This window comes from Lampetra planeri, chromosome 4 (genome assembly GCF_965212315.1).
Source record: "Lampetra planeri chromosome 4, kcLamPlan1.2.h2, whole genome shotgun sequence".
In the NCBI taxonomy this organism is placed as follows: Eukaryota; Metazoa; Chordata; class Hyperoartia; order Petromyzontiformes; family Petromyzontidae; genus Lampetra; species Lampetra planeri.
The window spans coordinates 9,947,242-10,019,330 of record NC_136110.1 but is presented as its reverse complement, the minus strand read 5'-3'; the positions used below and the strand labels follow the sequence as shown (position 1 = coordinate 10,019,330).

Sequence of the window (72,089 nt, the reverse complement as noted above, 5' to 3'; positions counted from 1 at the left end):
CGGTGTCTGTCCAAATCACTGCTTCCATTCGTCACGTCTGTCATGCGGTACTTTGCCAAAACCTTGGGTCGAGGCCCTCAAGGGGAGATTTAATAATTACTAACGGATTGTAAATAAAACATAGGTCTCTGAGCATGCACCCTAACACTTGGCTCCACTGTGACAGGCTTATTTTCTGCATAACTTAATCAAATCTGCTTTTACATTCTCCTCCTCTCATTGTGTTGATTCGTGTTATTGCAGGATATCATTTTTCAATTATAGTATGAAATAATATGTAGGTCATGGAAATTTCGATTTAAAGCTTTCGTGACTGCAGGGATCCATCTTCTTGGCTCTTTCGGTAAAGTCACGTAGAAGGGAAATAATAATATAATAAAAATACAACATAATAAAATACAATTCTCACGACGTTTCGGCCACAACGCTCACGACGTTTCGGGCACAATGCAAGCAACCATCCTCAGATGAGTTGTGGCTGACACGTCGTGAGAATTGTATTTTATTATGGTCATGAAAATATTTGACCATACTTCAACCCTGCTGGTAAAACTGGTGTGTCTGCTTATTTTCTGTAGAGGAAGCTTTCAATATTATATTGAATAACCATCGCGTTTCATGCTATGTTACATTTTTCTTGAATGCCATATTAACATTACAAATGTATTCCTCATTTATTGTGAGCAACTTAAAACGTAATCAACTATTATAGAGATGTTAAATAATAACTGGCAGCCTTTATCCAGCAAGCAGGTATTTATAATCAGATTGACAAGGAGTTGTACATTATTATCATTATTTTAATTAAACAACACGTAAATATCACACATTTTGAATAGAAAAACAGGGTGTGTAAATTTGTTTTAATATGATAACCATTTTTTAAAATATATATACCTCTGAAAATGAATGCACAAAATGTTGCATGCAATAGATGATTATGATTCATAATTAGTTTATTTTGGGTTAGATTGTGTAAGTATGATGGAAATCTTATTGGTTTTTTCGGTAAAGTCACGTAGCAGGGAAGTAATAAAATAATACAAATAAAACATAACAAAATAATTCTCACGACGTTTCGGCCACAACGCAAGCAGCCATCTTCAGGTGGAGAACAGGTCTGTCGAGAAGGCTTGCGTTGTGGCCGAAACGTCGTGAGAATTATTTTGTTATGTTTTATTTTTATTATTTTATTACTTCCCTTCTACGTGACTTTACCGAAAGAACCAAGAAGATGAATCCCTGCAGTCACGAAAGCTTTAAATCTAAATATGATGGAAATGTTTACCTATAACCCTCCACTATCCAACCGAGCCAATCAAATCCCAGATGTCAAAATTGGGAAAACATGCCAATTGATTTGGTTTATCAGAAACATAGAAATGTTGAAAAGCAAGAGTTTTTTGGACAAAATTCTGCATGTAAGATGAATGTTTAATGTTTGAAACATATTTCACGAATACGTGCTTTTCTGTGAGGTGTACTGACGTTTTCTTGAAAAAAGTTTAGCTAAAACAGCCTCCTTGCTCAAACAAGCATTGGACAGTACACATATCAGCCGGGAAAACCCCACACTTTTATTGTATAGACCAGTAGTCTGCAGAGCACAAATCCTGAAGGCTTCCCAGAAAGTTGTGCATCTTATTATCTACCCTTGAGAAAAACAAGTTGCTAGAGGGGCATATTATTTAGGTTGTTAAAAGAAAACAAAATAATCGCTGTTAATACTGGACTTTGTTTATCCTGTTTGGCTGTCTCTTTATGGGTTGAACTGCGTTGTTGTTCAGCACAATGCCTGACATTCCACTTCACGTATTGGGAACTTCTTCAGGAACTGGAGCGAAACAAGGGACATTACGCCAAACAACACATGCAATTCACCCATATAACAAACATATCGGGGAGCTATACAAGACAACCCCTAAAACCTACACAGTAATATAACCCACCATATTGTGATATGCAGCTGAAAGTTTGCATTTACAATACCTCTCAGCCACGTAAAAAAAACGAGATATAATTAATACGTTTCCATTTTTGGTGGGTTCTTAAGAGTGTACCAATAAATGAGAAACTATTGAACAGAAAATTTAGATTTTTTTTATTAAAATCTATCAGGTAATACATTTTTTTTAATCTATAGGGCGCTGCAGTGGCGAGATGTTAACTACCTCGCCTGGTATACAGGAGATCGTGGTTTCAATCCTGACCTTGATGGCTGTATATTTGGAGTGTGCATGTTCTCCCCGTGGTTGAATGGATTTTTCTCTGGGTCCTCCGGTTTGTCCGTCCACATTTATAAAGATGTGTTTACAGTATTTGGCTGCCATACATTTCCACATAAGCCAGGTCGTTGAGCTATCATTTGTGGCGAGGTCACTTCTGAAAAAGAGCAATATAGCTCAGTGGACCTTACCTAGTAAAATGTAAAAAACTTGTTCATACATGTAGCTCTTGACTACGGCCAGCTTTAGAAAGTGCAGGAAATAGACATCTGGTAATGAATAAGATTATTATTTAAGTAACATCATGTTCCCAAACGGATATTCTCAAGAAGTCCAGATATGGGGGGCTCTAAAGACCCTCTCTAGAGAATATTGCTCTGCACTTCCACACTGTCCAGACATCTTACATAACAGTGACTTGTTTATTGAACTGCCATTTATTTATTTTTGCCTCATGGTCAACGGTGACTGTTGAGAACCTACAACTGAACACTTGAAAACAGGATTTAAAGCTGTGGTAGAGGCCTGGAATTTGAACACAAAATGTAAATTTTCCTGGCTCGGTGCTGTTATATAGGAATAGAATTAAGAAGCTAAGCTGTCGGGACACCGAGTTCATGGTCTGAACGCCCTGACCAAGGAGACAGGCTCCGTTATCTTATTTGTGCCTTAGCCTCAAGATCCACTTAATCAAAAGTTGTTGCCAGTTCACAGCTTATCCTTTTTTTATTCATTCCACCAAGTGCAACGTGGGAAGCAATGTCGTCGACAAAATTAACTTGCCATACAAAGCGCCTAGAATGCCAAGTGCAATCCACAGCCCATACAGAAAGAGGTAAATGATTTTTTCCACAGTTGAAGGGTATGAGGAATGCATTCTTTTTCAATATGGTCATTGCTGTTCAAGGCCAAGAGGTGACATTTTAGCAACTGCCTGGTTTGGAAACAAAATCAGTGCATCAAATAAGCATGTATGTACGTGCAACACTGACTTCAGGTTTTGGTATGCATGCTACGTTTGTACAACTTCCTACCATCACACAAGATCAGCTTTCAAACTCCTCTGAAAAAAAATTCACGCGGTATGTATATGATTAGAACTGCCATGTAATTACACCAAAAAGAAAAGAGCTGTGATGTTTGTTCAAGCATCATTACATTTCAGCCGTTATACTTCTTCAAGGACACCAACCTCTTCATTTTACATTTTAATAGTTATTTTACAAATGCAAGACGCATTACAATGTAGACTTATCAATTAATTTCAGAAAACGTGTATGTCATTTGGGTGAATTGAAAGGTGCAGTTTCACACGTTTGTGATCGTTACACTCATCATTGCTACTGGCAAAGTTTAAAACGTACTGCAGTCTTACTTGAAGTAAAACAATCAGAGCTTTTTGATAACTTAGTTGCTTAATTGTGGTACAATGAGTAACATGTGCACATTTAGAACGCTGTTAGGAAGAAAAAAAAGTTAATGAAAAGCCTGCCTACTTTATACAAACAGTAAAAAAATCAATGCAACCCACCAGGATTGCCTTTTCATTTACAAGCCTTCAGCATTTGGCAAACTGCATGTATATACATACATTTAAGAAGTAACGTGAGATTTATCACGTCTTATAACCTACCATTCATTAATTCCGTGCTGTGTACATTCGTGGATCTAGGATGTGTCTCTTCTAGATGAACTCTGTCTGAAATGCATTTATGTTCATCCCAACACGGTAAGGTGTGCGCCATGCTGGATTCAGTAAGTTTTGCTGGCTGGACGGATGGATGGACAGATGGTCACGTCCAAATGAGGCTACGAGTTATGTTGTAAAGAAAACAACTGTATTCAAATATATTTCACATTTTTGTATTTCGAATGGTGAAGAATTAGGCCAGAGTCAGTTCCAAATGCCACGCATTGAATGATTTCCATATGTAGATATGTTAATTATTTTCCTTGTACTGTTTTGTACCCTAAAGTATTTTATATTGTTGAAATAATGGTTCGCTAAACATAAGCTAAATAAAACTTAATAATTAACATGTTGTTCGTCTATGCAGTTTCTTTTAATTTTCTGTTATTAGTTTCGCCATAAGTCAGTTCTTTTAAATTGCCCGGTCGTCCATTTGAGCCCATCTGGCTACGGAAGGCTTAGCAGAGTGCCAACATCGTTCATGACCAATGTAATTAGAAAAGCACGTACACATAACTATTGATCGTTCAATTAAATATGATAGCCGCTCGCTGCACAATTAATGTCAGCAGAGTTCTAACCAATGTCAGCAGCACAAGGCACACCATTTTAAGTTATTGGTTCTTGGAAACAGATTTATGCCTATTAATGAAGAGATGCAGGACAGTGTATGTTGCACATGTAATAATTAATATCTAATGTGAATTGGAGTTGAGATTGGATTGCACTGAGGTCTAAACATGTTGAGGTATATATGATTAAATGGTTAAGTGGCAATGAATAAAAACAGGTATATGCACATCCATGTTATTAATTATACCATGCTGTTTTTTAAAACACATTTGCTGTATGATAACTACATACACTCATGTATTTTGTCTGTATGTATAATCACAACCCATAGTGACGACAGTGTTCGCATATTAATTAAAAATAAGTTTGCATTCGTAGATTAACTTGCAGGATTTCCATGCAGGTAAAAACCCCTCCTTTAACAATGGCAGTGTTGCACCACATGAGAATTGAACACTACCTCAGCAGGTTTGAAACTTAATTTCTCCGAAACCCACCATGGATTGCCTTTTTTAGGTTGGAGAGTGCATGCTATATATTTATGTAAAGTTCTGATTTCCCAAATCTAGTCATGGTCTCACGGAGTTTTTAATCTACACGCCTGAATGTACTTCAGAATTGCACACTACTCCCATGCACCGCGTGCATCTGTGGTATGCATCTGTCGGAAATATGCAGCTAATCATTGACATATATCCAAGCCAGCCATCTATTTCTCTCTCTCCAATGCACCGTGATTTTCAATGCACATATGCAAGAGTTCATATTGTCTCCCCATAGATGCAATAACATAGCAGTTGGTGGACACAGTTCAGGCTATTAAAATGTCAATTCCTGCGGCAGCTGGTCAAGTTTTGTTTCTAAATGCCGTTGCGACTAAATTCATTGAGCAGTTTGCACCTTACTCGGTCATTATAAAACACGCATTTTTTTTCTTGTTATTTTCATGATAAACCATCCTTACTGTTGTGTCTTAACCCTCCAGAGCAACCCCGGACTTACTCCTTAATCAGACCAGAGGCAGAGAAACTTCAACATGAATGAGTGCTTTACTGAACGACTCCCGGAAGTGGCCCCTGAACCCCAGGGACCGTGGTCCTTTATAGCTCCTAGCGAAGCTTGACATAATGTTCGGGACTGCAGACAATTACACTCAAATAACGAAACATAACATATCTTCCCCCTTAGATGGTAATGTCCACATTAACACAAACAATAACTTTCTCTAACTTGGAAGAGAAGGTAGACAGCCTCAACATTCCGCTAAACCCAAAGGGGATTATTCTGCCCCTAGCTTCCAGGGTCAGCACTAACGATACCATACTGGAAGTTTTCTTTCTCTGGGTGGATTGCGCCGTAACACCGGAACAGGCTCTGATGTAGATGTAGGCTCAGGCGTACTTGGAGGAGTGGTCTCCGTTGGCAGTGGTGTAGAAGAGGCTGGCATAGGTGCTGACATGTTCCAGTCGGGTGTCAGCTCACTTCTGAAGGTAAACGCTGGTGTATTATCTTCAGAGGTTGTAGCCACAGGTTCATGAGGAAGTAGCTGGTCGACATGTCTCCTCCAGGTCTGGTTGTCTTGGGTGCTGGCTCTGTATGAGACAGGTCCAGTCTTTTGAAGAACAGTTGCAGGAACCCACTTTTCCTTCGTGGTGTCGGTCCGTGCATAGACAGGATCTCCGACAGAGAACTGTCTGTACTTAGACTGCCTTGCTCGTACATTGACTTGATCTTGCTGCTTGTCTTGGACCAACATTTTGGTGGGTGTTGGTCTCAATAGATCAAGGCGAGTTCGGAGCTGTCTTTTGATGAGTAGGTAAGCCGGGTACATTCCAGTTATCGCATGCGGAGTGTTGCGATACTTGAGCAGGAAAGTGTCGAGTCGCTGCTTCAGTGGTGTATGATAAGGACTTGAGAGGATGTGTTTGATTCCATTGTTCTGAAGGAAATTCTGCATTTCTTTAGATGCAAAAGATGGCCCATTGTCCATGACTATCTGCTCAGGCAGTCCTAGACGTCCAAACATCTCCCTCAGAATCTCGATTGTCTTCTCCGATGTTATGGTGGACATGACTGAGATCTCTGGCCACGTTGAATTGGCGTCAACGGCAACCAGCAACATCCTTCTTTCCACTGGTCCTACGAAATATAGGTGAACACGCTACCATGGGCTCGCTGGCCAATCCCAAGGATGCAGCGGGGCCAAGCTTGGTGTGTTTCTGTTGATTTGACATGAAGTGCAAGATCTGACTGTGGCTTCAATATCCTGGTCTAGCCCCGGCCACTAGAAATAGCTACACTCTAATTATTTCATCTGGGCGATACCACAATGCCCAGAGTGCAGCTCAAACCTAGGACAGGTTTCCTCAGCCTTCGCGGTATGATGACACGCATACCCCACAGTAGGCATCCCGCAGTCACCGTCAATTCTTTCCCCCGAGAAAGGTAAGGTCGTAGATCAGGCGGCGTGTCAGAGACACATGGCAGGTCATTTCTCATCACTCGGTCGAACACTCTGGACAGTGTTGGATCTCCTTTTTGATTTGCTGAGCAGTCACAGGTGTGTTCTCTACCATATCGAAGTAGAAAACCTTCCGTTCACTACTTTTAGGGCAGTCAGGCAGAGGAAGTCGTGACAAGCCATCAGTATTGGTGTGTTCTTCAGACCTTCGAAACTTGATGTCATAGTTGTGAACACTCCTCCTGAGTGCCCAACGCTGAAGTCTGCTCGCTGCTAGAGTTGGTATTCCAGAGTACGGACCAAAGATGGAAGTCGGAGGATGATTGTCCATCAGCAAGGTGAATCTCCGAAGATAATTCCCAATGCTTCTTTTTCTATCTGCAGGTATTTCACCTCCGTTTTGCTCAGCGTCCTTGACGCGAACGCGATGGGCCTTTCTTTTCCAGCAGGTGTGATGTGCGACAAAACAGCCCCAACTCCATATGGAGAGGCATTGCACGCCAGTTGCATTGGCAAGGATGGGTCGAAGTGAGTTAACGTTTTCTCATCGATCAACGCTGCCTTTGCCTTCTTGAAAACAATATCACACTCCTTGGTTCATGACCATGGTTTGTCCTCTTTAAGTAGCCTATGCAAAGGCTTCAGCTGTGTCGCCAGCTGTGGAATACATTTGCCATAATAGTTCAGGAGACCCAGGAAAGACCGCAGCTGGCTGACATCCTGGGGAACAGGAGCCTCTGCAATGGCTGTCGCCTTCAATGGCGCTGTGTGGAGACCTTCCGCATCGATCACATGGCCTAAGCACTCCACAGCAGGCTTGAAAAAGTCACATTTTTCTTTGCGAATACGCAGACCGTACACTTCAAGTCTTTCTAGAGTATTTTGTAAGTTACGTAGATGTTCCTCATCATCTTTTCCTGTGACAAGGATGTCATCAAGGTAACACTGTACCCCAGGGAAACCACTCAAAGCCTGATCCATGGTCCTCTGGAACAGGGCGGGTGCCGAAGTAATACCAAAAGGCAAGCGGTGGTATCTGAAGAGTCCTCTGTGGGTAGTGATTGTGAGGTACTTCTGTGACTCCTCATCTACATTCATCTGCAGGTAGGCTTGGTTTAGGTCAATCTTGCTGAATTTCTTCCCACCAGCCAACCCAGCGAACAGTTCCTCGATGATGGGAAGTGGATATTGTTTTAACTTTAGTACCAGATTAACGGTTACCTTGAAATCTCCACACAGGCGAACGGAGCCATCACACTTTATCACTTGAACTATGGGTGTTGCCCACTCACTATGTGGAACCGGATCCAGGACTCCTATCTTGACCAGCCATTGTAAGTCGACATCCCATCTTCGTCGCCACTTTACTTGTTGTGTCTTGACTCTCTAGAGCAACCTCGGACTCACTCCTTAATCAGACCAATGCACACAGGTAGCCACGTAACATTTCTGAATTTCGCTATATTGAATATTGAATTTAGATTTAAAATTAATTTTAAAAAATGTATCGCTCTATTGCTCTGATATGTGTGTAATTGTGCTTATTTTTGCTATACCATGGTGCGAACCTGTATATTACTTATTTTCTGTAATTTACAATTGCTGTAATTTATTATGGTTATATATTCTTGGTTCTTTCGGTAAAGTCACGTAGAAGGGAAACATTTTCTTGCTGTGGTTTTCACACCTGATGATGATTGCTTGTGTTGCAGTCGAAACGTCGTTAGAATTTTATTGTTTCATACATTTTTTATTTTATTGTTTTCCTTCGACGTGACTTTACCAAAAGAACCAAGAATATGAATCCCTGCAGTCACGAAAGCTTTAAATCAAAATTTATTATGCTTATGTTTCTATTTTGTTGTTGTTCTCACCCCACACCTCGGATTGGCTACGTACAGTGCGAAAGACGTTCAACATACATACAATCACCATGCTGGTCAGTGCAGGTTGGTGAAAGAGGGGTGTCAAACTTGAAGTTGATATTAGCCATGGAGAAAAGTCAGACTCAGATAATTTGGTTCATAGTGCAGTGCTGTATCCACTGCACCACCACTCCACCCCCTTAAATGAACATATGCTAAGACTACATTTATAACACACTAATTATATATGGTACACATTTCTCATTGCTGCCCGAGACTTGGCAGTGGAGACCGAATAAATAATACTTCTGTTGAGATCTAACTGCAAGTAGGTTGCAAAACCAATGCAATCACTCCGTAAAACAGACAGATGGAGCACAGTGCATCAATAGCATAGTATTTCAGAAGCCATGTTATTAATATCTCCGTCTGTGTCACCATTAGTTTGAAACAGATTCCTTGCTCCAAAAGCCGAATATTCAAATTCCAGAATCACGTATAAATATGGTATGTCAAACATCTCAATCACCAGAGGTTATTCCATATGTTACATTAAATACAGCTCACATTGTGTATCAAATATCTAATGAAACCTAGCCTCGGGGAGTGGTATGTAGGTGCTCAACACTCACCTTGAGAAAATATCCGGGGGTGCCAATGTTTAGATGCCATTTAGTTGAGACGTAACATCATGCTATGTTGTTTTAAAGTATTAGCCATTGGCCTGTGATGTGGCACTAAAGATATAAGCCAGGCAGTGGTGGCTGTATGCACGTGGCCTGTAATCCAGGCTACGTGCATCGGCAGTTTCACAACATTTTGCTTCGTAACATTTGGTTGTGAAACTGCCTTCCAAATGTTCTGAAACTGCCTTCCCATGGGCGTTGAGGTGACATACTTTGGCTCGCCAGAAAGAAGGCAGTAAAACAAGTGGACTAATCACCATCTGTTTCCATCTGTATGGGGATTGGGTGTTGCCCTTTCACACGTGTGGTTTTTTTTCCAGGTGCTCCGGTTTTCTCCCACGTGTATAAAAACTAATTCATTAATTGTAAGATCTACCATTAAACCGCCAGACATCCTTCTGCTTTGCATTGCATATTTCTTCCGATATTAGGAAGCCACTGGAGCTATAAACTTTTAAATATAGATTGAAAACTAATTTCTTTAGAACTGTACTCTTTGGTTCTTTCGGTAAAGTCACGTAGGTATAAAATAAAATAAATCACGAGGTTTCGGGCGCAACACAAGCGTCCATCAGAAAAAGCCCCCACCTGATGATGGACGCTTGGGTTGCACCCGAAACGTCGTAATTCGTTTTATTTTATACCTACGTGACTTTACCGAAAGAACCAAAGAGTATGGATTCCTGCAGTCACGAAAACATAAAATCAAGATTATTTAGAACTGCTTTTTGTCTTTAGTTTGTTGTCCTTCCTCCGCACCATTGGCTATGTATGGTGCAAAAAAGGTTCAACACGTATATATGGACGTTATTTACTGCAATTTCTAGGGCAAAATGTTGTTAATTTGGAAAGGCAGCAATTTTTCGCGAATGTCCTGGGCAAGAGAAGCATTTTTGGTTTCCTCCGACGTAACGTTTCGAAAGCAAAGAGCGAGACGGACACTTGCGTATTAGATTTCACTATATATACACTATATATATCATACATTTCAGTTCATGGGTGAGTGAGATAGATTGTGGTAGCACGAGACAGAGGATGCCAGAGGTGTGACGTAGGTCTTTTCCTAGCAGTAGATAGATAATGGATAATGATGTGACTTGGGGATTCAAAAAAATATATTTTTCAGATATTGTACATTAATGATTAGAATCTTAAATGTAACCGTATTCAATGAAATAACAAACTATGCATGTGTTTTGATGGGATTGATGTGGGTTTAATAACGTGGCAGTCTGATTTAGATATATTGTGAATGAAAATGCACATGTTGCGTATATATGTAGGAAGGCAGGCTATTAAGAGGTATTATGTTCACTATTGAAGTGTTTTACAACTCAAAGCCACTATTGCACAAACATTTTGCATCGTTTTTCCAATTTTATCATCTCGGAACTTCATCAAACAAAACCTAAAATAAACTGGATTGAAACCAGCTAAAAAAAAAACACGAAACATTTTAACTACCAATTAAAACACATACTCAAATATAAGTCGAGTACAATTTTTTCCCCACACATTTGAAAGCACTTCTTTAAAATGTTTTCCATTCTAACACACACATATACAACAAAAACAAACCGGTAAGCTTATGTCTTCCTACAGACTGTGCAGGTGTAAGCTACGCTGATGGGCCGGTCAGTTTTGATATTCGAGGCTATATGCACGGTATGCCTATGACCAAATCACCCGGGATATGCTTGATTCTCATCAGATCTCTGAAGCTAAGCAGGAATTTAGCCCGGTGAGTTCTTGGATGGGTGACCACCATGCGCAACGGGAGTTTAGGCAAAACAGACTGCATGGCGTATAGGAAAGAAAAGATCAGCAAGCATCATTTGTTATACTATATGTCTATGCTCCCGCAGTGAAGTATACTGAAATAACCCCCGTGAGATGCACTGTGTGGAAAAGCCTCATCCAGCAGCAGATTGCTAAAGGGCTGTACAAGGAGATCTATATACTGTAAGTACATATATATCACTGTACATAAAAAATACCTTCAACCAATCTGGATTGACTATCGATTGATTTATTGCACCTGTACATTGGGCCACCTTGTCAACATACACATCGAGAACACGAGGAAAGCAATTAAAGTAATGAGTTATGGATTGAGTAACAGCAGGAGAGAAGCTAAGGAGTAGCGCATGAAAAAAAATCCGGATACAAGGGAGTTAGCCAAGCAAGAGGCTTAGCAGAAGCTTTCCTCATTTATTTACACTTGAATCTCAAAATGACAACAGTGAACACGAAACATCCACTGGCACGTTATTGTGAGAATAGCAGGCTCTTGAGGAAATGCAATTCTCACACAAACGCATCGATAATATTGTTTTCGGTTTAAATAGTTGTAATTTCTTCGGAGTTGTTTACCCATCCATGAGAAGTGTGCGAGCCACAACAGGGTTAATTATGTTTGGAGATGCGCATAGCAGTGCAATGTGTAAATATAATGATTAGCAATGACGGACAACTTGAGTTCGGGAGAACAGTTGGTAGCGGTGGGGTTAAAAGGCATGTTTTGATTATGGTGCTCAAGGAAATGAGAGCACTCATGGGTCATCTGTTAATAAAAATGAACCGGAATCCCAGCTGTGCTTGTCTGAAACTCTAGGACTTCAAAATTCCATTAACATCCTTCGAGTTTGCACAACGTAAAGTTAAACAACGCTGAATGAAATCAATTGCATCATAATCCTTAGCCAATTCACGGATTTTTAATTTGAAGTCGGGCCTTTTTTTCCTCTAATTGCCTTTCACTTTATTTTATTTTATTTAAAAGCATCATTCCTACACTTTGGACATTAGAAATACGTGGCTGTAACATTAATTGGTCACATACAAATATCCATAACCCAAGCGTCTGTTAAATACCGTGACTTAAAGGTACCAATAAATAAGCTCTTGATGTACACAGAGGTTGCAATGGCACTGGCACTCACTCTAAGCCATTAAGTGTAGGGTTACAGCAAGCGGGAATGGAACAACGTAATGGCTTCCTAAGTTTTGAATTGAAAGCAGATGGGGCAGCAGGGCATCAGCCAGGATGGACGCAGAATCTGCACATTTGCATGAAGACAAATGACAGGATCGAGACTTATTTTTACCCTTCATTAGGCACACTTTGTCCTAAAATGTCTTTGGGCCTGACTTCTTCAAAAGTCCCCGTTTAAACAGTTCAGTGCAGTTTTGTAGATGAGAACCTCATAAAACATTCTGCGTTATATGCAATAGGAGTTTGTAGTATTGCTTGCAGCAGAGAGGAATGTTCCTTGTTCTAAAAATGGGTCAGCAGTGGGCCATAGAAGCTTCGAAAATGATTGCCCGAATTTTCCTCTGTGGATAGGGTCAAGGGGCTTTCGGAGTTTATTGGGGACATTACTCAAGACATTTACTCTGCCTCGTAAAAAGAATGCTTAGTCAGAAATTAAATAAAAATGCTCAAATTGAATTTCATTGAATGTCTCTGGATAAAATATGGAGATATCGTCACCCAATAGTCTAGGGCAACTGATTCACCTTTACAATGTCTTCAACTTTATTCACATTTTCAAAGTTATAATTTTGGTAAATTGGAGCTGAATTGCCTTCATTATAAAACTAACAGTTTAAATAAAGTTATTGGTGTAGAATTACAGTTGATATAGACCTTCGTTTCTGGTTTCTTTACAATTTCTGAAAATGTTTTTTTGTAAAGATCCACACTGGCATTATTGATCAACATAGTGAACAACATTTAACGATATATATGCACACACACAATTTATCACCATTGAAAATATGTATTGATTCTGCATACAATTACATATACCTTTATATAACAAACATGAATTAGTTAAATCATGAACGTTCAAGGGCACAATTGACGTATAATTTGGTTTCAGGCTTTTGCGGAATTCTACTGATAAATAAAAATTCCACAAAAAGTAATTCCATTCAAATTAATGTGCAAATGAGAGGGTCGAGAGCTGCTCATACACAAAATTGCTCGATGCACAATTAAATAATGCAATGCGCATCATAACAGGAACACTAAATCTGACACCAATCCCCTGACTCCCTGTTCCCTGACGAACATTCTGCCACCAACAATCCGCAGAGACACGTAAACAGCAAAGGAATGCACAAGTGCTCTTGCAAACGACAACCACCTACCCATCAATCAGGACCTCGACAATGTACCCCAACTCAAGTCCCGATTCTGGGTTCGTGCTGTCACCATTCTAGAATCTCACCCAGACCTAGAAGAATGCCGGGGAAAGAGTGGAGCAATGCGGACGTCCAGATTAAACACCTCATTAATGACCCAAACAATGCACCTCCTGGCTTGGACATTCCTTGAAGACAATGGTGGAACCTTCAACAGGCCGATGTGTACATCTCATTCATGTACGGAAAATGCAAGATACAAGGCACAGTAGTGCGACTGTGGCCATGCAACCCAATCTGTAGAATAAATCACTGCAGTCTGCACTCCTTCAACGGATGAATGGCAAAACTACACGAGCTCTCTCCTGAAGCCCCCCATGTGGCTAGCACACCTCGATATTGGCATTTAGTTCCTGAACATGTTGCCATATGCAAGAATAAAATGTGCAAGTGTTTGGGCTTAATTTTGCTGGGTAGAGTGGGTGGCGCTCTGGATGAGTGCTAAGTGAAATGAGGGCTTTGTGTGCTGACAGCAGCACACTTACCCCGCAGGTGGACCACCCTGACCAATACGGCTAATTTAATCTCAGGCACACACACAAATATGTGCGTGTTGCTCCTTCCCATGCCAATGCATACAGTTGCATCTTTAAGTCATCTTTGGCTTTGGGCTAATTAAAAGCAATGACGATGGTAATGGTGATTTAGATGACGATGCTGATGATAGTAAGGATGATAATGAAAGCGTGGAAGTGATGACAGCGATGGTAAGGATAAATGGATGTAATTCCTGTAAAAAAAATAGTGGAAAAAGATGCAAATTCTGTATGGTATTTGAATTTTCCCCAATCTACAATATGGGAACCTCATTTGCCAGTAAAAATATGATAATTGGTTTTTTACCCTTCTATCTGGCAACAAAACTGACACCTTTTTACAAGGAGTCATGTTTGCATAGACCGCAATACCTGCAGTCATAATACAAACAAAAGACATAACTCTGATAATGTGCACTGTCCTTGAAGTTGATTGGTCCACACCCGAGACAGCTTTTCTTAGAGCCTAGTCTCACATGGGTTGGACCAGATGACGCCAAAAGGCGCACAACTCAAAGACAATACACCATCAGAGTATGAGAGCTCGGGGCAAGCATCTACAATATGGGAACCTCATTTGCCAGTAAAAATATGATAATTGGTTTTTTACCCTTCTATCTGGCAACAAAACTGACACCTTTTTACAAGGAGTCATGTTTGCATAGACCGCAATACCTGCAGTCATAATACAAACAAAAGACATAACTCTGATAATGTGCACTGTCCTTGAAGTTGATTGGTCCACACCCGAGACAGCTTTCCTTAGAGCCTAGTCTCACATGGGTTGGACCAGATGACGCCAAAAGGCACACAACTCAAAGACCATACACCATCAGAGTATGAGAGCTCGGGGCAAGCATCTACAATATGGGAACCTCATTTGCCAGTAAAAATATGATAATTGGTTTTTTACCCTTCTATCTGGCAACAAAACTGACACCTTTTTACAAGGAGTCATGTTTGCATAGACCGCAATACCTGCAGTCATAATACAAACAAAAGACATAACTCTGATAATGTGCACTGTCCTTGAAGTTGATTGGTCCACACCCGAGACAGCTTTCCTTAGAGCCTAGTCTCACATGGGTTGGACCAGATGACGCCAAAAGGCGCACAACTCAAAGACAATACACCATCAGAGTATGAGAGCTCGGGGCAAGCATCTACAATATGGGAACCTCATTTGCCAGTAAAAATATGATAATTGGTTTTTTACCCTTCTATCTGGCAACAAAACTGACACCTTTTTACAAGGAGTCATGTTTGCATAGACCGCAATACCTGCAGTCATAATACAAACAAAAAACATAACTCTGATAATGTGCACTGTCCTTGAAGTTGATTGGTCCACACCCGAGACAGCTTTCCTTAGAGCCTAGTCTCACATGGGTTGGACCAGATGACGCCAAAAGGCGCACAACTCAAAGACAATACACCATCAGAGTATGAGAGCTCGGGGCAAGCATCTACAATATGGGAACCTCATTTGCCAGTAAAAATATGATAATTGGTTTTTTACCCTTCTATCTGGCAACAAAACTGACACCTTTTTACAAGGAGTCATGTTTGCATAGACCGCAATACCTGCAGTCATAATACAAACAAAAGACATAACTCTGATAATGTGCACTGTCCTTGAAGTTGATTGGTCCACACCCGAGACAGCTTTCCTTAGAGCCTAGTCTCACATGGGTTGGACCAGATGACGCCAAAAGGCGCACAACTCAAAGACAATACACCATCAGAGTATGAGAGCTCGGGGCAAGCATCTACAATATGGGAACCTCATTTGCCAGTAAAAATATGATAATTGGTTTTTTACCCTTCTATCTGGCAACAAAACTGACACCTTTTTACAAGGAGTCATGTTTGCATAGACCGCAATACCTGCAGTCATAATACAAACAAAAGACATAACTCTGATAATGTGCACTGTCCTTGAAGTTGATTGGTCCACACCCGAGACAGCTTTCCTTAGAGCCTAGTCTCACATGGGTTGGACCAGATGACGCCAAAAGGCGCACAACTCGGGTGTGGACCAATCAACTTCAAGGACAGTGCACATTATCAGAGTTATGTCTTTTGTTTGTATTATGACTGCAGGTATTGCGGTCTATGCAAACATGACTCCTTGTAAAAAGGTGTCAGTTTTGTTGCCAAATAGAAGGGTAAAAAACCAATTATCATATTTTTACTGGCAAATGAGGTTCCCATATTGTAGATGCTTGCCCCGAGCTCTCATACTCTGATGGTGTATTGTCTTTGAGTTGTGCGCCTTTTGGCGTCATCTGGTCCAACCCATGTGAGACTAGGCTCTAAGGAAAGCTGTCTCGGGTGTGGACCAATCAACTTCAAGGACAGTGCACATTATCAGAGTTATGTCTTTTGTTTGTATTATGACTGCAGGTATTGCGGTCTATGCAAACATGACTCCTTGTAAAAAGGTGTCAGTTTTGTTGCCAGATAGAAGGGTAAAAAACCAATTATCATATTTCCCCAATCTGTCTCAGTGCCTAAAAGAACATGGATTAGTGTTCATAGGGATTGGAAGTCCTGATCCAGTGGTGGAAATTCGACATTCCCATAACATAAATCAGTGTCTATAACAACGTTTAATGACTGCTCATGTTGCAACATTTTCAATGTGATTGTTTTTTTTTTCCATTGGGATTCTGTTCTTGGTTTAATAATGTTAGAAAAGGGAAACTACTATGATCACATTGGACATGGTTTTCTTAAAACAATACATTATATCCCCAAAATAGCATTTTGTCCATTATTAAACGTTAGCTCATAAGCTTAAGTGTACTAAGAAAAAATATTAATATACAACATATACATGTTTAACCAATGCAAGTCAACGCATATATAATTTAACACTCCATGTGGTGCAATCACTGCTTATCAATTATACTGAACATTCATAGTCATCCCTGTGAATTACAATGCTGGGGACAAGCTCATTGGTCATGATAATGGTGGCAAGATATTTTCAACTCTGTTTCAATTAGACAAATCTTAAAGGTCGCATGTCCACGGTGCAGCAGCTGCAGATTCTGGGATGAGATAGAAAGCATTGACGAGCAGTGGTGACATCAACAGCTTTGGCCATGATGATACCTTGATCTTGAATTGGACGCTTTCTGGTTCTTATGCGATGGAATATTCTTATCGATTTGGGAATGTCAGAATTATGCATTTGTAAACTGCAACAGGAAGCTACTGTGTTATTTGAAAATATATTTCTTACGTGTAATGCAATGTTATGTTGGAGTCAAAACGTTTAAAAATGCATGTTTATATATAATGCACATTACCTTACATTAATTTAACTTAAAATATTTATTTTGAAGGAAGAGGCCAATTTTATTTAGGCCTCGGCTGTTGATTGTTGTGGTCATGTATTAACTTATGAATGTTGTTCATGATGAATGTATATTGAATATTATGACGTGAAAGTGTTAAAAAACACAATGAGAACTTTCATATAACCTACAAAATATTGCACATTAGAACAATGAATGCACAGTACTACTCGTACTATACATACTACTGTAAACATAACATTTACGGAAAATAACTACACATTTATTTACCCTCTGTCCACAGTTATTGAGCGTCCTGTAACCTTGAACTTTGAACTCTTGTCCAGAAAACCAATTTCATGTCAGATATTGTGGTGTTGGGCCATCTCTTAAAATTTCATCAAAATTGGTCAAATCGTTCAAAAGATATTGAAAGAAGAAATGGAAATAGCAAATGGTGAACGTTATTCTCCACTGCTGGGTCGTAACTATTTGAAGACCTTTTACATTGATAATCGATGCCCAAGTTAGTCAATTTTAATTGATATATGGATCTCGCTATAAAATATGCATGCATAATTTATGTTTACAACGCAGAATTAAATTGTGTTCCACTCTTAATTTGCATTTTCACAAATGCATCCAAATCAATATATGCCAAATGTGTGTGTGTGTCCGCGTGTACACAAATAGTTCCAAGACTAACAAAAAAAAACTGCTGGTTTTACTAAAGTGTCAGTGGCACCATTTAATGGGTCATAAAACATTACAGCAGTGGTTAACTACGGGATCCTGGAATGAACAGAAAGAAAGGCACAGCAAAGAATCACTCGTGGCACAAAATAAAACAAAGCATCAAGAAGGCATCCCCCGCTTGTTTCATGTCCAGAGAGTTGGCTGGCATTTCAATTGCACGTTTGCCACGGCCGAGAATAAAAGGCAGGCAAACGGGCATGTGCGTATGCTGTGAGTTCACATGTTGGAGAATGCTAATGTGCATGAAAACCAAAACACTTCAAGTCCAGCAGAACTTGACATTACACATACGGTATGTAAATAGTTTAACACGTTGGCTTTCGCGACGAATATCATCCATAAAATTGGTTTTTGGGTTAGATCGCATAAATATAGAAATGTGTCGCGCAGAATCGCGGTCACCACATCTACGTCTCTATATAAGGAACGAAACAGTAAGACTTCTCCACAAATATGGCTGTCGCCTGATGAAGCTAGTTGTAATTACTGGCGAAACGTCGTACTCAGATTGTAAATGTTGTGGCTTGGCTCTCCAACACACCGGTGTGCTGTACTAGTGACGAATTGGCCTGTTCTGTTTAAGAGACAACCCTTACAAGTTGGCTGTCTCGGGTGGTGGCGTGTTTTAACGACACATTTATATATTTACGCGATCTAACCCAAAGACCTCTATTATGGGTATGTAGATCATTAATATTTTTTAATTTTTGTCAATTAATCTAGAAATGTTTCTATCACAGCCTTACTCACCATCGCTGCATTTGAGCAAAATGATCCAAGGGGAAATATCCCACGCTCGTGCAACCCACACCTGTCTGTGTTTACACGTGCCCAAAATATGTCTGGCAGCGTTTGGTCCCGAGAAGATAGAGGCCACATCTCTCTGGTCAATGATTAATTGATGCTCTGCAGATAAAGGGCCACTGGAGGCCAGAGGAATGTGGCTGTTGATGACACGAAAGGCAATGCTGTTACTCCTTCCTGTAAAATGGTCGCGTGAACAAGACTATTGTCAACAAGACTACTCTCAAAGATGTGGCTTCACCAGAGCATTTCAATTTGACTTGGGAAGGTTCACCGTGTGGCGATTATTGAGGTTAAATATGCTATTCAGATAAAACTAAACGTGCACCTATAGGATAGTGAACAGCTGCCCCCATGGAACACGTTTGGGACTAACAGTGTGTTTTTCAACGGGACAGTAATTCCTTAGTTTGATAAGTATCGAGTAATGACATTAGATAGGCATTTCCTGCAAGATGCGCTGCTCCTACTGCATGGATTCAAACCTTACTCTTGAGATTTAGGCTTGCCAGCTTAAACATTAACGACTTCTTGAACTTATCGAGAATCAAACGGGACAATGTATTCCAAATCTTATTTGTGCGCTAACCCCCCCCTCCCCCATTCGTAATTTGACAGGCTAATGGAATAAGAGACACTTTGGCAGAGGAAATGTTACTTTCGCCACGTCAAAGTGGGTCCTGGGCTATGCAGGTCACATATTAATAGATAATGAGAGAGATTGTGTTTTGATTGTTTGAATTTGGTGCGATGAGATGCGTCGTTTTGCTTTTTGGGCTAGGGATAACTTGAGGATTTCATGTAGTTCACACATATATTGTTATTTTCGTTAAAACATTTCTAAATAAAACTGATATCTTGAGCAATATGCTGTTACTTAATAATAATTATCAACAGTTCTTTACTTTGTCAGTTAATCTATTGTGCTGGAAGAAGGCATCCCCATACCTTGACAATCATCGGCATTTTCACCATACTTCACCGCACTTGATCAGTGCGGGTTGGTGAAGAGCGTGGACTCTAGGACCGGTACAAATACCACTCACCACTGGCGTTAGCCGTGGCCGGGAATTGAACGAAGGTTTCCAGGTTCATGACACAGTGTCCTAACCACTGCACCACCACTCCACAGCTATGCTCCTTAATATGTTGCCAAAATCACAATGAGGGATGGATTCATTTTGGATAATTTAGCATGCATATACATGTACTGCACTGTGATATTATTATTTTTGAAAGGTGTCCTTAATTTCGCAACATGTTTAATTCATGTCACCACATATGGTCTTAACAACCACATATATGAAGAACAAAATAGTGTGAATGGTTTTGCTATACAAGCCAATTACAGATGCTGCCCGGTATAGTGTTGATAATGAACAATGCACTGTATTAACCCAGTCGCATACCATTCCTTTAACAAGCGGGTACAGAAAAAAAGCAGGGAAGGACAGTTTAGCATCGTTTATAGCAGCGATAAAGTGGGTTCAACAATACAGCTAGGATATTTGTGAGGAAACACTAACACCGCTTTTATTTTAAGGAATAAAATAAACCCTGACAAATGATGACAAAGTATTAGTCCCGTATGTATCAAGGCAGTCAAAGGAGAAGCGAGCTTAATTGAAGTTATCCGATGCTTTTTAAATCCGTAAAATGTATTTGAGGTTTGTTTTATATCGATGACGCTGCAGTCGCGTAATGCTTAGCAGCACACTGGACTTGCAATCCTGAGGTTCTATCTCCAGGCACATTTTGTAAATCCCGTTGCATCCGTCAGCAGTGGCGCCAGCAAACACTTTCAGGGCTGCGCCTTTACCTTTGCACTAATACGTGTACACTGTGCAAGGCAGGTGCACGCTACATTATATCTGGTAAATATAACCAGACGATGAGTCTGAGAGCAGGAGTTCCCTCTATAATTACGCAGATGCTGAAAGGTTACGGTCTGCTTAGCACATAAGGGAAGAAGCGGTGAATCATGCCTGGGTGCTTTTCTACTCCAGTGCTCGGAAATCGAAAGCCAGGTGCTCATTTCAGGCCGATTTGTCCATAGGGATGTGATCATTGCTGTTCTTGGAATTCAACAGGAATTGTGTGAAAACTGGGACATGAATGAGGATAATTTAATTTCAAAGCACTTGTTTTAGTAGCGTCAGTACTCTATCATTTTTTTCTTCTAAATAATTAACACCAAGCCAATTATGTCTCTGGCTGAATAAGCTACATTGCAGAGCACCTGACACACCATTTGAAATTAATAAATTCGAATCCCCATCAGTGGTCGACTCAGCCAATCACCAACTGGCGTTGTTAAATAAAATACCACTCTGTGGGTATTCAACAAACTTTAAAATACGCTGCCAAGCTTAGCAGTGTTCATTAGGACGCTGTCTTTGTTCTTCACCTGAGGACGGCTGCTTGCATTGTGGCCGAAACGTCGTGAGAATTTTATGTTTTATTTTTATTATTTTATTATTTCCCTTCTACGTGACTTTACCGAAAGAACTAAGAATATGAATCCCTGCAGTCACGAAAGCTCTAAATCGAAATTTATTCAACAAACGTTGCCCTTTGATGAGACTGGTCCCAGCTATAGGGATATGGAACGTCCATCACTGGCTTAGGGCCGCCCAAATACACTTGCAATATTCACATCTTCATTTGACAGCAGGGCCATACTTTGAGTATGACTTAGGTTAACCATTAAAATTATGTCAGTAGCCTACGCGTTCTAAAAATAAACGAGCAATGTGCATAATGCAGTACTGAATTATACAAAACAAGCGAGAATGAACAGACAATAGTTGTGTTAGCATAAATAAAAAAAACTGCAGATAAAATATAATTGGTTCAATAACTCTGGAAAAAAGGGTCAACAAGGTAGAATTTATTGGAAGTCAGGGTGTATCTGAAACAGAAACGTCTCTAATTGTACAAAAGCCTATAATCACCCCTTCCATGTGAATGCTTTACAGCAACTTATAATGAGATACGAATTGATACATTTCAGGGCAAGGCACCACCCTTTGAATCCATCATCACTCTATCCACTTCTAACGGAAGTACCCCTGATATATAGGTAAGCTGTTAAAAGCAGGGGTGAAATAAAAACAGGTTATATAGCTGATTCAAAACACGCCGGCCTCGCAGCAACTCATATTGGCAGAACACAAAGTATATGCTACATTCTGTACGGGGTGGGCGATTTTACGAGCATGTACTTTTCCATCAGTGTATATAACAACAATGAAACCACACAGTAACATTGTCATTTTGAGTATTGGACACAGTTCGACTGAAGCAGTTATCAACATCCATTTCAACTTCACCCCAGACACTTACTCTGCAGATACAAGCTTAGATGAAGCATCTTCCATTTGGGATCTCACCTGCAATGAAAGTTCGAGGAAATGCAACCGTGCAGACTACACTGTCACAACGATGCTGTGAAGTGTGTAAATGGTCACGTGGCTTTGTGCGGATGATCCTCAGCGAGTGTGAAAAGGGAACACGGCTCGCCAAAGTTATCTTGCTGCCACAAAGACATGGTCGTGTTTCTTGGGTGTAGAAAAAAAATCAATTTTACCTTACAAGGCCACTTTCTGACATGCTTGTTGATTGATTTTGGATTTTCACAATTCCTTTCTGAACCCTATACTGTTTTGTATGGTGTAAATGACTTTAGTCTACAATAGTAAAAAAAACAAGTCGGTGCCCCCCCCCCCCCGTCCTTAAAAAAAAACATTGGGCAGCGTACACTACAGAATCAGAAGATGTATTTATACTTGAGGAATCCGACGAGCTATGAAGCTCCTTTCACAGATGTCCAGTCGGGGGGCGGGTAAGAACCTTACCACAACAAGGAGTACAAAAACATGATAGTGCAAAGTACAAGAAAGGTAAACAAATCACCCAAATTTCGATTTAAAGCTTCCGTGACTGCAGGGATTCATATTATTGGTTCTTTCGGTAAAGTCACGTAGAAGGGAAATAACACAAGCAATCATCATCACCTGATGATCATCACCTGATGACGATTGCTTGTGTTGCAATCGAAACGTCGTGAGAATTGTATTGTTTTATTATTTTATTATTTCCCTTATACGTGACTTTAACCGAAAGAAGCAAGAATAAAAATCACCCAAACACAAACAAGCACAACTGAACCATCCCCATCCTACCAGACAAAGCCCACTGAGCTATTAACTTATTTTTCAAAAGCGACCTCCCCACAAATGAGAGTCTTACGGAGTCAGCGCTGCCACAGACCAAGCCCCTCACAATAGAATGATCACTCCACGACGACCTCCTCCACACAGTGGTGCCCATGCATTTCACTGACTTTGGAAGGTTTCTCTGTCGAGTCAGCCCCCCCACCTCCTCTCTCCGCCCCGAATGCAATTGAAACTCACAAACTTCCAACTAGCCTACAATAGCTCAGGGTTATCTGTAGCATTTGCATACATCAGCAGCAGCCACATGCAACGCACTGTTAGATAAAGCCCTGTCGATGATGGAATCGCTGCAGGACATATATGCAGCGTCTTACACATGTAATGCTTATTTTCCCCCCTGCATGTACCGAGGTTTTTTTTCCATCAGTCTACCCTCTCCCTTTTTTTTGAGAAAATAATTCCTGTGGCTGGTACTTCATCACCGGTGTTAATCATCAGCTGTCCTCCCTTCTTAATACATCTTGTGTCCGGACTCAAGCTATTTTCTTAACAGCGCCATGTTCTAGGTCTTACTTAATTTATTAATTGATGCATTTCCGCAATTACATTGGTTTTTAACATACGCAATGTATAGGTACGTGTTGCTGTGTATAACTGCGAAAGTATTGCATCGTTAGATTTCGCTCCCTGTGCCTTATGAGTGGGTTCTCATGCTTTAATGGCCATAGTTGAAGACATACAATGCAAGAGAATATAGCTTTACTCAATTAAAAGGTGACAATTTGCCAGATTTAAACATTTATGGCCAGCAGCGAAGCGTGACACTCCCAATGCATGAAGCTAAATGTGTCTGTCAGATCAATTCAACTAATTATCACTTTTTTCTGAATACAAGGAGTGATTATTAATGAACAAAATACACCTCTTCATTGTTTACTGCGACACACAATTACTGACATTCACATCCCGTCGGAGGTGCATCCCAGAGGGAGGGCGTCCGAGTGATTACTCAACCGGTTTACTTTTTAATTACTTAAAGATGTCGACAAAGAAAATCTCAACATTACAGAAAACACAGGCCACGCAATTACCTATAATTAATTACTCCAGAGTTCACAAAATATGCCCTGCATGTAAAATGCTGCACTCTATAACGTCAATGACAAATTATTAAAAAATATACCCCCCCCCCCGACCAATAATGGTAAATAAGAGCAATTAATCCTCCTTAAGACCTGATTCTCCAGAAAGAGCTTGTTAAGGGATTCCCCAGGAGAACGGTAATTTCATTTGTTCAGTAAATTAGCCTCCTTTTATGGGATTGGTTGTTGGAAAGCTGAACATGTTTTGGGGGCGGAGTGATCGTGAATTGGTCAGTGGAGAGGGTGGTGGAGGCTGCGCGGATCACACGCGTGTCAGCGCAGTTGCATGGGGTAAAAGGTGTCGCAAAAAAAAACACACGTGAAAGAGGAGGCTGGGAAAAGCCAATAACAAAGATACCCCGTATAGCCTATTGCACAGGCGGTTGGGGCAAGTGCTGTTTGCGAGCACCTATAAAGACTGGCGCGTGCACACAAAGGAGTGGGTGGTCAGAACGACGCCCGGCCGCCTTTGTCTTCCGAGAGCTGATGTTTACACACCGCACAAAGTACTCGTTTAAGCTCGTTTGACCTAGGGAAAGTCCAAGACCAGTTCGGATATTCGCCTCCGATGTTGGACGTGAGCGAGAATTCAACTCGAGTCGCTGTGTTCGATAACGGAACGCATTCTTACCGCAGCACCATCGCTTCCCGCACAAATCTGGATGCCACCGCACATGCACTCGCATTGACATGCACTCGCATTCACATGCATTCACGCACGCATGCACACACACAGGAAGTGTTCAAGCTTAGCACGGGCTTAATTAGTGCCACACATAAGCATTAATTCTAACCCACAATCTTTCCAACTTTTTCTCCCTTTTTTCTACATATATAGCGTTTGTTCAAATGTGTACCATAATGATATAAGCCCTTGGAATCCATTAGTGTGTCATTGATTGGGTTCTTGCTGTACATTTTTTTGCCTTTCACATGAATTCTCCCCACGTACTTACAAGACACTTTAAGGATGTGCATTTGTAGACAAGATGTGGATTCCATTTGGACTATGAGGCTAATGTGACTTGCATGGCAAGCTTTGGGGTATGGATGAACATGCAATGTAAGAGGGCTGAATACATGTGACTGTATATACTGTACTGGATATCATCGTTTTTCTTTAGGGTGAGATTTTATTAGCGACCTAATAACTCAATACACTAAATATTTCAGAAAAATACAGTTTTTTTCAGCCAGAATTTATATTTTCTAATTCCAATCGCATATCGTATTTGGTTTGCCTGTTGAATTGTACGGCTATTCTGCATTCATTTTTTTCTTTCAATTTCATGACTGCAATCTTTTGACATGAAGGACGCATCTGCATTAGTTTAATGAACGTGTTGATTGGCTGGACGAGCTTTTGAACTTATCAGCAGCTCCTTTGATTGGATTTGAATAAGCCCTGCAATTGCATTGGCAGATTTGCACTGTGGTTGCAGCACTTTATCCGGCTCAACGCCTGTGGGTCTGCATTTCCCAGCACACGCTCGCCTCCAACTTAATAGGGAGGGAAAGCCTCCAGCGCAGACGTTTTGCATCCAGTTGTTTCCACGCGGTCAGATATGGAAATTGACCCTGTATATATGTGTAGTGACATAGAATGGTCACTACTGTGTCGGCCTGTACGAGGGCTGGGGGCCCCAAGGGGGTGCCTGGGGGGTCACGTGCTGGAGGGATCCGGACCTTCCCAGAGGTGGGGGAAGTGAGGCATGTCCTGGGAAGGGAGGCGTGGCCTGAAGAGAGCCAGCCACGCCGGGGCGGAGCCAGCCACGCCGAACCAGATATAAGCGTGGTGTGAACGCAGAGCGAGGCTGTTGTACTGTACTCCAAAGTGAAGACATCATCGGTCGTCAAGTCCCGAGTCGTCGTCCTGGGCCAGGCAGGCCGTTGCCTGCCTGGTCCAGTCTGTGTCGTGTTCCAGAGTGTTAGCGAGTTGAGGAAGGTGGTCACCACCTTATGTACCGTGTTATGTTACGTACCGTTTAATAAATAGTGTTGCCTCCAAGCCGTGTGTGTGTGCACCTAATTCGAACCTACTACATATGTAAGCGAACGATGAAGTGTGCCCGTCTTTATTCGATGGCGAGCCAAAAGCTGCTGGCGGGGTGTGACCGAATCTCGGTTTATGCTTCTTGACGAGATCACCAGGGTATCGTGGTTCATTTGTGGAAAGCACTTTCTTTTTACCCCAACTGGAAGTCATTATCACTCTTGCTGGTGGAAGGTCGCCACAGATTCATATTTTGGAAGTAGAAAAAACATAGTTACCTTCACAAGGATGTGCCTCTCACAGTCAATAAGAGGTAGGCAATGCGTCTTTCCGTTTTATATATGGAATGCTTTCTATTCTGCACACAGCGAGACATATGTTCATGCAAGAAATAAAACAAATCCACGATTCCCAATTCCAAGCAGAATATTCTATATTGACGACGACGTTAAACCAAATGTTCCAAAGTGGATACAATGTTTGGAAGCGGATTCAGTCTAACCTAATGCATTTACCATCTTGCGCTGGCAGTCAGTAAGGTAGTGGGAAAATAAAATTTGTAAAGTTAGAACAGTGGCGGATCCAATGGGAAGGCAGGGGGAAATTGGGGTGAAGCCCCCCCCCCCCCCCACAGAGACAACTAAAATTGGTATTTTATTCATACTTACCAAGAAAAATACTGAGATCGCTTTTATTATTATTATTAATGTAAGGCCCGATTTAAAAAGTTGGAAATGTTGGGATGACTCACACCCCCTCCAAGAGTTTCTAGATCTGCCTCTGAGTTGGAAAGGTTGACGTGAGTCCATCTTTTATTAATGTATCCTCATCAAATATATCTATTGTGAAGCATATAGAGTATATTATTTAACTCACATACGTGCCAACAGTAGATAACCTATTGATAGACTGGGCCCTGCTACAAGAATGTTTAATTTCCACCAGGGACTCAGGCACACAATTAAGATTTGCACGGACCCACATTTCATCAGAGACGTTTCGACATACACTTACAAATCCCCACAGTATGCGTTTATATACACAATCACGTTTTGCGAAATAACCATTTAAATATCATTAACCGTATTGCATCAAAAGGGTGCACACAAACTGCAACATACATAATGATAATAACGGACATCAGCATATATACATCATCGTACAAAATGCAAAGCGGGGAATGTTACCCGATTGCAATAAATGTAGCATATCTCGCCAATGTCAAAAAAATAATGCGGGAGGGAGAAGGAAGCAAGACGAAGACAAATGGAAAGTGGTAGAGGGGCAGGGGGTGCAGGCGAGGCGGGCGTGCAGGCAGGAGGGGGAGTGCGGGCGTGCGGGTGGGCGGATGGGGTTGATGGCGAGTGAGCGAGGTGGTGGTGGTGGCGGCGGCGGTGGTGGTGGTAGGGGGTTGGGAGGCAAGAGCAGTCGACGGATGTGCTGATTGGTTTGTCGGCGTCCCATGAGTGCGGGCGTATAGGTCGACCGCTCCGCGCGTCTGCTCCCGTCTAAGGCTCGTGGCCGCGAGCGAGCGCAGCGCGCGGCTGCTGCTGCTGTTCTCAAATACTGCAGTGAGAAGAAGCGGCAAGCGGCAGCACCGCCACGCAGGGAGGAGGAGAGAGCGCTGCACTTGTTCACGACAGGCACCCACTTCTTACCTTGTGTCGACTGCGGTCGATCTGGTCTCCCTCTCTGCGTGAAGTGAGCGAGCGAGCCCCAGCGCAAGAGCGGGCGCATCTTTTTTTTGGGGGGGGGGTGCTGAATTATTCCGGTGTCGCAGCCCATATGGCTTGAAGGAGACTCTACAACAGCAGCACCTGGGTAAGTTTTCTCTCGTCTATATATTTAGCTAGCTGTGAGAATTGTTTTTTTTGTCGGTTTATGCATTTTGTTCTTGGGGTTGAAGCATTCCATGTAAGAGATATAAGAGTTGATGCAAACAGAAATATTTAAAAAATCTGCCTAATTGCAAACGATTGCTGCTGCATGAATAACTGCTGTAGATCAAGTTCAGCGGTAGTGTTTAAAAAAACTACTGAAAATGCGCGTTTTTGTTTCGTGTTTAATTCACCAAAAGAGGCGTCCTCTCTACAAGTGCAGTACTGCTAATGCCAGTTTTGCATGCGCTCATGCTGTACTCAATTACACGTTTCAGTTAATGGGAAAGGATGGTCTCGTTCAGCTGTCCTCAGAAGCAGCATAGTCGCGGTTGTGTGCGTAGTTAGGATACGTTTTAAAGTTGCTATTGAGTGGCATTAAGTATATTTTAGTGTTCTATTCATATTCATCAACGTTCTCATGTATTTATGAACAGTTGGTCAATTATGAATACCGCGCAATTCATAAAGTATTACACAACCTACTGAGATCGGTGTTATTATTTACAACACCCGAGATAAATTCACCTTGTAGTATTCACAATTTTCTAGTATCACTGATTTTTTTTACGTATGACTAAAGCCACAACAAATTTTTTTTTTTACTAATAAAGCTGACAGAATAGTTCGGGCTCATTGTCACATGTGTGCGGTAGAAGATTATACTCCTCGTTATCATCATTACCATCAAATGTTTTCCTATTCAGTTATTTTTGGTCGTTCCTTTACAGCTTTGTAACGGCTATATACCCATGGCCATCGTAACGAGCGTTTCGTGACTCTGCGATTTTACCATCGGCACCACATTCATTCTATAATGTACGATTTGACTTGCGGTGATGTCATAATCGCTATTCTGGGGATTAGACTTCCAGAGTTTCGGCTACACTTTCCGGTGAGTTTGTCAGTATGCATCCGCATTTAAATGGACAACAGCAGGCGCGCACAGCTTGCACTTTAAAGATTTCCACACACGTAAAATATAACGGCTGTCACTCTGTCATTACGTAAAAACAATTTTTACTCTGCAGCCCATACAGCATATTATTATTGATAAATGACCTGTCAGGAGCCACAGTGGGCTTCCACGGAGCTCCCGCCTGCTATCCTCGGAACATTCCAAAATTATTTTATATTTGCGCAGGCCCAGTGCTCTGCAATTTTACTCTCTGTCACAAGATTATTGTTTGGCATAAAACGCCTCGGAAATGTGTACAATTGCGCCGTGTCGCCTCCAGTGATACAGTGCAGGGACAGACGCTTCTCCTTGACGCACCGCCTATTCTATGAGCGTCGAGTTTTGTGGCGGTAAAGCTGCACGCGTGTTCCTGACTGCGAGAGACACTGGCAGCAGCATCGGCAGCATTTTTTTCTTTACGATTTTTTGACGGGAAAGAGACGAGGAGGCGTAAATAGCAGCACAAAGCCACGGCGCCTCTGCCTATAAACTATCTGTTGAATGCCCTGAGTTTGTTCCTCATTCTCTGCACACGCTTAAAACTTCCTGACAACCGTCAGGTTTGATTTAATCCACCAGACCTGCTGCCATCTATTTAATATTTTCTTAGGTATTTCGAAATGTGCCTGCGGATTCAAAAACAAAGTATTGTTGTCCAGCAACCTGGACTTATACGGGATCCCATAACACGAGTCAAACCACCAAGCATTATGTAATCTGGAGTCAGCAGGTGGTTGGGATGCTGGGAGGCAGCTGATGCTGGAAAGATAGTGATGAGAGTGATGATTTGTAACAGCTGGCACATGAAAGGTAAATTACTGTATATGTGGCAATATTACACATGGCATACTAGCAGGCTCAATGTAAGAGTGCATTTCTGTTTCCAACGAGCTACAGATGAGCTTCAGATTTGAAAATATCGCATGTTCTTTCGATTAGTTAAACTGCAAACATACAGACAGACTGAACTAAAAAGATTGGCTTTAAATTCTCTGATATCGGCCGGTGAAATTTTACAAGTTAATAATACACCGTGCCAGATGCCAACCCCATATGCATGCCAGATGCACTAATTGGTCTTACAAACACATTAGACCATAAGAACCCAACACGTAGCATGATTTACCAACATACCGCCAATTTATTGAATCACTCATACTATTACAACCTAATGCTGCAGCCCGTTTCCTTTGTGTTGCTTTGAAGAAGGCTGACTGGTCCCTATGTTTTTGCCAAAATGTCGCTTCCAATCTAACGAATGTGGTTTATCAATTGACATGTTTCTTTTGTGAGTCTTAACCCTATAAGGCCACGCTGGATTGTCTTGGACCCGTGGGAATCCCACAAACATCACTTGCCCAGTTCCGTTTAAGCATTGGGGATATGCTGTGTGTGCTCTTAGACAAAGCCAAACGACCCTGTTTATTTTCTCTTTCTGTTGCATAATGGACTGAACATGTGTTTATAACTTTGATACAAGCGTAGTGGCCTGAAAAGGAAGCTCAGAGTATCTATGACTTTAATCCAAAGTTGAACTCTAAAGGATATGCCCATTAAAGGATAACCGTTTTGAATATATTGTGCTGCAAAGCCCTCTATATTTTTTCCACACTTATTTGAAACCATAAAACACTTGCGGTACAATTACTTTAAAGTTATGTAGAGCATGCATATTCTCAGTGTGATGTATTTTACGAAAATGTTTTATGTAGATCATATGTTTTTTTTGTAACAAGACTCCATTCTTATCCAGTTTTTGTGTGTTTTAAATGAGTTGCACGTGCAGGCACACACATAGCACACACTTGTTTTAGAGATCGTTCGTGTAGCACCACCATTTTATCTTCTCAAACTCATAATCTTTCATTAGCCATGATCTATCCACTGCTAGATAAAGGCTAAACCAAACTGCAGCCATCACTCAAAGTATTGCAATGTAACAATCCACCTAACTGCTGCACACACGCCGATGTTATTGTTCCATCTCCATGGTAAATGTTCTTATGGGTGTGTTCCCTCCTTTGGCAGCTACTCCACGATTAGACTTGTCCACCGGCCATTATCCATTTTAAAGGTGGGTCCTGCCCAAGCCCACTGTTCATAATGTATTTTAACCTGTGTACGTACTTGAATCCATGTATGTACGTATGTTTGAACTTCTTTCGCACAGCACGTAGTCAACCATGCTAATCGGTTGGCACGGTTGGCTAGTATTCTCTCAAAGTAATACTAAGCCTGTGCCTCTCCATGCTTCTTTGTGCGAATTTAATTTTGTTTTCCATTTTCTTTGTTAAAATTCACGTTTCTAATCCATGGCAGCAAAAGATGGCGTACAATGGATACAACACGACCTTTTTCGGCACAAATGGCATGTTGCTTTTTAATTACCACGTTCAGCTTCCCAAAAAACACTCCCAACGTGCTCTCCTCTGCCTCTCTTTCATCACTTTCATCCTCCTCCGCCAGCAGATTTTCAATCGTTTAGAAAAACATGATTTTTTTCCTAATGTATCTTGAGTCAAGCTTTGCAGGCTTCCTGATCACGTTCTGAAGTGAAAAATGTAATACACTTTAAAATGTACGTCCTTAAATGGCCCTAATTAAAATACTTATAAACCTAATTTTAAGCCTGAGTACACATCTACATTATTTATATAATTTAAGTCGAAAATGTATTGTGCTAAAATAAGCGAGATCACAATGTTAAATTCCCATACATTAGTTCAAAGCACAACAAGTCTTATCAAATTAATTGGCCACTATTTACCATTGGGAATCTAGTGGGAATCATCTCCATTGGCACTCATCAGCGACGTGGTGAAAATTCACATTTCTACATCCGCATTCAGCCTTTTTATAGGATGACCTATTTTTTTCGCTTCCGACGAAGCAGTAACCATCCAGTAGAAATGTTTTTTTTACGCACCCCAGTAGGGTTTTATATGTTAAAATGCTGTCTGAAAAACGTTACGTAAGATCCCAACACAAGTAGACCTAAAACACCATATGGAAATCGACTTTAAAGGACTAAGATGCACCTTGTTGTTAATCACAGCTGTAATGAGAGAAAGGCGGTCCCAGTGATGCCGGTAATCCCAGCGGTGCGTAACCATTCTCTACCTCCTGCCTTCATATCTTGAATTATTACCACTGGTGGTCAGGGAACGGAACTTTGAAAGGGAGGCTCATCTTCAAAGTTGTCAAATTGGCCCTCTGCCTCTGACGAGCAAAGACGCTGCCTTATTTCACAAAGAGCGTGCTGCTGCATGTGTTGTGTCGTACCACAAGGTGCAGTTGTCACGCTGTGTGGCTGAGATCATTGTTTTGATCATGAGTGTGCGGTGGGGGAATCGCTAAACTATTCAACTGGAACTTGTAAACAAAAGACAGAACTTCATACAGCATTCACAGTGTACGTATGAATAATATAAATACATGGAAATGTACAGCCCTTTGTCAATCCACTGCTGAATGAAGGCTTCCTCAAACCCATTGTCAGTCATGGGAATTTTTTTGTTCCACCATACTTCACCGGGTTGGTCAGTGCGAGTTTGGAGAAGAGAGTGAGCAAGGGATACCCATGACCAGTTTAGATATCAGTCGCTGCTCGTTCCACTCACTTAATCCACTATATGTAATGACAGATTTTTTCAGTTGTGACACTAAGATAATGGTGATGATGGTAGCGGAGTGTTTATTTTCAGCCCAATCATGATTTTGGCTCATCAAACTATATTGAGGGCCGGGGATTGGTTCTGATACCAGCGATGGCCAGAACTGCGCCCCCTGCTGTGCCACAGCTCCCCCCCCACCCCCGCATCGTGCGCATCGTGCACATTTGTTTAGAATAATGACACAGTTTAACATGTAGGCTTTCGTGACCAATATTATTGACTGTGCCGGGTGGTGGCGGGTTTAACGACACATTTATATTTACGTGATCTAACCCAGAAACCTATATTATGGACAATACATTACTCAATTGGCTTAATAGTGTGTGTGTGTCGAAACTTTAAATGTGCATGAAGCAGTTCTCATATCCAAGTTTTGAGTCAGGAGTGGAATTTTCCCATTTCCGTTGATTTCTCACAAAGTTGTACTCATTCTTCTGACCAGAGGAGGAACACGGGCTGAGTTGACCCATGACTGAAATTAGAAGCATAACTTTCAGATAGTGATTGCAGATGTTCTTCCACTGTGCCACTCGGCATATAACGTAATTGTTACACATTCAAACATAGTTCGCAAGTTGTGTTAATTTGGCTACGTTGAAAGCAATGCAGCATATTTAAAACCAGCTGAAAGCCGAATAATAAATACACAAACCGCAAGTAAACAAAGCATTTGTAAACGCAGGAAGTGGTTGCTGGCATACTACTGCCTCCTCTTGCCTGCGTCACATTGACAAGAAATATTAATTGTACACTGTACAACAGATGGCCAACTGAAGTAATGTCTCCCACATTTCCAGGTTAGCCTGTTAAAATACGACTCCTAGCAAACTTTTTATTCAACTCGGTCCCATCATCTTTGATTACGATTTTTTTTTTTGCAACATTCCACATTTGTTGTACCAGTAATACTCATTCAATGGTGGCAATATGTTACCTGCCTTCTCTTTTTCTGAACATGGGCAATTCCCAAAGTGTTAAGATTACGATGTTTCCATTACAGCACATCGCTGCCCTCGTTCATATTTGACATCGTCATCATTTTTCTCTCTATCCACTGCTTGATGAAGCCCCCCCCCTCCCATTTCCATCCCTCATGGTCCTGTGAACTGATCTCATCGTCGCATCTCGGCAGCAGTTTTCTCCTCGGTTGTGTGTGTGTGTGTTCTTCTCCCTCTGGCTGCCATTGCATCACCAGTCTTGTCCATCAGCCATCATCCATTCCAGTGAAGTGTCATGTCCAAGGCCCCTTTTACTTTGCTTATTAGTCAATAGGTTAATGTCTCTGATTTGCATTTGCTCCATAATCCACGTGTTCCTCTTGTCCCTTGGGGTAATTCCATGTTTGTTAATGGTTGTGCGTTTACTTATCTGGGAAGCGCTAGTGTAGTGGTTAGCGCTAGACTGCCCTATAAACCCTGTGACCGAGTTCGATTTCTGCTCACGGCCAAGACCAGTGACGATTATCTGAACCGGTTCTTTCCCCCCCTTAGGTCGACTTGGCCTCAAATGAGTACCTGGTGCGGTGTGTAAACATTGCCACAAGGGAGACAAAGGCAGCTGGGCGTGGTGTTGTCCACTCACCCCCTCGTGTGCCCTGCTAGCCTTCATAGGTGCACGCTTAAGAGCATATGCTCTAACTGTCTGTTAAGGCTATAGGGGGAGATTTGTATCATTTTATGGTTGTGTGTGATTTTTGTCTGTCCTTACTATGAGTTAAATAACATTAATATCGCAAGGTTTCAACACTGAATGTGAACAAAAAGCATGTGGCGTGTTATATTCCTTAAAAAAATCATTATCTTACGGGAGAACCAATCATCGTCATCACTATTATCATCAATCATCATCAAACTGAAAGTGGTATAATTTCCTTCAAGCTTATCTGCTTAAAGCTATCTGTCAAGCTTATGGCTGGCTCTGGATAATTCCCCCCACGGCAGAAATTCTCTGGTTGCAGCTGATATAAGACTGTAATAACATTATATTAAAATGTGGAGTAGCTCACTCTTCTATTTCCTTACAGGAATGTACACATGCTCAGAGAGACCTAGAGATAATGGAAACAATCTCCCCATTTTAAACACCACTGGGTTATCAAGCACAGAACACTGCCACCATCTAATAAGGGCACTTAATCTTAAAAGTCTAACCCATGTGAAGTATCAGGAAACAAATATTCAGCATAATAGTTTAAAAGATGGAATTACCTTCTGACAGAAAATTAAACATTCCTGCGGAGGGAGCTGGTAGGAACGTTGGGTTGATTGGTCAATGGCCAGGGTCAACGGCGGCGTGGTGTATTCCGCAAATATGACCGACTGTGAGGGCGGGCACAGGCTGGCGTGAGTAGGTTAAACGTTGAGTTTTATAAGGGCACCACGGGGTGACCAGCCCCACCCCTCCCACGCCCCACCCTCCCTACCCAGCCCCTCCCCACCCAGCCCCTCCCTCCCCGCCCAGCCCCTCTCTGCACGACAGACACAATAATCCCCTGTGGGCTGGTGTAACCAGGAGGTTCCTACCAGTATTACATAGTGCTATATATGCGTCTCTCTGATACTGAATCTGTAATGTTCGTTATGGATTAAAATATTGCTTTCACTTGTGAAGGTTTCGAAAAATAGCATATTTATTTGGGTATTTATCGGTAAATGTATTCATTTCATTATTAAACTCCTCGATTCTCTGCGGACACGTTGGTTTACCAGGCAGGGCATTAGCATGACATGGGATTACCAGAATTAATACACCAGAATACCAAGAGTAACAGAATTTCAACACTATCATCCAGTTTCATATCATATACATGCTTTACAGTACGTTTGGCTGGCGAGCATGGAACAGGAGGCTAAACACCTTGTGGAGGGGCTCTCTGGATCTCCCTCCAGTGGAGGCCCATCCGCTTGCAGTGGTGTGAACAAGATATTACAATTTGAGAATAGGTTTTCCCCTTTTTTTTCTGGCAACAAATCAGGTGTTAAGATGTTAAAACATCAAACTGAAATCTTTTGCAAGGAATCATGTCTGTATTAACCACAATACTCGTGGTCAAAATGCAAACAAAAAAACATAATCTGTTAGTAAATGCGTTGTCTTTGTGCTGTACGCCTTTTGGCGTCCTCTGGTTTAACACTGTTTGAGACTAGGCTCGAAAGAAAGCTGTCTGATGTGGACCAATCCATTTCAAAGACAATGCATATACTATCAGAGTTTTTTTTGCATGTTCACCACAAGTATATGTGGTTAATGCAGACATGATTCCTTGCAAAAGGTTTCAGTTTGGTGTTTTAACATCTTAACACCTGCTTTGTTGCCAGAAAAAAAAGGGAAAAACCTATTCTCAAATTTTTATACTGGCAAAGGAGGTCCCATGAAGATGTTACAAGGCTGCACCTTTACCTTTCCAATACAATATCGTATATGGAACAGTGCAGTAATTATATGAAGAAAAAAAAAGAAATAATGCAATATTTATTGTAAAAATAAAACTGATCATTAAGGGCAGCTAGCACGATTTCATAAAGGTCAAGTAAAATAATTTTATATTAAATGTGAATGGGACAGACTGAAAACATTTGTGCTTCCCCCGCCATTAAACACTTTAATGCACATTTCACTTTATTTTGCTTTGGAAATGCTTCGTGTCATATATTTTTGCTCCCTTTGTGGTGAACATATAGCAACTACTTGACACACACACACTGCCTTTAGCTACTGCAGGTGAATGAATGAATCCACGGCTCTCGGATGGCTGCATTGCAAGGCACGCATCTCGCTCTGACAGTCATTGAGTCTTATTCAGTGGCTGACCCATAAGCAAGATCATTCATCAAGGTTGTCGCTTCCCGCGCACACAAAAACCGAATGCTTCCAATTTAATTCCCAACACCTGTGCTTGCACTCGAGGTTATAGTGAGGCCCACTGCAGGTGTAGGAGATTTAATATGGAGAATTCCATTAAGAGCGCAGAGTGGTGACAGGCTGGACGACGTCCCTTACCTCACTCTACCTCCCCCCCCAGGGTGTACCGCTGCGATCAATGCCTCACACCACTACAGGATTAAGTGTCTGTGGGCGGCCGGTGGCAAGCCGGACGTCTGTTGTGTTTCTGTGCCCGTAATTACAAATCGATGTGGGAAATGTTGTTTGCTGGCCATTTCGGAATGCTTCAGGGACCCGAATGTGCACTTTTATCAAGCCCTGTTGAGGTTTTGTGCCTTTTGAAGAGTTTTCTGGCTTAGGTGGGAAAGGCATTTTCATTGCCCGTAATGCCCCCCTGCATTTCACAGAATGATTTCCATCCTTCTATTTCCAGACGGAGATTGCGCGAAAAATTCTGCGATCGGTGCCTAGTGGCCTGCATTACTGTCTCAAAAGATGCACAACTATATTTGAAAACAATCAGACAATCTCACACCCTTGTACTTTTGCCAACTAGTGTTCCTAAACCGATCAGCTTTGTGGTCGTAAGTGACTATCAGTGCTACGTGATTTTATGAAATGTTTAAATATAACTCTTTGTCTAGACAAATGCTTTTGTGCTGTCATCAATGGGAACTACACAACTACACAACACAAAACATAATTACAGTAGTCATTGGAAGGTGCATTATGTTAAGTGCCTATAAAATAGGATAAGCACTCTTAACTTGTCTCCGTTTAACACACCAATTACTACAACAACACTTTGACCTTCTATTAAGCAGACATTTTTATAAATGCCTACTTATTGGCACTGATTTTAAGAAAACAACCATCCCTCTAAGTCGTGCAAACTTGCATTTTCAGATATATTAATGTTCAGCCATTAATACATGCGTTATATGAAAAGTTGAGTGAATTTGTATATCTTCTATATACAGGCATTGGGTGTTATTTCTATACAATTTGTTGCACTTCCAACATGGAGGGAGACCACAAGCTTCATTGTGACAAAAGGTTATGAAAAGTGTTAGGTGGTTCGATGGCCAGTGAGTAACGTCAGTGGGAATTATCTTGCGGGAGCAATTCCTCGATTTCAGTGTGGCATCATTATTGGACAAAGACCTCACCAAAGCCTGGCCACATTCGGTTAGACTGGATTAGATGTATTTAACAAAAATAAAGCACATTTTTAATAAATATAACACCCACACCTTATTGCCCACGGGTAAATAGAGATTTTGCCCAAAACATAGTTCATTTAATGTGTTTCTCTTCAGGGCAGCGTAATTAATGAATGTGAGTTTTTGTTATTTGTGCTTGTGAGCTGCTGCCAACGCAGTCGGACACTTTTTAATAATTTATTCCATTAAATCTCACTGAATCTCAAGACCTTTGTAGGAGGGGTCTTGCTTGAGGTGGATAACCCACCCATATCAAGCAGTGAACAACTCAAGTTTCACACGTGATCCCAAGCAGATACTTACTTTCTGTACTGCCATCTACAGACACCATGGTGGAGGTCTCGCAGATGGCGGTTCCATCATTGCGTGACTCGCAACCCCTGACCTCCACTCATTGGACGTGTACCATGCCAGGCCATTACATTACAAGGTTAAATAATATTATTGTCAACTGCCAGAGTTTGTATATGGCCTTGTGCATAAGAATTTTCTTTTGGACGCACTTTGCTTGATATGCACGATTAGTCTTTGTTTGTGAAGGGCGGGTGAAGCCAGACAAAGTGTGTGCTGTGTGTGCATGCCAATGACACATACCACGTTGGCGATTTGTACTTAAAAGTGATTTGAATAGCGCTCGTTCATGGGCCGCCGTGGTGTGTGTGTGTGCACCAGCATTAGCAGATGTGCACATCTTTGCCGTGTACAGAGGTCGTTGTATAAGACGGCTTACTCGCGTATGTTGGCAGGCCTGAGCCAGTTGGTGCAAAGTTCGCGTTCTTGAGGTGAGGATCGGTCTCTCTGCGGCACAACCAACTATCCGCTGACAACTATATGCGGGGTTGAGTACCACCTTCACCTTTCACTGCATACTATATACGTACGGCGATGATGACCGTTCATACAGCAATACCCCGATTTACGTCTTGTCCTTTTACGTCGTTTCGCAACTACGTCACCACTTTGTTATCAACACCGCGACCCGATTTGCATCGCCTCAACCCCACACTTACGTCGCTGGCAGCATCGAGGTCCGTCCTTTCTCGTTTTCCATCGCCTCTCAGCCTTCGCCTCCAGCTACCCTGTACACCAGCTACTTTGCTTGCGTATATATATATATATTACTGTATTATACCGTACAATATCTTATCTGTGTACAGTATTTTGGTGATTTTGAACAAAACATTTTCGATTTACGTCGTTTCAATATTTACATTCCCAACGTAAACCGGGCTATTGCGGTACACTGAACTGGTGCATCCGTCTAAATGTTTTAAGTATTACTTTGCTCATGCACAGGGAGCCATACAGGGCACTCCGGTGATGTAGTCCACTGGGTATGAAAATAGAATGGGCATATTGATGGTAAACTGCATTTATCCGCAATGATTTATCTACACAAATGCAACCCATGCATTATCCAACAATTGACCCATCTCCGGCGGTTAGGCCTGTGTTTGTGAGCGAATCGCATGTTGCAGATATGCCCATGGAAAATATAAATGGCATTAATACAGTCTATGTACATTGTACATTATTAAAATAATGAGTTGTGGTGAGGAGAAACCTTTTCTCATCGCCAGCTATATTTATGTCTGCTCGGTTCCTGTCATTAGGCAATTACACGTAAATTATACACTGTACTGCATTAGCATTTGGTAGCATCTAACTACACTTTGCTACGTCTGCAATGCCGAGCATATTGCATAACTTCTTTCATTTTAAAGTATCTGCGTGACATTAAACATTTAAAAGGCAACGTGACGCATCACCCCCGAATAGATATCGGTGTTATTATTGATTAAGTGTTCTTGAACCTTTGGGTAAAAACAAATATATACAGTAAAATATTGTTCAGTTACGGTATGTTCTGACACGCGACAAATTGCTCTAGTTTCCACACTTTGATGTAAAATAAAAATAAATTGAGACATACAAGAGAATAAAGTTGTCAACTGAAAGCAGGAGCTTGGATGTACATTCTGCATCACGATGCAAATGGCTAATCAGCTCGCTGATAAATTCTTTATAAATCTGTTTTAAGAAGTAGGCTTTCGCTGTATAAATCTGTCACGACATTTTTACTTTCAGTTTGGGTCTCAATATGTTGTTCAAGTGCGTATTAAAGGATAGGCAAGTGAGAGGCATTAATCCTTCCATCATATTTCATTGCAGACTGATATTGTTATACTTCATGTAATACATGAAGTTGTGATTGGATGTGCAACAGCCATGCTAAGTTAGGTTTCTGTGACACGAATAAATTATCAACCACATCAAGAATTCTCATTTTGGGGCACTCTTTCCTCCAGCTGACATTCAGCGGAGTGTAAAGGTGTACCATATTTAGATTTAAAGCTTTCGTGACTGCAGGGTTTCATCTTCTTGGTTCTTTCGGTAAAGTCACGTAGAATGGAAATAATAAAATAATAACAATAAAACATAATAAAATAATTCTCACGACGTTTCGGCCACAACGCGAGTCTGAAATTCAGAGTCTGAAATAGCAACAGAGTCTGAAACAACAGTCTGAAATTCAGACTGTCTGAAGACAGAGTCTGAAATTCAGACTCTCTCTTCTCGACAGACCTGTTCTCCACCTGAGGACGGCTGCTTGCGTTGTGGCCGTAACGTCGTGAGAATTATTTTATTGTTTTATTTTTATTATTTTATTATTTCCATTCAACGTGACTTTACCGAAAGAACCAAGAAGGTGTACCATATGATACGATGCATAATCGTTTGGATAAAACAGAAAAGAGTTCCTTGTAAGCCCGAGTGCTGAGATTATGAAATGCTCAGAAGTCTTCAGTAATGGAAGATAATACAGATTGTGATGTTTTGAAAAGGGAAAAAAATCACTTCAGGACTAATTATCACTGTCTATTACAAAAAATTCCTGACCAGGCTGAAAGTAAATATTATTAGAATTCCATTAGATGTGCCAGCTCATAAGCAATGCCACTGCAGGCTATTTATTCACCACACTAAATAGCTTATAGATGCTGTGGGTTGAATTGTATGTGAAGGGAATAATAAAAATGGGATTCATTATTTACAACTTTCAACTGCAGTATTTAATTAAAAAAAGATGCTGCTGAAATAAAAACTGCATTTTAGATATACGGTCAAGCATAGACAATGATCCCCTATATGAAAAGAGGCAATATAGTTTTTCTGGAATTGTTCATGGAAGTTAAATATTAAAGTTCATTTCCATACTCTGACATGCACGTCTCCATATGCAATGTGCAGAGGGAGCAATGTTGCATGTAATAAGGGTTAATAGCTGCTTGTTTGTGTGGGTGTACACTCATAGCCTTGTACCTCTGGGAGAATCTGGCACTTTAATTGAAGCCATTAATTCCACACACCAAACAAAAAATATACAGAAGCCAAGCTTCGTGACCTTAAGTGTATGTTCAATAGACGTAAGGGGGAAGCAAAGCAAATAGCGTTTAGTAATGTACTTACACTGTAGCACTCAATAAATGCTTATTGTGGTCACGTGATTCTTCATACCGGTGGGTAATGGCTGCTTAGCAGCTGAGCTTTATGTTACAGGCTGAAAATATAAACTGTTTCTCAAATGCAGTGATCCAGCCCAAGCCATGCAGATGTTTAACAAAAGAATGGCAACTCCTCGCTTTCACAGTCTCGAAAGGTTTATGTATCTGAATTTGATTGAAATTTCTGCGATGGGGTTTTTATATTTATATAAATGTGATCTGCAAAAACTACTTATTTTTCTGAATCGTCCTGCAACCACCCACAGTTTTAAACGTGTGTCATTTCAATGCTGGACACGTTTTGAGAATTTAAGAGAAACAAATCTTTACTGAATTGTGAACATTCTCGAACAACTTTAACAAAGCTCTTAAGTTGACTCTATTCTGTGTGAAGTGTCCTGTTATATACCATTTGCAATTACTCGATTTCAGCTTGCTGGTATGCAATACAAAATCCTTATCATAATGTTGTATATTTTCACTGAAGACCAACATGTCAAATCACAAATGTCACGTATACAAGTTATCCGTTCAATTTTTTTTATACAACCCAGTATTTATTTTATATTGAATGGACGGTACATACTTTGTATAATGCGTTAAGAGGGAAATCGCATTACATTAGGTGTGGCGAAAATTTTAAATCATGAATGTACTTTGCTTTTATTCATGAAAAGCCTACATGATGTAATATGTAGGTTTGCACCTTAGTGAAATGCGAAAAATAATAATGATAAAAAGTTACATACATTTGGAACCGATTTTCGCAATGTTCTTATCTGTGTAACTTTTCTTATCAATTTATTTTGGAGGCCATAACTAGTTTCCTGAATATGGTAATGCGATGCACACTGTGGTTTTAGCCTGTCACGTGTGTTTGATTATTTATTATTTTTAATGGAAACAACCATTTCCATGGACGTTAAATGCATACTTTGTGATTGCACATCAAACATAATAAACTCATGCCTACAGATTTACCTACACTCCATCATATCGCATTGTCGCATACTGTATTGATCGTGATATGCTGAAAGTGCCGTAAATTTTACCTAACAATTGACACAAAAACGTGTTGAGATCCCTTTAAAATTCAATGTTATTAAACTGTAGTGTATATTATGATGAGGATCCTTTCCCGTGTCTACTGACAATGAAACAAGTATAGTGCTGTATTAAAAACATGCTTAAAGTATACTTGAGATGCTCTGGTGTATGTCTAAAAGCCGCTATAATGTTTTGCTATTACAACCCAATCCACCTGTCCAATACACACATGCCATTATGTTGAATTCATACAATTGAGCCACCATGTGTTCGTGGAGGCAGCTTTCACTTTGAAATTGGTCCTTGCGGCATGCACCACGGATGCAAGTGGATTTAAATATCTGCTTCATAACCGCGCACGTATTGAGTGCTTCGAAGCAGAGAATGCTGCTGCTCTCAGACTAAGACGTCTCTATGGCAAATGATTATCATAACTTTTTAACAATGGTCTGTTTACAATGCTTAAAATGAGCTCCTCTTCAGGGTATCTATTTTTCAGCAACAATAAGACTGCAATGGCATTTTTTTTCCTCTTCCAAAGTAAATAATTAAATAGCCTAATACAAAATATTAATAAAAGCATGAAATTCGCAGGTGTTACTGGATGTATATTAGAATTATGTATTACACATGCTGTTTTTGGCTACTTGATGACTTGCTTTTCATTGCCAAAATATATCCTGCAGCAATTCTACATTCTGTTCTGTAATTGTTATTTAAGTTCGTAATGTATTACAGGTGGAGTTGCGGTTAGAGTACTCGACTTGCGGTCAGAATATTTGGAGTTCAAATCCAGTTTGATTGTTTTTTACTTATCCCATCATCTCTCCGGGTTGATAAAAATGAATACCACTTTGTGACAAGTCATTGGATGTTCTGCTGGATGAATGGACTCTGCCTTAGAAATGTTGAATTTGTCTCAGGTCCATCAATGGAGATAGGTCATCACCTTATGCTCGCTTAAACAGACTCGAGTTAAGTGAAATCCTATTTAGTTTTCACTGCCAGTTAAGTCATGAACATATTGGATACATTCAATACGTACTTTGTTGACATGTCCCACCACTAACCATCTATGTCATCTACAAATCAACAGGTACCTCCTATGTATATGTGGAACAATAAACTTGTGCTAAATAAGCAGTGGTTTCAGCCAACATTTTAACACTTCTTTAGCCAATAAAGGAGCAGTTTATCATCATAACCAATGTTTAAAGTCAATAAATGAACAATCGGATCAATTGAACTGCATGAACATTTTATTTGAAGTTGCCAATTTTAGTAAAAAAAAATAAGGTCATATTTCGACATGTTGAAGTTAAAGGTTGAGTCCAATAAAAACACCAATAAATATACTTTGAAACCACTCTTTAGCTTGACTCTTCAATGATACTGTTTTAGCAAAGAAGATTCAACTTACAAAGCTTACCCATAGTAATTCAATTTGACGCATTACCCTGACAACAGTTTTCCCCACCCCAAGCCAAGAGGTTCAGTAGAAAAATGGTAAGCCACTCGATCCATGAATTCCAAATAAAAACGTATCGACGTATGGGCGTCAATCACTTTCGTGGCACTGCTCAGTGGAGCAGTCCTATGAGTGTTACACAAAAAACCCCACAAGATCACCTATTCCGAGAGATGGAATTTTTTCATGGCCTCTCATTTCAGCCCTGACAATGTACTCTCTCCTAGAAGAAAGAAAGGATATTGACTCTAAAGCTATGCATCAACCAGCTCATCAGATACCCATCACGTTATAGTTACACTTACCCATCATGACCCATGTGTACATGTTGTGCACACATCCACCAGGACCGGCAATAAAAAAAAACTACATTTATTTAACAGATTAATAGTTTTATTGCCAAAATCATGCAACATTTTACTCAACCAATTGGTCTTTTTGGATCAACGTATCCGAGCAGCGGTAATTTAAACAAGGCATATCAGATTCTATCCGTCTTTTGGTAAAGCCACGTAGATAGGTTGAACCTATCTACGTGACTTTACCGAAAGACCCAAAGAATATGAATTCCTGCAGTCACGAAAGCTTGAACACGAAGGCATATATCACACTGCGGTTTCACTTTCACCGAGCAATGTGGCCTGCTTAAAACACATTCCTGTGGAGGGAGCTGGTAGGGACGTTGGGTTGCTCGGTCAATGGCCAGGGTCAACGGCGGCGTGGTGTATTCCGCAAATATGTCCGACTGTGAGGGCGGGCACAAGCCGGCGTGAGTAGGTTAAACGCTGAGTTTTATAAGGGAACCACGGGGTGACCAGCCCCTCCCCACCTAGCCCCTCCCCACCCTCCCCACCCAGCCCCTCTCCACCCTCCCCTCTCCACCCAGCCCCACACCTCCCATTTTTGGATGCACGACGGACGGACGGACACAATCATCTCCTGTGGGCTGGTGTAACCAGGAGGTTCCTACCAGCAGGATGTTCGTGTTGCACCCAATGTCCTGTGTGAGAGTGATAGATAGCCACTTACACTATAGGGCGACATATTGTTCTGGATTGAACATGACTCGATAGTTCTGATGATGATGATGATGATGAAACACACCTTCCCGGTTCATTCGTATTTATTATCCATATTCCACAGAGGCAATGACTTATTATTTTGAAACTTGGACCGGAAGCCTAGCTCAAATTGCCACTCTTGACCAGCTTCCCTTCAGACAGTCACGCACCTTATCCCCTGCCGATAGGCATTTCTCCTCCTTCCCAATTCTTGCTGCCATTTAACTGTTGTCCTGAAAATCTATGGCGGCTTAACCCTTTCCCGTTCCGATGACATGTGCGTACGTCAACGGAACGGAACTGGAAGAAAAAAATGAAATCACTTCATCGGTACCGAGGCTCCCACAAGGCTATTCTGGAGGGCTTGTGGCATAGTTTGGCGCGAGCTATCATAGTGCGGTCGTGTCGCTACAGTTCTATGCGGTGAATACAATGCGTTTTAAAAACAATGGCACTACGGCACTCTTTGAATAAAATTAACACTGAACCGCTTGCGCGTTCCGAGATTCAGCGGTGAACGGAACCCACCCTGAAACTTTCAGACGTCTCGGAACTGGAAAAGGTTAATAGTGTTTGAGAAAGCCAATGCGATGCCGACTACTGCTTCATCACAGAAGTGGCCAACCAGGCATAATTAAAGACCTTTGGACCTCTGTATTTAGTGCCAGTCAACTACCTCGGCCCTGACGGAGACTCATTTGAGTTTACCCATCGGACTGTTCCAGTCCGCTGGGCACTCGCCAATCACAGCACTATGCCAATCATCGTACATCCCTTTCGCACGAGCCAGGGTCCAGCATCCCATCAGATTGGACAAGATTGCCGCTTTAGCCGCTCTGTGAAATATGTGATAAAGTTTATGTTGCTCCCATGGCTCCCATGCTGTTCACGCGCATCGCACGGTCAAATAATTACATGGATTTTTCTGTCACTTGGTAACATTAAATCAAACCTGTCAGAATGTATCATTTCGCAAACTCATTTAATTGAGTATATTCCAGTGTTTACTCTTCAAAAGCAGAATGCTGTTTTTTTTAACACACGAAGCATGGGCTGTTATTCTAGAGGAATTACGTAATTTATACCATAAAAATATTATGAAAAAAATATGACCGTGTGCACATGATATGTGATTTCACGATGTTTTTTTTTTATTAAAATTGAAAAAAAAAGTTATCGGGAAAAATACTGTCCCCCAGCTGAACATACTAGCCATCAAGTAGAACATAATGTGCCGGTCAAGATAAAATATCAAACAATGAACCAAAGTGAAAGATGTTTAGACCGCACAGCATCGTGAGAAAAAAAAAACTCCACAATCCCTTCGGAGGCCAAAAATGGGCTTCAACACATGCACAGCAGCCTGATCGAGACACCACTCTTAAAGTATGGCCTTACAAAGGTCACACTATTACCCTTTGACACTTAAGACTGTGCATGGAACAAGCTCTACAAATATCAGGTGACACTCACTCCTCCTAACGCAAAGTGACAATCGGCCTTAACCATGCGGCGAAGAGTAGAAACTCTGCGCTGCCTGCAGACTTGCCGCTAGATAAGAGGACGGCTGGTGAGGGAGCCCACCTCAATATGCCAAGGGTGGCTCGCGGCAAGGTCACAGACAAGGCGTCTGCAGATCTATGTCTCGGTTGCCAGGGAAGGCTGACACCGCCCTGGGCTTAAACCTTGATGAGGTGTGAAGTGTAGTTTTATCCCAGATGAAAACGGAGTAAGGGGTTCAATGATCATCAGTGCCTGAAACGCACTAATCCATCTCTGCGAGGTCAATGCCATGAAGACTCAGACCTTTCGCATCAATACATCTAAAGGACACCTGCTGATGGGATAAAATCAAAGGTGGCCAGTTGTAAAGGAACAACACAACCTGATGCACAATCTCTCTTTTAGGTGCCACCCAGTCGCTGATTTATCGGCTTGGGCAGAGAAACAAAGTGCTTCGGCAGGACCGAGTTTCCGACCCGCATTTCCAGAGCATCGCCACATTTGCTGGAAGCAATGCGGCACAATGGACCAAATTAGTTTCTGGACAGATAATAAAACCTCTTCTTCCCAATGGGTATTGCATATGCTGTTTGAGAAGGTTCAGCTCAAGCGTGTTCAGTGATCCACCGAATCTGTTTCGTTTTTTTCCCCTCCACCTGCGATTAGCGCGGTTTGGCTACGTGCAGTGCGAAAGAAGTTCGGCACACGTGCATGCATCTGCGGATGACACCAAATGCTGTTGCAGAGCCTTGAGTGTAACAGTTCAGTGCTCCTGCACTGATGCTCCTGGTGTAAGCCCATTGGTAGCCGTTACATTTACCTTGCAGAGCTAGAACATGTGTTGACATGGTGTATCCACAATTACCAGTAATTTAAGAGTATTAACTGTGGACTCTCTTGGAGGTCTCTGCATACCCATGTGGGATTATATAAGCAGCATTGCATTTTGTGTCTCCACGTAGAAAAGAAAAACATTTTAATTCACCAGTGTATCATCTTTCTCAATGAAATAATAATTTTAAGCTAGCAACCTCTGGACTGGTTTTAACCATTGAGGGTTTCAGTGGCAGTCAGGCCTATTTCATGAAAATGTTGATGTTGCGATACGTTACAGGCTAGAGCACCTCAATTAACCATGAGCGACATTGTATATAAACTAATTACACGTTGCTGCGAAACACTCGCTAGAAGCATGTAATGTACTGTATTTAAGCAGAACTCCGGTTTCGCAAAGTTAATGCGTTTATGTTATGAGGTCACTGAACAGGAAATGTGGTAAAAATCATCCACCTCGGAATGAAGTAGGCTTAACCAGTTGTGAACAAATTTTAAAACTGCATTGCTTTTTGCTGGGGTACTGAAGTTTCTGGCAGAGCAATGATGGGAAATGTTTGGGATTAAATTGGAATTATGTAAGCATCAAATAAAGATGTACTTTCAAAAATAGGTCCCGAGCCAGCAACTGATAGTCAAATCGAAATACAGCGCAGTCTAACGGGTTAATGTCTATGCAAAACCGAACCCTTGATGGATGTTAAGTAAAAAACAGTTGGTGTCGCTTACAGGTATTTTCGGAGATACGCCTCCACTGTTGCAGGCCATCTCGCAATTGCACCTCCTTTAACTGCAGATGCAGACCTCTCAAGCTGGGAGATGGATAATGAGCGAGTGGCCATCGCATGCCGTGAGACTGATGAGTGGCAGTGGTGGGCGTGCTGAGAGTGGACGGCCGGGGTGGGAATATTGTGCTGTGGTGTTGGCTTGTCTTGTTGGGAGAGGGAGGGAAGGCGGGGGGGGAATCAATTGTTTTTTTTTTGTTACGCAAGAAGTCCCGCCGATCTTCATGCATGAGACTTGGCAGTGTTGTCACGAGAGCTGCATACTGAATGTGTGTGGGACTACTTCAGAGGTCTGCAGATTCCATCGGCACATTCTAGATTTGAAGCTTTCGTGACTGCAAGGATTCATATTCTTAGGTTTTTTCGGTAAAGTCACGTGACTTTACCGAAAAAACCTAAGAATATGAATATCCATCGACACAGCTTGGATGTATAGCCGGTAAAACATTTAAATGAACGTTTTTTTGTTGTTGTAATTATATGTACAAAAAAGCGAAATAATCTTTAATTCGAATACTTGAACTTACAAAACATGTGAATTCACGAAGTCGTGAGGAAAAAAAACAATTATAGTTACTCAATTCTATTAAAGTGAAAACATTATGAGTATTATTGTTAAATAATTATTTTTATTACGTTTTTTGCAGGTCTGAGCGAAATAAATGTCAGAGCGGACAAGGGAAACCAACACAGCCCTACAAATGAATAATACATTTTACAACAAGGACAATTTCATTTGGCATAAATGCGTAAGATTATACAAGAATGGCTGCGCAAGGGACACACAATGGCTGTTTGCAGTAGAATATGTCAAACATGTTTATGAATGAGCCGTCCCACAAGGGTTTGTGGGCCGTGGCTGGGGAGGAAAGTTTTGCATCAGAGAGGCAGTTTTCAAAGTAGGAATTGAAAGAACATTTCTCGTCGCTTTTATTACGTGGCTTCATTACTAGGTGTTAGCTATTCATAAGAACAATTCCTGCAGTGTTCCTGCGCTTCTGGTGTGTAGTTGTCATACCTAAGTATCATTTGAGTATTAATAGAGTCAAACTGAATGTGCCATTGTTTGTTGCTCGGGTCTGAGGCTGGTGCTTTGGCCAGTCCACTGGGTGGTGTGATCTGAGGTTGTTGTTTTTTTGCTGCCTTGCCCAAGCTTGATAAATCGGCCTTATAAAACAAGTATTGCTAAATAATTAATCATGTGATTTATTTTATATAAATATTTGGTGACTTGCTTACCTTTTTCTCTATTTTGCTCTCATTTCGGTTTTTTGTGTAGCGTTTGCTGTTGTAACTTGCTGACCCGCCCATACTGGACATGTGTGAAAAAGAGCTTCATAGCTCATCGGATTCCTCCAGTCTAAGTAAAGATTCTGATTCTGAGGTTCATCTTAACTCTCCTCATTCTGCTGCCTCATCCTCCTCCTGCAGCTTGGCTCGGGACTCAAGCGCACGGTGGTTTTCTTGTATTTCAATTTAAGGACACGCATGCAATTGTGTCCTGCTTTTAGAATTCGAATTGGAAATCGTATTTCGCACCTGTTTTACGTTGCTCTTTGTGCGTTGTTGGAGCACTGTGAGTGGGTTGGTTTAGAGCGAATTGACTGCCTCTGATGACGGACGCTTGTGTTGCGCCCGAAACGTCGTGATTTAATTTATTTTATTTTATACCTACGTGACTTTACCGAAAGAACCAAAGAGTATGGATCCCTGCAGTCACGAAAACTGCAAATCTAGATTAAAACCTCAAATCTAGGTTGCCTCTGGTTCCTATTCAAGTTCAATGTTGACGTTCTTTGAAGATGGGTTGGTCTGATTGTTGGGTATTCCTCCCACCTGTTGGTGGATTTTGGTATGACCCTGGATCCCAGCAACTTTATTTAACAGCCAGCATTTTGGCAAGAAAGTGCATGTGTTCAAAATGTAACAAAATTACTGCAGTGTTATTTTTTGACCACACGGCAGCCACATTTATTGATTTCAAACTTTTTGTAAAGTCTAATTCCTTGCGATAAACGTCTATCAGGTCTCTAACGTTCATTCATCCTAAAGGGCCTATGATTGGGGTACGAATGCCTAATTGGTCATCATAATTTCGACTGAACATTAACTATTTATTTATTCAGCGAATGCTTTTACACGTAACTGTCGTACAGTTAGAGCACCAGATATGCATGAAAAATAAATGTTTGCCAATGTTATATATTGTGTGAGTGGACGTCAGCCCCCACGTAGTCACAGAGCCATGTAACAGCCTCCTCCTCCAGCACATGCAGGGAAACCAGTCCACCCAGAATGCAGTGACGGACTTCACAGCTGGAGAAGGCACACACCATGATAAATCATGGGCAGTGCATTTGAGCTACACTTAAACCTTATGGCGGGACCCCGGGGTCCCGAATAAACGGAAGTCAAAATCGTAATTAATTTCTTTTTGGCGACTCCGTCCCACCGCGCGGATCATTCTGTGGTCATGTCGTCCAAGTGCAGCAGCGAGGACGAATGCGTAGAAGAGCTGAACCAGCGAATGCACTCCATGCTCGGGTATGGGCTTGATCATAAGTCTTATCCAAAGCTGCTGAAACTGCCTACACGACTTAAGTTCTTTATTTGTCATAACGGTTTGCATAATACGGTGAAACTGTGTCTCTTAATCTTCATTATTATTTGTGACGAAATTGATTTCTCTAAGACGAAGGTACTTTGCAAATCCACTGGCTATCAACAAAGATTCGTTCATGAAGCCATCCATATATACAGACACACACAATTTCAACGGAGAGAAAGGTTATAGACTCGGCAATCATTGGAAAGATGTCATCAACCACTTTGGGTCGTGACTTGACTTGTGTTTTCTTGTCAATCAACCTCCACCGTCAGCAGTGGGGTGTGTGGAGCGGGGTGCAGTCATTTCCTGGCGGCCTGCCGCTGCATTGGCATTGCCGCCCCACCCATGCTGGTGGTGCTGCTGATGGCACTTGGGCTACGCCCATCTTCATACCTTTATCAACAGTTTGTCTTTAGAGGCTAACCCCTTTTTCTGATGACGACTGCTTGCGTTGCGATCGAAACGTAGTGATATTTTTATTCACTTTTTTTATTTTTCCTATCTATGTGAGTTCATTGAAAGAACCAAATAATATTATATTTTACGTGCTGTTTACAAAGTGTGTTCACAAATCCACATTGAGAAACACGATGATTGACAGAGGGGTGTAAATCATTTTTCGATAGTGTATTTAAATAGAGGTACTGCAGGTAAGTGGTTTTGAGTTTTAAAGGCATAGTTTAACAAGACAACACTTGCCACCATCCTTCAAACCCATTGGTGAAAAAGAGCAAAGTGGGGGCTTATGGGACCCCGGGGTCCCGCCATGAGGTTCACTTGCTACGCAACGTACGTGCAATTCGTTATGGTCCTGAGTCGTGAAACTAATTAAATGCCAGAGAAGTGAACCATTATATTCCTATAATGCCGAAAACCCCGATCCTTGCTCTATGAAGGGAGAATAAGCCGAGTAAAATTAAACTTGCACCCTTCCATTTGTAAGTCAATCGCTGTAATATGCACACTCTACGCATAGTAGAAGTGTGCATATAACAGTGATTATATGTACAGTTATATCCAGCCGAGTGGTGAAACTGGAATGCTCAAGTAGATAAAAAAATACATGTTGCAATTTATTCAAAGTGCAGTTAGTAACTAATTACAATTAAATAAATAATCACACTATGATTATAATTACATGTGCGACATAGCATTTAAATTTAAACTTATTCCACCTCCATAATATGGTGCTATTTTTTACTTGTCTTTTTCAATTATAACATATCATAGTTTTCAAATAGTATTTAGAAAGTCATGACAAACAAGTTAGGATATTTCTCAAAGCAATGCACATCGTAGTTTTGTTTACAATTGTACATCCTGGAGATTAATATAATTACATACAAAGCATGGGAAAGTTCAGTCATTTTTTCCTGGTACATATGTTCCGTTGGTGAAGTGTTAAGGGCCATGAGAGCAAAGATTACAAACTTTTAATCGTGAATACACTACATTAAAATATGTTTTTCAGCTAGTTTTACTGCTGCTTGTTCATGAACTGAAATTTACACATTTCGGTACTCTATGGAGGCTGAATGTATATAATGACATTTAATATCATATCGTGAAGGTAAATCAAAGTGTTTCCTTACACAAACAAACTGTGAGATGGTAGCGAGATGTAAAATACCTCGTCTGGTATACAGGAGGGCGTGGGTTCAATCCCGACCCTGATGTCTGTATATTTGGAGTTTGCGTGTTCTCCCTGTGGTTGCATGATTCTGCAATTCAAAATTGTATTTTTTTTTTAATTTTGACTCTACGGAGCTCTCCGTTTTTTTTAGGATGGTGGGAATACCTGTGGAAGTGTGATTCTTCTTGCTTTTACATCAGCACTGATAATCAAAACGGAAGCAAAACGTCAAGTGAATTTTCTCACAATGTATGAAGAAATCTCATTTGTACTGTGCTTTCTCTCTTTCCCGGAGCTGTAAACATAGGTTCTCCTTTTTCTGTGAACGGTAATGATAATGATATGATACATTCTCACTTTTTTGTGAAATTACTGCACGATTCACACACATGCAAAATACAAACATGAAAAATAACCTATACTATTATAGAGCTGCATTTGTAATTTACATTTAATCATTTTAAGAATAAGGACAAATTTGGATTTTGATTCTTCCTTTTTCTAGTCTGCGTGGTATATGGTTCTTGTGGGCAATTTTTTTTACGTTTTCCTCAGAAAATTAATGGAAATGCTTCAATAATCTCTCGATGAGCACCGACTCATTTGCGCGGTGTACTAAAAAATAATGAGTCTGGTTTTTTTATTTCTGCTCCTCCAATATGACGAGCTTTCTAAACTGCGAAATTGCTCAGAGTCAACACAGAAAACCAACAAACCACCAAGCAAGGGCCTTGCACACGTAGGATGGAATTTAAATGCAAATGCTATAAAGGGGTTACTGGAACATGGCAGACACAACATAAGAGAGAGAGATTGAGCCACTGAGAGTCTCTCCATCATGATCATTTCTGATATGTTATCCCTTGGGGCCCGTCAGAAAGCTGACAGACAGCCATTGCCTGCTTTGATGTGAGCTGTCTAGCAATGTTATCACGTGAGCACCCTTTATCCCACTGGACCAAAGGAGACAGAGGCTGCCTGTCTTATTTCTGCAAAACACTTTTCTCTCCCGGATCCTCCAAAACTTATTCTACTTACATGCTTTTTTTTCACGGTGATAATCTCACCAAGCTATCTTGGCGCTCTTTTCAATGGTTTTGTTCTCTACAAGTTACATTCTATCCTGAAGGATATAGGATACAGGCAAAATGGTGCTATATTTTAGAAGCATTGATGCGAAAATGCTTTTAATATCCTCAGAGGAACATATCTTCATGTAGAATAAGCATTGTCTGTAGGACATAGATTATGCAACAGAACAAAAATAGTACCAAACTCTCCATCTTTATGAAACCAAACGTTTACGTAATTTTGCACAGCACACCAATCGTGAATAATTTGACAAATATCTTGGAAATTGTGCATTGGCTCAAACATAACAAAATTATTTCATTTACTGCCCATCACCCATTTGCCATAATTTACAGAGTTCCATACTAATTTAACAGAATTAAAGTGAGGCGTAGTTTATCAGATGGAAACGTATACTGCATTTCCAATTTAACAGCATTGCAGTTTGGGATCTATAATTGGAATGTATATTTTACCTTAATTCTGGCAGTAACAAGACATCTGGGGAATTAATGGAACCAAGATGTATTGGTGTCAGCGTAAGAGTATGCTGCAAGCAGTTTCTGCAAAAGGAACAGCCTGAGAAAACCAATTATATTCTCCCTTATTGTGTTTTATACCTTTTGCTTTCGTAAAGTAGAATCGAATAATGCATTTTAATAGTGTTTATACCAGGATTAATATTCGTATATTGTGGTCGTACTCAAATACTAATTATTTGCTGCTGATGCAGTGTACGATAGATAGAAAGAAAACCCATGATTAATTTATAGGAAGGGACAATATTATGCCTTTACAACCTCAATTCTGCCACATGTTTACGACTTATAAAGCAGAGCATTTATTTGTTGCCCAAGCCTAATGTTACATATATACACTTTTCTTCGTATTGTCACATTATATATATATATTAATATACACATACAAATTTAAGACAATGCTAAAATAAAATGTTGTTTTTTTTACTGTGAAGCTTAAAAAATAAAATAAAATAAAACATGAATAATGTACAAAATGTTGCCAGCTACAAACTTCCAACGAAGAATATTTGGTCGAACCTTCAATATTTGTTCCCCGTTGCCAATCGGGCAAGTCCCGAACAAAAATGCAACTTTATACTCAACGTTAATGTTTTTAGTGGATCATATTTACTGGCATAACCATGACCCCATCTCCCCCCTCTAAAAAAATAGACAGACAGACATAGCTGATGCATTCACGTTTTCAAACTTAGACCGTGTTAACAAAAGAATCGTGATAATTAAACAAAATTGTCAGGAGGCGGGGGGAGGTGGTGCGAAAACGTTAAAGGCCGACTAGAAGGTGCCCCATCACAGATGATTCACAGGAATAAACGGAAACTTACAGTCCCCACACTATATGTGTATGTATATATATACATTACAAATAACACATTTTTATTGTATTAATTTAGAAGCAAAAAGGTGATTAAAGAACAAACCGTATAACTGACTTTTAACGTCCAATAGGGTAAAATTCAAGAAATGCGAATTTATATATTTAATATTCAACATTATTACTAATTATGAAATGTGCCTCCTCCACATGTAATTCTAATATTTGGAAGTAAATTATAGCCAAGAAGCATTTTGATGTGAAAATGTATGCGGGAACAATTTCATACGGTAATAAGAAATACAGAAAAATTTACAACTAATCCGACTGTGGGCTAGAAATGTTCTATTTTACACAAATAAATTAACGCGTGATTTTATGCAAAAGCAAAATGCAATTGCCTTCTGTATGCCACCAAACCTGTGCAGTTCCTTGCTGAAAACCGTTCTTGAATTCCTAGGGTGAGGAAATACGGAGTGACTTTTCAGAAACCGTGATCTGAATCCAAAATCTAACAGGATTCGATTTTCGTGTTGTAAACGAGAATTTGCTGACTTGGCCAATCAAACAATCTATATTTTACCACCTTCTTTTACCATCACTAAAACAGGTGTTTATAGAAGACTGTGCAATCCACAATATCACAAGGGCCATGGTGAATAAGATCCAATATTAATTTACAAATGTGAAAAAGCGGCTTCAAAATAAGTTGAATGGCATATTAGGTTTATGTGCATTTTTTTACATCACATTATACCATTATGTTGAACCAAGCATGCAAACATGTTTCATATTTTAACGTTTTCTAAAATGTAGAATCGTTTTACAGGAAGAAAAATATATATATAATTAATGGTAATACACCGGGCAATTAAATCCGGAATGTGTTTTGATTAAAACATGTAAAATGATCCGTGTCTCGCTTTGTCATCAAAGCATCGTGCCCTGTCATATTATTGTTTGCAGTGAGCTGAACTTACATGCGGCAGGTGCAGCAAGTCGGATCCTCGGAGGCCACATCCTTGCTCGCAGCAAGCCACAGAGAAACCCTGGCAGGACGAGCGTGCACATGGCAAAGCGCATCATGACGCTGCTCATGTTGGCGGTGGTGGCGCTCGTGGCGATCGTGCAATGCACGGGCCTGCCTGCTCACCTCCTGGGCGACACGCGTGCGCCTGGGTCGCCGGGAAGCCTGCAAAACCTTACGCTCACAAACGCATGGCACAAAGGCGACCTCGAGCCGACCGCCGCTGGCGAGCAGCACACGCCGTCGAGAGAGATCCGCCAGCTGCCAGATGCCATCATCATCGGAGTGCGGAAAGGTGGCACCCGGGCCCTCCTGGAGATGCTCAACCTGCACCCCGACGTCGCGGCGGCAGACAACGAGGTGCACTTTTTCGACGATGACAAAAACTACGCGCAGGGCCTGGAGTGGTACCGCCAGCAGATGCCCCTGACCAATGAGGCGCAGATGACTGTGGAGAAGACGCCAGCGTATTTCTCATCGCCCGTGGCTCCGCGTCGAATCCACGAATTGGATCCCGGCATGCGGCTGCTTCTAATCGTCCGAGATCCGACTCAGAGGGTCATCTCTGATTATACACAGGTACGTGTATACAAGTGCTTAATGCAGTTACTGGAAATACGCTGGCAATGTCACACACCGTTCGGTTTTGGGCAAACTTCACTTGAGTTGCTGTTGAATTCGTCACGGACATATTCTGTTACATGATGCTGATGTGGTGTAATGTTTAGCACACCGGATTCTGACTCCATTTTGATGGTCACCTCGGACAAGAGGACCACAATGCAATTCTTCAGCAACGGTTGATGCTTTTTGCATAAATGCACACAGGCTCAGAGCTCTTTGCACACATTTTTGTGTTTTTTACTCATAGTTTTCCAGCCTATACTATTTTACTGTTATGCTATGATTTCTTCCCATTTACAGATTTTATTTCTGAAAACATCACAGACATAATAATGCGCGGCCCATAGACCAGTGTAGAATATCCAGACTGGCTGCAAGATTTTTATCATCTCAAACTTTATTAGACAGCCAGCTTAACATCGCCTCAAGAGAATACACACCACGTAATGGGCATGCTACTACTGAGCCTGAAGGCAGGGCTTCGGTTTCCAACAAGCAAATCTTGGAATCGGAGAAACAAACATTACCTTTTGAGCCTACTCTGCCACCCAGAACCAGGAAGGGGCTGCTGAGCTGTCTGATTGTAATTGATTCGTAGCCGAGTGAGTAAGATCTTTATCCTGCCGCTTCAACCATTTCCTACACGTGGCAAAGGTTGATAAACTTTTCTGTGCTATATCTGTAGCGTGGTACAGAAGGCTCTTGTTTACACATCAGATTATTAGAACTCAATATTAGGGTCAACATACTATATGTACCGGTCAAAATGAATGTAGTCTACCGTCTCTAAATAACAATAACAACAATAATAAATGCTTTGTATCTAAATGGCCATGATGTTGAACGAATGGAGATTATCATAGCCTGTTGTTTGAAGTCATGGCTTAATTTAATTTTGTGCTACGGAGGATTGAAGTGGTTCAGGCGCTCGTTTGAACATAAAACTACCCATTACTTACAGGGTCCATGTGATAAGCTCTATCTGGTCAACACAACGTGGTTGAATGTTCTTTTTTTCTGAAGGGTATCCGGAATCGATAGCCCCAAAAAGATCCCAGCTGCAGCATCGGTTGCTATTTGGAGCTGGGATAACAACTTTCACCCAAGGAAGCTGAACTGAAATCACGGATTTGAGCTCGTGGTGCTCATAGTATGTCCACCATGCAATAAGCCATGCCTGAACATCAACCTAGTGACTTTAATTGTGGAAAAACAAACAGGCATGTCATGTTGTCCAAAAAAAAAAACACTGACCTAAGATATGCAAAACATTTTGTCAGCAGTCGCCAAAATAAACTAACTGTTTAGTGGTTTATTTTGCTTGTACATTAAATGGGCATTTCACGTTTGCACGAAGCTAATGGTCCTGGAAATCTTTGCCACTGATATAAATTGTTGACGTAGTAAAGTTAATTGGCATGCACGATGTGTGGATGTGCAACGCACATTAGTGTGCACGTAAAACTTAGAGCTGCTTGTAGGACAGACATGAACTTGAGCGGCAAAAGTTTTGAGTACAAGGACGGAGAGAGTATTTATTCTTCAGTTTGGTCTTTAAAAAACGAATTTTCTTATTTTACTGAGGAACATGACCATTTAACGCGAACGTGCTAAAGCCATATTGTCGGCAGTCTGGGCTTGTTGTTATACAAATGTGCTGGTTTAGAAAATAGAGGCGTGTGTAAATCTTTCACAAGAGTTCTGCATTGTGTTGTACAGACATTCAAAGTACAATCGTGACCTTTTACAGACTATGTAACTTCTTGCGAGCATTTTACTTTCTGGTGGATCACTTTATTGGTAATTATTTTGTTTGCAAATGGTCACTCTTTGTGTAATAGATCGTTCTCGCCAATAACAACAACACATGGCAATCTAGTGGCATTTATGATGAACAAAACCTCATTCAGCTGCTGCTGATGAGACCCAGAGAGTCGAATCCCCCTCCCCAGTCGTAACGAGCCTTTGGGAATTGTTATCTAAAAAGCCATCGGCATTACAGAGGTAGTTTTTTGGAGCAACAATCTCCGTGTGTTAATTCTTGCAGTAGTGCATTTTTCACAGATGACGTAAATTTGTATACAAACTTAACTTAATTACTACCAATTAAAGTTTATCTGCGAAATAAAGAAAAAAACATCATCTTGCAATGAGAAACATGACCTATGTTGTTGCATTCATTGCAAGATTGATATGATATACAATCGTTTTAATTAATTTAAATTACATGTGTTCACAATCATAATTATGAGGATAATAATGTACAGCTTTCTCAAATTCAATGTGATGCAGGCCTTCCCCATGGGGGTTGTTTGACCATACTTCACCTAGGTGGGATCCCAGAACCAGCCTCCATATGTACACATCATTTATTTACGTCAGTGTCATAATTGACTAAAGAGCCAGTTGTGATATGTAAATGAACACATCAACGTATGTTACATTGTGTTTCATCTGATATATAGTCATTTAATTAAACCATTGTAAATGGAAATCAAAATTACATTTCAAACTGTGAATCCGTTTTCTGATTACACAAGAAGGCAATGCTTGCATTGATAGCGAGTGGCCTGAGGGAAGGAATTTCTCAAAAAGTCCCAATGAAGCGTTTTGATATATTGGAGATTTATACGAGACATCTGTTGTTGTTTTTTGATATAGAACTGCAGACATTTATAATGGAATGATGTATGTTTGTCACCGTTTTCCTTGAAAATGAAATGGCTTCAATGTCAGACAGGTTCTGTTATGTCTGAAAATGTGAACGTTCTGTAGCAAATACCAATATGTCATGTCTCAAAGCGTTTCCAAAACAAGTTATCAAAAATGGCACACACATACACCCTGCATAGTACATAAATAAACACATTATACTGTCCATAAATAAGGTGTATACAGTTATACAATATTGCGTTTGAGAGAACGAAAAAAAACCTTTTCTGGATTTACTCAAAATTATTCACGTGTGGAAAACACACTGACCATTTAACAATTCAAGCATGGAAATGAGTGAACCGAAGGACCTGGGGTGCACTAATTCGTTAGCTGGCGATAGGGCTTTAAACACAAAGAATGCATTTGAAAGACTACGGCTGAAAATGGGGAAGGGCCTCCTATTAAAGCTCTCAAGGACCACCAGAAGAAATGTCCAGATCGTAGCCACTTCATTGCTTTTGGGCCCCACGTACAGACATGTGGGTGGCCAACCATCCGCCCAGCGGACATGTGCCGAACTCTCATTCTTTTGAACGGAACACGGTGCATTTCAAGTTATTCCGCTGACCGGTTGAAGCAGCTCTGTACAGTTAGCGCTAGGAGAGTGACGAGAGTGTGTGGTCAGTGACCTCGAAATGTAATTCACTTTCCATTATGCCCACGAGTCATCAGGTCATTACACTGCTGAAACATTTTGTGCCGCTGACTAATACAGGGAACCTCGCACTCTCACAACTCTCAGAGTAGCTGGAGGTTCGCAAAATCCAGAGCTGTGACAACTGAAATGTTTAACTTTTTTTTTGTGAACGACTATCTCCAGATACCGTAATGATTTACACGTTCGTTCTTGTAAGCGGAGGGAAATTCAAAAGTAATAAAACAAATCACCTTGGGAAATTGTATCTCGCTAATTTGTAAACGAGCGCTGTGGCAATCTCTCTTGTTTTGCAACAGCCTCCGGAAGATACAGTAGTATCACAGAACTAGTTCAGAGGTCAAATCCATTGCTTCATTGTCACACTAAGTGGTGTGCCTTCTCAGTGCCTTACCATAGAGTGCTTCTTCATATGAACCTTATGGTGGTACCCCTGGGTACCTTAGTACCCCGGCTCTCGCATAATGTCCGTGATGCAGTCATCTTTAGTCTGTTGATGGTCGGCGATGCGGCAATTGACTCATCTCGACGAGCTGTACACGATGCACCGCTATGGTGCGTACGCGAGCCTTCAGGGTTTCGGCACAATCGTCTTCGCTGCGTTTCGACATCGCGGAGTAGCACTGATTTTGGATTGATCGGTACCCCAGTCGCTGAGTTAAGTGCACCCCTGGAAAAAAATAGTGTCCCAGAAATAACATATTTAATTGCCTCGGCCATTTTGTATTATTTGGTACCCTGGGGTACCGCCATAAGGATCATATGGCCATCAAATCAATTAGTTTGAGTTCTCAGCACTTGGTATATGCCAAATTATAGTATGTAAATACAAATAGTAGTAAAAATTGTAATCGTAGTAGTTGGTGACAAGAATGAGACCATCATCACATGAAATTTGAGAATTTGGATGGTCACCCTGATTAAAATTCAGGAACTCTGCAGTGCCAGCTCAATTATCTGATGCAGGACTAACCACTTGTGGCCACCCAAGCACCAACTTTGCATTCCACTCTTGAAAAAGGTTGTTAGTGTACAACATTGCCGAAGTATGTTTTGTACGTCATCCTGTTGAGTTCAACTGAGTGACCTTTTAAATGTTGTCCTCGTTCAGTTACAACACCGTAATTGGCATCACATTTTGAGATTTAGATCCTTAATGGCATTGTCATCAAATAACGGAAAGGCTAGCATTTGAATTGTCCACTGACATTTTCATTTCATACAACCTGGAGGATGCTCATTCCCTTCTGTTGCCTCCTAGGCCATGGGCCAGAGCAGTGCCACTTCCGAAGGTGGCAAAACTTTGCTCGCACCAATGTATTTACACGGCAAATACGAGCAAAGTACCTGATAAACCCCTAATGTCAAATGATTATCACATAATCCAGTGTTATTGGCCACATAAAGATATTGGACCCAGTAACCATGTCACCTCATGGGATTCAGACAAGTGAAACATCTAGTCCGGGCTCGTGGACTACATAGTCTGGGAATTGCAGCCGTCTATGCTGTGGACTTCCTGCACCTGCTTAAGTTCAGGCTTAAGATCTACCTTTTGCTAACTCTGTCCATGACAGACTGCCTGTCTCTATAACATAAGTATCCCCACTGTTTATGTAGAGCGTCTCGAGATGCAGTCACATTTAGATGCTATATAGACTCAAATGTAATTGCACACGTCGTACAAAATAAGACCCATTTCTGAAAATAACTAATGGCATTCATAAATGTGTTAGAATATAAGAAATAAAAGAACAGGACAGTGTAATATTACATGTTTAATGGGAATTATTTTAAGAGTGAACAATGATCTGTAGTAATGTTATTTGAGATTGCTCAATACTTAGAATGCATTCCATTATAATACAGGGTAGATGTATATTACGTAAAAAAATCTTTTTTATTTATGTATGGGGCACCATTTGTAAACTTGACCAAAACACAAAAAAACCTTAATGCAGAAATGTACGGAAATCCCATCCATTACAGAACTGAGTGTGTAAAGGTATATTTAGAATGAGCTTGGGAATTATTCCAAACATGTGACATTAATCCCATGCAGTTCTATTTCAGTGGAATTGAATCTTGTATCTTACAGCAACTAAATCGGCATTTATTTATTAGTATTTCTTTTCAGTACAATAAAACCATTAAACATTCCACTTTAGTGTTTTTATAACAATTTCCAATGAAATTATCACAAAGATACATGGTATTTTGTGCAACATGTAATGAGTTAAGCACTTTAGAAATGCTGACATTGTATTCTTGCGTATATCTGTTATACACACGTTAAAAGTAATACTATTGTTCCTCATCTATATGATAATGTGGTACATAAAAGCTGATGCGATTTAGTTTAGCCTGCACTTACCATCAAATATTGTTTTGACAAATGGTTCAATAGCAAAAAAAAAAGTTTAATGATTGTAATTTAGCCTCGCAAGGGGGGGCAGAAACTGTCATGAGTTGTTTATGCCAACAGGTTTAACAAAGTCTGCAGACTCAAGTTGAAGCAAAAACAAATCAATCCGATCAATGGCTCAATTCCTTTATTTGAATTCAGGTGTAGTCAGATATAATATTGTTTTTTTCCACTGGAGTGTACACTTTTGTATTTTCCTGGCTGTTCAATAATGAATTATGAATTCCCCACGGCTAGCTGCCATGGTTAGCACACTGGACTTGCAATACAGAGGTTACCGATTTGAACTCCTGGCGCAGCAGTTAAAACAATGGGCAAAGTTCCTTCAAACCCCGGCATTATAAATGGATACGCCGCAGCGTGTATGGTGGCGTAAAGTGTGGGCACTCCCACTTCTTCTGAGATGTCTGGCCAGAGTGGTGCGATTGAGTTGCTGATTTTGTCCACCTACCCCCTTGTGATAGACGAAGGAAGCCTGCATTTTAAAAAAGTTATTTGGTGATATTTAATTGCATTATCAAAGCAATCGTTGATCCGATATAATACAGATGTTCGAATCTCTTACATCCTGGCTGCTGGCTACAGGGCTGTGTATCGAAATGTCATCGTCAGCCATGTACTATCCACTGACGGACAAAGGTCTCCGCATACCATTGCAATCCCCCAATATCGTGAGATGTCATAACACACAGAGTTCCTGCACATGTATGGATGTAGAACATCTTTCGCACTGTACATACTCAACTCTACATACTCAACTCTACATACTCAACCGTGCTAATCGGAGGTGCAGGGGAAGGACGACAAACTAAACACAAAAAGCAGTTGTAGAGAAATTCGTTATCAATGTACATTGAAAAGTGCATAGCTCCAGTGGCTTCCGAATATCTGAAGAGCGTTCCAGATGGCCGCAGAAGTGCGTCTGAAAGCACGCCATGCAGTGGCAGTCTTTGTTCGATGGTTAGCAAAAAGCCTGTGTGAGAATTACTGGAATTTGCATGATGACTTATGCTCGTTGACGAGATCGGCAAGGTATTGTGGTTCATTTGTGGCAAGCACTTTGTGTGTAATGAATGTGACCTTAATAATGCGTTCCGTGGGACTCCAGATGAGCGAGCAGAACGGCCTGGTCAAGCGATGCCTCCCTTCTTTCCTGGAGAATGAGGGGCCATACCGGGAACTTCTATGGATAGTGTGGAAGAGGAGGCCAAGTATCCAGTAGTGGAGCCCTCGAGAGCTCCTTTTAGTTGGAGGTCCTTCCTCTAACAGTGACATTAACAAACAATTGCATGGCTTATATCTTAACATTTTACATCAAGACTGTATGTTTTTTTGAACACTGTTGGCCAGGGTTACAAGAAGTTACATTTGCTTTGGAGCAGATCTATTAATTGTCACCACAAACTCTGAAACCAACTGTGTAACTACAATATAACGTGAATACAATTCCTTCACCCGATTCTTAAAAAGTTTGGAGTCATCAGCTCTCCTGGAGCTTACGATGGGGAAGCGGCTGTCAAAAGTGTGAATCCGTTGCGACTTTGATTATTTTGGGACACGTAATTTTATCTATGCCCCACTAACTGCTGAATAAACAAACAACCTGCCTGTAAATTGCGCACACGCTGGGTGAGATATTTCCGGTCAAAAATAATTGTGTGACCATATGTTGCGTGGAATTTTATTCCCCCCCCCCCACCTTTTTAAGTTGAAGTATCTGTCGACTTGCCGATGGCTGTTCTCGTGATATATTGCAAAGGCAGTGGGACTTTTTGTTTCTGTACGAGGCGCTATTTCTTTCGAATCCACTGGGCCCATACGCATATCTCTCCTCGCATGGTCATGAAAAGCAAAAAAAAAACATATCCCGAAGGCCTGTTTGCTCACTTGGTAGCACAGCGATGATAATAAATAATGCTATAATAAGGTTGTTAAAAAGTTGTTGGTCAGGACTTAGCATAATATGAAGTCTATAAAACTGTGCTCTGATGCATATTAAGAGCAACACTTTATTAATATATATTACATTTGCTGCATTTGTCCTCAGACTTCGTAGGGTTATCAGAATAAAAAGGAAATCTGTAGGAAATGGTTATGCAATGATGTAGTTTGTTCCTTTTAAATTGCCTCGTTATATCTTAAGTTCAGAAGTATCTGTTGCAGTCAATAATAGCATCATTTTATCAAGTGGTAATCTAGTTAATATAGTCACATTTCCTATGCAGATATCTGAAATACATGTCGATTGAAAACCTTTGCATATAAATTGGGGTGCTCAATGACACATTTCACAAAGCTAGACTTAAACCGTTTTAAGAAACTTTCAATGCATAACTTCCAAGGCTCAGCCTCAAAGTAGCAAATCCCCATCATCAAGATGAGTCGGGACAAATGTGAAATAAAACAATTGTCGTCCTGCAGCTCACAGCGGGAACCTTTGGAAAGTTGTACCGACATTTATTAAACAAATATTTAAAGATCATATAAAATGTATGTGTGGTAAAATATGGCTGGTGCTGTGGCAGAGTACGCACCGGGAAAAGGTTACAAATTCAAATCCCGATCCAGGGTTTACTTAGCCCATCACACCTTTTAAGACACAAAACATGAGTAATCCCCAAGATATTAACAGTCGTCGTGCTATCTTACTGCAGTCTTTTTTTATTCACAAAAATTGCTTGAAGGTGCAAAAGCTCTAATCCTGGCTCATGGAAGCGGCAAGATGCTGGATTTAATTTTAATTCCAATATTGCACCGATTTATGATCTCGCTGTCAATCCATTCTAGTGAATCTCATAAACGACCGCTCTGGTCCTCCCACAGGTTTACTACAACCGACTGGAGAGGGGCAAGCCCACCAGACCTTTCGAGGAGATGGCGGTGCGCGACGGGCGCGTCAATCTGGCCTACCAGGCCGTGCAGCGCAGCATGTACGACCTGCACCTCCTCCGTTGGCTCGCGCACTTCCCTGCGCAGCGCATCCACGTGGTGGACGGTGACCGGCTGGTGCAAGATCCGCCGCGCGAGGTGGGACGCGTGGAGCGCTTCCTGGGCCTCTCGCCGCACGTTGGGCCCGACAACTTCTACTTCAACGCGACGCGTGGCTTCTACTGCCTCCGCAACCAGACGCACGAGCGCTGCCTCAACAAGTCCAAGGGGCGGCCACACCCGAGTGTGCGGCCCGATGTGGTGCGCCTCCTCCACGCCTTCTTCCGAGAGCACAACCGGCGGTTCTTCGGCATGATTGGCAGGACCTTTGATTGGCCGTGAGCCGTCGAGAGAGGCTTGCTCCTGCCGACGCTCATCCCCTCGTGGCAGTAGACTTCGACTCACGTTTGACGTGGGGCGAAAGCAGAAAAAATATATATATATACACAATGGACCAAATTGCAAAAGGGCACTTGCTATTTCTAAGCAGCACTTCACTTATGATAACTTCTAGAGCAATGCTACAGCCTAGAGAACGGGCCTTGCCCTGATACAATATAATACCTACGTTATTAAAGCACAACAGAACTGATTTGCTGCCGATGGAATAAATTGGTTTGATTTTTTGAATGTCAGAAGAGTTAGTGTCCTGGATGGTATGAAAAGCTAAAATAAAGCATTTTTAATGTTGTGATTGATCTGCTTTATTTGTATTGCCAGTAGTTCCAATTCAAACACGGGGAGTGCATTTACCAATACCCCTTGACAAGATTAATGATCCTCTTGTTAATGGGCAGGTTAAACGTGTCAATTATTTCATCATGGTGTCCTGAGGCAAAAAATGTATGTTAAATGGACCCGCTTTAAACTCGAGCCCTTTTTTGGCCATTGCCTACAGCACAGTGGCAAGCGATGTCACCAACGAGAGGACCAATCAATCTCATAAATACCAAGACTCCTGCTGGTCACCTTTGGACATACAGCTGAAGAACTTTGGTGTAGATTTGCAGTCAATGCCTATGCACTGCGCTTACACAATCACAACAACACCAGCTTGGCTTAAATGGGCAAAAAGAAATGGAAACCAAACAACCAGGAGTTTCTCGAGGGTCAGTGTGTGTGAATACCATATCTATTTATGTACACCTACCCTTTTGTAAATTGTAAATTGAAAGAAAACCAGAAAAGTTTTAAAAATGTACATTATATTTAACCTTATATTTTTACTCCTACCGGAGGCCAAATGCAGTTCACTTAAAGTAATAAGTTTTGTGTACAACGCTTGCTAAAAAAAACATTGGTTATTTATAATCCTTTAATTGCTAACAATGGATGTAATACGTTTATAACTCTTTCATTTGTACTGTATGTATTCAACATTTTTAGATTATATCAGTCAAAGTATGCTTTTATCAAAAATAAAAACAGTAAAGGACATGAAAAGATGAGTAACAAATGTTTTTGTTTTATTTCCTACCATTTATTTCCATAGCAATCCATTTTTTTTTTTATATATGCCCAGTATGTGACCACAAAAGGAACTTAAATTTATAATGAAGTTTTATTCTAAAACTATAAACAAACTTATTTTAAATACAAAAAACAAGGGTGGAGGCATCTCAATTCTCAGGGCTCTCTTGCACTCGTGGCCCTGAGCCAGAGATGGAAATTCCACATTCCAACAGGGACCAGTTTATTCACAGAACAACTCCGAAACAAACTATACAATGTTGCTGGTATTGATTAAACATTCCAATACTGAAAAAAATACCTGCAAATTACTCAATTGGAATTACACTGCAACATCGCCCACTACTGTAAAAAAAAATTGGCATGACAAAATAATAGTTGTACTGAAAATATGATTCCACGTGAAACTGATGTGATCCACGATTGCACAGAATCAATCAGGATTGATCAGTCGATGAGATCTGGCACAGTTGGTGCAGTTTGGATTGGATTTTAGACAATACTAAACCAATAATGACAATAATGATAATACAATTTCACCAATTAGCATATTTAAATATATATAAAACAATTAAAGAACATACATACCACCGTAAAGATTCTGCACAATCAGATGAGCAGACTACAATAGAGGCACTACTCCATGCAGCTCCCGTGATGTTTAGCAAAAATCATTAACTAGAATCAATTAATCTGATTATGCCCACGTGGAATCGTGCACGTGAAAATCAATCCGTATTTATGACCAAAGTGATGTTTTTCGTAGCAGATTTCTGCAGAGTGTACTGACACATATTACAAGGGGACTTTGTATATCTATTGACGTTGAAAGTTACTCTGTTGATGAATGAAGCAATAAATGACAGCGCTGCATGCCTTCTCAACATTCAAAGTTTTGATTGCTCACCCACAACATAATCTCACAGCATAAAACAACTCAAGAGGAAGACAATCATTGCGTGCACACAATCAACATTTACTGAGCCATCTCGAGTCCCTTTTGGGAAGCCTTGCATGAGATTAAATCCCGGGGTGGGGGAACATTTTTTCCGAGGGTGGATGGAAAGGACCTTTTTAATCTCAATTACTGCAGTTTCATCGACCGGGAATAGCAACACTGTTGGAGAGATATCATTCTATACTCTCAGATTATTAAGGGGGGACATGACTAAATCTCCCATAAAAATTGTTATTCAGTGCGGGCCTGAACAAATATGAAAGTGAGATCATCTCATTGGTGATTAACAGAAAAGGTACTTGAAAGTAAATAAAAAGGTCGGCAGTGGAATTAGAAACCAGAATTGTCCACGACTGCATTTGCTTATTCCTGGGTTTACTTTATGACAGCCCATTTTCATTACATGCAATGTAACCTTCTGAACCGTTCAGAATTTGTAAACTGTCCTGATTTTAGCATGGTAAAAAAAAAGACCTCAAAATTATATCACCCCCCCCGCCCCTCCCCCGAATCTCTTAGCGACTGCGCCACTTGACAAGTGTACATCGCGACAAAATTCCAATCGGATAAATATCCATAAAGAGTGAGATAATTCATGAAAATAGTATGCGACCGGAAGGGCCATCATTTGAAAAGTCAGCAAAAACAGACAATGAAAGTCTGAAATGCAATTGCATCCTTGAGATATCTCCTAACCAGCTGTCACATTTAAAATCATTCTGAATGTATAGTTTGAATGTGCCATCAAACATATTTCATTTGTTATTTTAAAATTATGTGCAGGTTATTTTTTTGGCCGTAAAACCTTAGCGGGTTACAAATTCTGATTTGCGTTTTGATCTTTTTTCAAATGACCGTTAATAATGAATACAAGGATTGAGACATTTTATGAAGCAAATTAAATATCAATATGAAATTTGGTCATTATGACTCCTTGGTTTATAGTACAACCAACCATACATTTAGGCTATGTTTTACAGTGCTCACATTACCCCATCAATAATAATGGTTGGCTCATATTAAAGAGTTAATCAGCAAGAATAAAATCGATTGCAGGATAAGTTCACGACGACTTATGGTACAAAAGAAGTACCGACCATAATTTTTTTTTTAAGTTCTGCTGAACAGTAAAGTCAGTAGCAAACAGAGGTGTCCCAAAGGCACTCTGTGGAGCATAACACCACGATTTGGGCCTTTCTTTAAGGACCCTTTCCCATTTAAGTGACACTGCACACGTTGTCCCCACATTGTTTATTGCTCAGACCCGCGTAGGTACACACACACATTTTAATTGGTATGCAAGCACCCCATTATTCACATACACGTTTACGCTTGTTCGTTTGTAGGACTGAAAATAAATTGGTTCCGTATCAAGAGAAAGTTCTTCTCTGCATAAATCAAATTTAACGTTCACAAAAAATTCTAAATTCTAACTGCATTGGCTGGCAGATTACATATTAATAATATGCATTTTATACTGAATATAAAGCTCAGCATCTCACTTTCATAAATTATATTTACATGTTATACATTATCACCATGCAATGCATGATATATAGTATGTGGGCTTTTGTAAGCATTTGCTTGCCTAATGGCTATTTTTTGCAAAATGATCACACATTCGTGGTTAATGGTCTGGATAGATTCTGCTGACTAAGCACATGTAAATGAGGATGTGATGCAAGGCTGTAATGTTTACCCTGCTGGCATTATCCATACTCTTTTATATTTATCACTAGGAAATTCGTTCACTTCATGCTACGGCTTAAAATCATTAACACACTAAGTAGAAACGACTAATGATATTGGCCTAATTTAACAGGAAATATAAACAAGAAAAATGTAAATTACTTGGAGAAATGCAAACATCACAGTCAATATGCTGTCGTTTACAGGCAAATAATTTGCCTTCAGGTGGTAAAGGTGGTCTTGCCGTCGACTGTATTTTTGCTTCTTCATACAAAATGTATACCTTACAATCACAAGCCATGATCTATCCACTGCTGGATGAAGTCATTGCAATTCCTTCGTCTTGCAAAGCCGCAATGCACCTCGGTTCCGGACGTGAGCTTATCCCATCGCTTCAGCCACGTTCCCTCCGATGGCTGACATACCGTCACCCCTATTCCATCCATCAGCCATCATCTCCTTGAGAGGGAATGTCGGGGCTAAGCCCATTATCTTTCCTTAACAGCCGTTATAATGCGCCTATGATTTGTCTTCGTTTGTTGATCCACGGAAAACCTGCCCACATCTGTACATAAAAATTCATGCACGGCCAATCCCATGCGAAAATACCCCCCATTCCACCGCTACTTCCATCACAATTGTGGGACATTTGGCCAAAGTTGGCGAGTCTCGGACCGGAGCCCACAATGTTGGAATGTTTTCGCATATTAACAAATGCACTGAAACTTGCCCACGGTGTGCAGAACCGCGTTAATTGGGCTGTGCCCCGAGCGTGTGAGGGGCCATCCATTGAGTAGGTAACGCACAAATCTGTCAAAACTTGACCCCTCCCCCCCTCCCTGTACGCACGCGGACTTTTTACCCCCCCCCCCCCACCTGCGTACGTACCGCCTGACGCACCCCCCCCCCTCCGAATCCTATAGAACGGCCGATATTTAATCCACGCAGAAATGATCAAGGATGAATAATATTAACGTGTTTAGGCAAACAGTCCACCGCTGGACTATCTAACTCATTTGAAGGCCGATGTAGACAAATTATTATCGAGGCTTCACCCCCTCCCCCCACGTTTTCTATGCGTACGTACATTATCAGCGTACGCATTTGGGTTAACCCCCCTCCATGTGTACGTACTAAATGGATGGCCCCTGACGGCTCGTTCCTCACAAATTCACGTGCACATTCAGCAGCGCCTGAGTTATGCAAAAAAAAAATCAACATTTGTTGACCAAAACTTTCTGGTAAAAGGTGGAATGGAGGAACACATGCAGATGCAGAATATGACAGTAATGATTCATGCCTATGATAGGATAGTGATGATGTTGTTTATTTGATTGCAATGATTATTACAGTATTTTGTAGATGATATTCGTTTTCTTGGTTCTTTCGGTAAAGTCACGTAGAAGGGAAATAATAAAATAATAAAAATTAAACAATAAAATTCTCACGAAATGTCTCGGACCGCGTCCGTGAACACAAAGCAGACCTAAAACACGGTAGGACCAACACCTCAGCCGTGGCAGACCACTGTTATAATTCAGTGGGCTCACATGACATTGACTTCTCCAAGACAGAGGTTCTCTGCAAGCCATCTGGCTACCATGAGAGATTCTTTCATGAGGCTATCCACATATACAAACAGAGAGACAATTTCAACCGAGAAGATGGATTCTGGCTTAGCAATTATTGGAAGGATTTGATGAACCATTTCGGGTCTTAATTGATTGTGTTCACGCTTACGGTGACTTTCAGACCGCATTCCATTCTCTTTTTCTCCCCCCTCCTCCATTCGGAGCATAGATGGACTCGCCCGTCTGAACAACCACCAGTTGCTGTCCGTGGTGCTGACGTTAAGAAAAAAACGCCACTTTTTTCTAAAATTTCTTGCCGTGGTTTTCACACCTGATGATGATTGCTTGTGTTGCAATCGAAACGTCGTGAGAATCTAATGGTTCTATTTTTATTATTTTATTATTTCCATTCTACGTGACTTTACCGAAAGAACCAAGAATATGAATCCCTGCAGTCACGAAAGCTTTAAATCGAGATATTCGTTTTGTTACATATATTTGTTTATGTTCCTGATTTTGCTTCTTTTGCTGCTGCTGATGATTAAAAAATATAAATTTTTATTTCACCAGGTAAGGCCCATTGAGCAATATTGCTATTTTTCAGTAGAGATATACAGCTATGGATTGCATGCAGCACATGTACACTGCAGCTAGGACCCATTTACGTCTGAGTTGACCTAGGGGGGTGTAGGTACGTCACCCGGCATACAGATCATGCCTCTCTTCATAAAAGTATCGACATACAAGTGTAGATTTAGTTTGCTGCATCTTCATTGCAACTATCATAGAACTCACCCTAACCCCGATAACGTATTTTAAAACTTCAAATAATAACAACCAAACAATGGCAGTGTTCTATAGAACACATTATTATACTTCAGATGTATATCTTGAACAGTGCTTAGCGACAGACAATCCTGCGTTGTGCTTCTCGGTCAAGTCAAGGAAGTTTCTTAGCACTAATGTTCTTCTCTTTGTGAATATTAAACATTTCAAGATTCACCTTTTCAAATTTCACTCTGGCCAAATAAGGGGGATAAAGTAGCAGAGATAGTCGTGTGTTCATGTCCCTATAGTCTCCGGAGAGATATATTTTAATCACTGCTGCACTTTTAGAA

At 40.9% G+C, this 72,089-nt stretch overlaps 1 protein-coding gene across 1 annotated transcript; it reads left to right on the top strand.

The window, feature by feature from the left end:
- Window positions 1–27,899: 27,899 nt before the first annotated feature.
- LOC144717682 (heparan sulfate glucosamine 3-O-sulfotransferase 1-like) lies at window positions 27,900–66,726 on the top strand. Its single transcript, XM_078593228.1, has 3 exons — window positions 27,900–28,244; window positions 55,876–56,515; window positions 65,179–66,726. The coding sequence occupies exons 2-3, from the start codon at window positions 55,979–55,981 to the stop codon at window positions 65,623–65,625; spliced, it is 984 nt and encodes a 327-aa protein (XP_078449354.1). The 5' UTR covers window positions 27,900–28,244; window positions 55,876–55,978; the 3' UTR covers window positions 65,626–66,726.
- The last annotated feature ends 5,363 nt before the right edge of the window (window positions 66,727–72,089 follow it).

What these genes read in the sequence shown, in the direction of transcription:
- LOC144717682 (XM_078593228.1), top strand. Translation starts at nt 55,979, where the DNA reads ATGGCAAAGCGCATCATGACGCTGCTCATGTTGGCGGTGGTGGCGCTC. An exon ending in TCATCTCTGATTATACACAG is followed by an intron (nt 56,516 to 65,178) that starts GTACGTGTATAC and finishes GTCCTCCCACAG; the next exon opens with GTTTACTACAACCGACTGGA.